The sequence below is a fragment of the Schistocerca serialis genome, chromosome 4 (assembly GCF_023864345.2).
Source record: "Schistocerca serialis cubense isolate TAMUIC-IGC-003099 chromosome 4, iqSchSeri2.2, whole genome shotgun sequence".
In the NCBI taxonomy this organism is placed as follows: domain Eukaryota; kingdom Metazoa; phylum Arthropoda; class Insecta; order Orthoptera; family Acrididae; genus Schistocerca; species Schistocerca serialis.
Genome location: NC_064641.1, coordinates 427,496,641 through 427,568,729, shown reverse-complemented (window position 1 = coordinate 427,568,729; position 72,089 = coordinate 427,496,641).

The following is a 72,089-nucleotide window of genomic DNA, read 5'->3' as shown; positions in this document are numbered from 1 at the left end:
GCTGATGTTCCACTTGTCGCAGCCGTCGCGGATTTTCCGTTGCCCAATAGTGCATATTATGCCGGTTAACGTTACCGCTGTTGGTGAATGACGCTTCGTCGCAAAATAGAACCCGTGCAAAAAATCAGTCATCATCCCGTAATCTCTCTTGTGCCCAGTGGCAGAACTGTACACGACGTTCAAAGTCATTGCCATGCAATTCCTGGTGCTTAGAAATATGGTACGGTTGCAATCGACGTTGATGTAGCATTCTCAACACCGACGTTTTTGACATTCCCGATTCTCACGCAATTTGTCTGCTACTGGTATGCGGATTATCCGCGACAGCAGCTAAAACACCTACTTGGGCATCATCATTTGTTGCAGGTCGTTGCTGACGTTTCGTAAGTGGCTGAACACTTCCTGTTTCCTTAATTAACGTAACTATCCGGGGATCGGTATGGTCACTTGGATGATGTCGTCCAGGATACCGAGCAGCATACATAGCACACACCCGTTTTGCATTTTGATCACAATAGCCATACATCAACACGATATCGACGTTTTTCCGCAATTGGTAAACGGTCCATTTTAACGCGGATAATGTATCACGAAGAAATACGTCCAAACTGCCGGAATGTTACGTGATACCACGTGCTTATACGTTTGTGACTATTACAGCGCCGTCTATCACGAAGCGAAGAAAGTGGTCCTACTAAAACAGTCGTATATCTTTACGTACTACACGTATATGTAATAAAAATGGGGGTTCCTATTTTTTAAAAAACGCAGTTGATGTCCGTTTGACCTATGGCAGCGCCATCTAACGGGCCAACCATAGCGTCATCTGGTCTCCCCCTTCAGGCTAGACGAGTTTCGTTCTTTGTAGTATTTTTCGTTTGATGTTTATTTCGTGAGATATTTGGCGCAATCACTATCAATGGACCACCCTATATATATATACGGGGTGAGTCACCTAACGTTACCGCTTATATATCGTAAACCACATCAAATACTGACGAACCGATTCCACAGACCGAACGTGAGGATAGGGGCTAGTGTAACTGTTTAATACAAACCATACAAAAATGCACCGAACTATGTTTTTTAACACAAACCTACGTTTTCTTAAATGGAACCACGTTAGTTTTGTTAGCACATCTGAACATATAAACAAATACGTAATCAGTGCCGTTTGTTGCATCGTAAAATGTTAATTACATCCGGAGATATTGTAACCTAAAGTTGCTTGAAACCTCCGACGTTCAGTTGCGTGTTGTAACAAACACGGGCCATGGTCGGCGAGCAGCATCTGCAGGGACATCTTTACGATGACGACCGTGTTTACGAGTGTGGCTGTAGTGCACTGTTGTGCTTTGGTCTTGCTGTCGCAGTGCCCGCATGTAGCGCTTGCTGCTATTGTTATTCTGCATTCGTCTCCGCACGTAGACCAACTGTAGTACACCGCGTTACCAGACGTGTGTATGCGAGTGTCGACGAAATGCAGCTGAAGCCTGCAGGGTGTATGCAGAACGGTACCCGGACAGAGAGCATCCAACGTGCCGCACATTGCAAACATCTACCGCCAACTGTATGCAACAGGTATGGTCGTAGCACGTAAACGGGTCCGTAACAGGCCCGTCACAGGAGAAGCGGATGCAGTTGTTGTGTTAGCTGCTGTTGCCATGAACCCACACATGAGTACACGGGACATTGCGAGAGCCGGTGGACTGAGTCAAAGTAGTGTCATACGCATACTGCATCGTCACCGCTTTCACCCGTTTCATGTGTCGCTACATCAGCAATTACATGGTGATGACTTTAATCATCGAGTGCAACTCTGTCAATGGGCATTAACAGAGAATGCGTTGCAGTTCTACCTGTTTACCGATGAAGGGGAATTCACAAACCCCGGGGCAGTGAATCTACGGAACATGCTTTACTGCTCCGTGGACAATCCTCGCTGACTCAGACAGTTAGAGCGACAGCGACCGTGGACTGTTAATGTATGGTGCTGAATCATTGGCGACCACCTCATTGGTCCTCAGTGCAGGGGCCCAAACAGCTGCAACATACATCGCGTTTCTACAGATTGATCCGCCAACGTTGCTCGAAAATGTCCCACTGGAAACGCGTCGACGTATGTGGTATCAGCATGATGGTGCACCTGCACATTCCGCAATTAACACTAGGCTGACCCTTGACAGGATGTTCGGCGGGCGTTTCATAGGATGTGGAGGACGCATAAGTTGGCCAGCCCGTTCTCCTGATCTTACACCTCTGGACTTCTTTTTGTGGGGTACGTTAAAGGATGTAACCTCCTCACAAAATAAATTCCTTAACCTACATATAATACAATGTGACTAATCTCACAATAAATAAAATTGTCGCTCACTTATAGCGTTTCAATAATGACTATGAATTTAAACTGGTAAATTTTATACGTCAGCAGTGCTGCGTCATGGCCCTGAAAGATCATTCTGAATAAAAAAGAGAAAATTCTTACCTCAATTAGGTCGCCGCATAACGCATATATATCTGCTACTATAACAAATTTTTTTGGTGCAGCTCTGTGCAATGCTGCCCGACAGATTTGCCATGTATAAAAAGAAACAACTGATTTTTCCTTTCAATAATCGGGATGACCAAGAATTGGAGAAATTAGTAAATTCTTTAAATTGAAATAAATGATTGTCAAAAGTTACTTTTTATAAGAAATATTATTATTAAGAGATTTTTTTAAACATTTACGTGGGACCTGACATAACAATACTACATTGGCGCGAGGCTGCTTTTACCTTACATTATATCGCTCAGGCTCCGCCATCGCCCCCCACGACCGGCCCAGCCAACTCCATACACACGACTGCTCGCTAGCAACTACTACTTACTGCTACTAACACACAGTTCCTACTGCAGTCAACGCTGCTCTTTGGTCTCAGATTCTCTTACAGCTTACATATCGCAGGTAGCGCGTAAGCAATCCATCGAAATTACATCTGCTCGAGTGCGCTAGCAACAAATTCCTTAATCATAGACTTCTTACATAACCCTCCACTGGGGGGGGGGGGGGTCAAAATTTTGACAGCGATGGTGAGTCAATTGAACTTGCCATGAGCAACAAATTTTTCTATAATCTATTTAGTTACTAAGTCTACAGTCACAGAGTATATACATTATTGATAAGTGCAGAACATATTACGCAATGAAATACAGTGCACACGCACTGAGTACAGAACATTTCAAGAAATGACAAAATGTATATGCCATGAGTAAAAAAGATATTAACAAATGACAAAGTGCACGTGCACCGTATATGTCTTTAGCATACTTAGGACGACTGATCATATTAACAAATGAAGTAAAGTGCACACGCACTGTAAAAGTTTTTAGCATATTTAGGACAACTGATCATATTAACAAATGAAGTAAAGTGCACACGCACTGTAAAAGCCTTTAGCATATTTAGGACAATTGATCACATTAACAAATGAAATAAAGTGCACACGCACTGTAAAAATCTTTAGCATTTTACAAGAACAGATTACCCTAAAAAATGAAATAAAGAGCACACGGACTGTAGAAGTCTTTAGCATTTTTACAACAAATAAACAAATCAAGGAGTGAAATAAAGTGCACACGCACTGTAGAAGCCTTTAGCATTTTTACAAGAATTTAAACGCACTGAATAAGTCTTTACCATTTTACAAGAACTAGGAAAGGAATGGGAAGGATAGCATCATGGTTGTAGCACAGTGGGTTGCGCGTAGCTGTGCTGAAAGTCCATAACTTTCTACAAAAGCACAACACCAAGTGAGACAATCTGAAGTTCTCTTCCCTGAAGTATTTATCAGTGTAGCCAAGGCACTGAAATGTTGTATTAATACTGTACGTTATCAGTTTGGTAGTACATTAGGTACACCAAATAGTAGGACCATAATGACATCTCCATCGTTCAAGGTGGCGGACAGCTTGATTTGTCGACACCACATTCTTGTAGAATCCGCACTCTTACATCAACGTAGAATTAGTGCAAAAACCAAATATAGTGCTCCATGATCATAAGGATGGACAGGACAAACGGATATTGCAGTAATTGGTGGTAATTAGGTCAGAAGGTGAAGGACATTAAGTCTTATGCAAGTCATCATTCAGAATTACATTAGTGTATCAACCGATTCGAATAATTATTGGCACTCATTGGTTAGTTACTAAACATTTCTGTACTATGTATGGAGTATTACAGAACATTATTCATAAGTCATCTAATTACAGTAATTAGTGGCATTCATTGGCCAGTTACAAACCATTTTTATGCATTATTCAGAAGTCGTCATTCAAAGCAAGAGTTCATTAATGGCATAGCATTTATAGAGTATAACAAAATATTATTTATAGAAATTATTGGCGGAGCATTTATACATGTCATCATATAACAGAAATAATTGGCATTCATAAGGCAACTCATTACATTAATAATTGGCATTCATTTATAGAGTATAACAAAATATTATTTACAGAAATTATTGGCATAGCATTTATACATAAGTCATCATATAACAGTAACCATTGGCATTCATACGGCAACTCATTACATTAATTATTGGCATTCATTTATAGAGTATAACAAAATATTATTTACAGAAATAATTGGCATAGCATTTATGCATTATTACAAAACATCATTCACTATTACTCAGAACACATCATTCAAGTGACATAGGACATATTTAAAATGTAACACACTGTAACTATTACTCAAGGTCTGTGGTCCAATAATACATAGATATAATGGATTCAAGACAACATAAAAATTTGCATTATATTTAGGACTAGAAATATATCTTCAACTGGTAGCATTATTTAGTTATATACTGGTAATAGCTGTTGCAGGTAATTATTTATTTTTATTTGTGCTAGCAATACATTGCGTTGGGATTGATAATTGCTGGGACATGAAAAAATATGCCTTTGACTTATTGCTGGAAATAAGGATTAATAACGTCATTCGTCATGAGTCAGCTGTAGCAAGGTTATGAAGCAAAGGTAGTATATGTGATCACATTCATAAATGATAGACACAACTGGGTAAAAAAATGCAAGTACTACATGCTTATAGCATATTAGTATCATGAAAAGCTTCTCCTGGAAAAAATACAAAATGGATTATTGCCCAGAAAGAATATATGGATTCATATTATGCTGAAAAGTGCTAAACTTATAATTAAAAGGTACGGAAACGTGTACTCAATATCTGTGTACTGTAGCTGTCTTTCCCAAAACATTCAGTCATTATACTATGCGACATAAGACATGCTGTCAAAAGGAACTGCAACAAATACTTAAATAACAACATACCATCTCATAACTAATAGTAAATATATAAATGTCATCATTATTCTCATCTGCAAAGAAAAACTTCATTATTCATATTATCATAACTTCATCATTATCATCATCTGCAAACAAAAACTTCATTATTCGTATTACCATATTCTTCATACAACTATTCATCATCATTTATTATCATCTGCAAAAAATAGACACTTCATTATTCATATTAATATTACCATTTACTTCATACAACTATTCATTATCATTCGTTACTTCATTTAGTATATAGTTTCTTACTTCTAGCATATATCATCACTAAAATTAACATCTGTAGTTCTGTCTGACAGCCTGCATCAATCGCCTCGTATTCTGAAAGAAAAATAATTAGTCAAGACTGCTATCATACGATGTGTATGGTATATTCTGGTTAATGCTTGTTAATTCTGATCCATTTACTCTTCATGACAAGATATTGCATTTTCTTTCCTTCATTCTGATGGTAAAATTTCCACTTCATAGAAAACCACTGTGGTTTGTTTAATTTATTTCTTTTACACGTCATTGCTTTCTGAAAATGATGAATATGGATTAATATCTTGCATTTAAATCATATACCCATTAAATAAAAACTTGTTTCTAGTGATATAATTAAGCATACAGCATAGCATGACAGAAAACGTATTAGATCAAAAACATAGACAGTTTTCAAGTGCAAAAAATTTACACACAGTATCATAATTTAGTAGCAAAAAATGTAGAATATTCAAGATATTGAGATATAAGGAAAAATGTCGAAGTCATCTGGTGTTTGCTATATCTTAAAGATTTCGTAGTACATACAGGCAAAACAGGAAAACAATCATACATACACGAAAAATGAAACAATGTGCACAATCTGATGTGTAATGACAAGAAAAGCGACCTGTTAACTTTACCTTGGCGGGTACTTGCCAAGAAAAAATACGATCATTATCAGTAAGTACTCACATAAATATAATTGCATAAGTGGTCATATAAATATCAGGAAATGGCATTACAGAGTGATATATCGTATTGTATGTTCATTCAATAAAGGCTTTAATATTTGAGACATAATGATTGCCTTTGCTTTTTCTGGTTCTCAAAGTTTCGACGTGTACTACAATGGGGTGAGGAATGCTGCGAATTCTTTATGGACCTGCGTATAGAAGCTCAAATTTACTGCATCTACTCTTTCCTCTGTTGGATAAATAGTGTGTATGTACTAATATCTTCTGTCCAATGTGAAAGTCACGGCGTGTATTAACCTGTTTTTGCTGTCTCCTCCGGCGCTCTGCGGCACGTTTGGTGTTGTTGAGTGCAATGTCAATTATTTCATGGTGGCGTAGTCGACGAGATGTAGGAAAGGATACTAATTCTTTAATTTTGTTAGGTGGTTCAACATTTTTCAGTATAACAGTTGGAGATAGCATAGTAGACTCATTTGGTATGGAGTTAATTACATCCTGGAATGAGAATATGTGTGCGTCCCAATTAATATGTTTTTTATGGCAGTATATTCTACATAATTTACCAATTTCTTTCATTAGTCGTTCAGAAGGATTCGAAGAAGCGTCATACCTGGATATATAGATCGTAGAAATGTTTCTAGCTCGTAACATGCGCGTCCATATAGCAGATCGAAATTGTGGTCCATTGTCAGAAATTACTTTCAATACATGTCCTACATGAAATAGAAATTGTTTTACAAGTGCATTCGAAACAGATTTTGCAGTAGCTTTGCGTAACGGAGTGCAGGTAACAAATTTCGAAGTGAGTTCAACAGCGACAAAGATGTAGCAACAACCTCTATTCGTTCTGGGAATCGGTCCAAAAACGTCTACAGCGGCCATGTGTCTCAATTTAACGGGTACAATAGGATGTAACGGAGAAATATGTAAAGTCGTGTCTGATTTAGCTTTCTGGCAGATTTTACATGACGCTAAAACTCGTCGAATACGTTTCTCCATGTTAGCAAAATAACAGTTCTGTCTCACTATAAGAAAATATTTTCTGGCTCCGTAATGTGCGTAACTTAAATCAGTATACCAAATTAATTTGTTATCAAGCTCGTCAGGAATACATAATAACCAGTTGTTGCTGTCAGGGTGAGAGCGGCGAAACAGAATATTATTGCGTACAGTATAATGGTTTCTAATGGTAACATTACTCTTACCTTGCCAAAGGTGTTTGATTTCTTTCCACACGTTGTCTTTGCTCTGCTCTTGTGCTATGTCTCGTAATGATGACGAAATGAAATTTTCAAATGCGACTTGTTGAATATACATGACGCTAAAATTTGCTAGGCAGATGTTGGTTGCGATGCCTTGCTGATTGTTGCTGAGAGAACGGGATAGTGCGTCTGCTACAATATTTTTTGTACCGGGAATGTGAACAATTGTAAAATTAAATTCCTGTAAATAAAGTTTCCATCTGCTTAACCTGTCGTGTGTAAATTTTGCGGAAAGTAATAACTTTATAGCTCTTTGACCTGTGTAAACGGTCGTATGTCTTCCATAAAGAAAAATGCCTAAATCTCGTAAATGCCCATACAACACATAATGTTCCAAGTTTTGTGACAGAATAATTGCGTTCAGCAGGTGACAGAATGCGACTTGCAAAGGCGATGTTTTTAATTACTGTAGTACCGTCTTCTTCAATTTCGTGAAAAATGTGTATGCCTAAAGCGGTGTTAGAACTGTCGGTGGCAATGGAAAAATTTCTGGTAGGATCTGGGTGTGATGAAAGTGGTGCATTCAACAAGGCATGTTTCAAATTAACAAACTCAGACTGTGCTTGACTATTCCAGGACCAAATAGCGTTTTTGCCCGTCAATTGGCATAATCTAGGGACGTCTAAAGCAGAGTAATGAATAAAATTATGGAAAAAGTTAATTAATCCCAAGAAGCTTCGTCGTTGGAACAGTAATGTCACGTAAAGCTTGAGGTTTTTCCGGGTCAGGCGCAATGCCTTCTGCTGAAATTACATGTCCAAGAAATTTTATGGAAGTTTTGCCAAAGTGCGATTTGTTAAGATTAACTGTGAGTCCTTGTGCACGAAAAGTTAGCAACAGTTGTTCAAGAATCAGATTGTGTTCAGACCAGTTAGCTTCTGCAATAAGAATGTCGTCTACATACGTTGTGATTCTGTCTTTAAGTTCTGTCAGAAGTATAGTATTCAACTCTTGAATAAATGCTGCTGAAGAAATTGTTAAACCGAACGGTAATTTGCAAAATTGATAACAGTCACCAAAACAGAGATAAGCTGTGTACTTTCTGCAGTTCGGATGGAGCTGAATTTGCCAAAATCCCGATTTCAAATCTAATGTGGAATAAATAGCAGTACCATGAAATTTCTGTAAAAGTTCTTCTAATGTCTGCGGGCGATCTGTTTCATTAATAATACTGTCGTTGACATGACGCGAATCAGGTACGAGGCGAAGTGATCCATCCTTTTTCTTAACAATATGGAACGGGTTTATGTACGGACTAACTGCCGGTTCAATAATACCTTGGTCAAGCATTGCTTGCAATTCTTTCTTAACTTGTTCTCTGTGAATATAAGGAATGGGATAATGTTTAGCTTTAAATGTGTCGTGCTGTTTAACTTGAAATTCAGACATAAAACCGGACATAGTACCAGGGACGTTGTCAAAAACTGGAGCTTGCTGTAAAAGAATATTGCGTAGTTGAGTACGTTCGTCGTCTGTATTTGCACTGCTTTGTTTTACTTTATCAGAAATCAATTCCATAACGTCATAGTCGGCATCGTCTGGTGTATTATAGTTGTGTACGTACGTATCTGTGAACAATGTGGAATAACAGTCTACGTTACGCGATGTCGAAATGACTTCTGTTCGATTAATTGCTTGTTCTTCTGCAGATAAAGCGTGCTGAAATTCTAATGCCAGTTGTACATTCCCATCCTTTACCATTAAATAGGAATTTTGAAAGTCAATAATTGCGTCGTGTTGTACCAGAAAATTCGTACCTAAAATAACGTCTGTTGTCAATAAGGGAACAACCCAAAAATTTTAGTGGAACGTATGACCTGCAATACAAAACGATAAGTGTGTCTGTAATTTCACATCTACTCCTTTACCTGATACTGCTCCTTTTACTTTAGTTTTGCCTAATGGTAACGTAAGGATAGATATTCTCTTTGTTACGTTCGCTGAAAGTGTCTTCATTTATGACTGACATAGGTGATCCAGAATCGATTAATGCTGAAAATTTGGATGATCCAATCTTTACTTCAATGACAGGGTGGGAAATGGTTTTTTGTATAACTGGTTTTTCATGTAAAAGAGTGTCTCGGATGTCGTCAAAAGTAATAACATTTTCGTGAACAAGAGTCTGTGTGTCAAAAGTATTGCTTACGTTGCTGGAAGATTCAGTCTGTACTGTATCTAGTCAAGTTCTATCTGACGTGCTGTTATTTGCGGAAGGATGCTGTGGCATTTCAACTATTTGTACTGTTCTGTTACTTCTTCCTAACGTATTAGGTTCGGGATGATACCGACTGTCTGGTTCATTCATGATTATCTGTTGTTGCGGATGATTCTGCTGCTGGTTGTAAGACTGTTATTAAACGTACGCTGAAAACTGTGCTCTTTACTTTTGCGTCTGTCATAATAATCGTTGCTATACGGCGCATAGCGATATGAGTTGAAATGGTGTGTTTTCTATACGTAGTGATTTCCTTGTTGCTGTGGATTACTATTTGGTGGAGCCGACGCTATATATGTAGGCGGCGAAACATTAAAGCTTGGTTGACCTTGCAGACTACATTGTTGGTTAGGTATGCTACCCGACTGGTTTTGTTGATGTTGTGGGGAAAAGCCTCTATTGTTACCAAAATGTGTCTGCGGTTGCTGAAAATTTTGACGATACTGATAATTAAAATTATGTCTGTTATTAAAATTAAGCTGGTAGTTCTTGTCATTGCGGGAGTGTCTAATGAAAACTGTCACTTTCAGGTAAAACTTGTCGTATCAGGTTTTCTGCACTCATTCTTAATCCTAGATAGATCGACAGCTGAAGAGTTGTTTTGATAGATATAAAGGATAGTGGAAGAGAAGGCAGCAGTGCAGAAAACTAAAGAGGACATAGCACTACTACGGCTCGGGGCCCTGTGCACGCTATGGCACATATTGATCGAAGTGCAATCTTACGCGCTGCAAATGAATTTTAGTTTCTGCGTTACAGGTAATGCCGGTGAAAATACAAAAACAAATTGTTGTATCCAGGCCAACTCTAGTTTCTGCATTACAGGCCAAGCTGATGAAAATACAAAAGCAAATTGTCATATCCAGTCCAAAGGATGTATTTGTGTTCTGCCATTTTTAAATACCTTAAATTTCATAATGGATAGAAAGTGCTAGTAATCAAAATTGTCGTCTCTGTATGTCTAAACAGGTTCAGGATTGTATGATAATCTGTTTGTCTGTGACTGTTCGGAATCGAAGTCACGTACACTCTGTAAATTACCTAAATTACATTGGCTGTGTGAATGTGACAAATGTTCACAATGGGACGTATGCCGTGACGTGTTAGAGGCTGAAACATTCTTCATTTCTGTCACTTCGTCCTGTAAATACGACACTTTTCTACGTAATGTATTATTGGACGAACTTATCTCACTGATTGTTTGCTATAAATTTTGGAATTCTGGTGTTTGATTGAAAGAAATTGGTAACGTATCGTCTGATTTGGTGTCATTGTTATTTTCGATAGCGTCAATACGACTGGCCAATTCGTCAAATTTTTCAGTCAGTGCTTTTACGTGGTCGTCGTTTTTAGCGTCACAAGCATTAATTTGTTTTTGTATTTTACGTGTGGTTTTGTTCAATTTCTTAACGTCTGCTTTGATGGCATCAGGATCCTGTATTAATTCTAATTGTTGAAGTCTGTTGGTCACTGTCTGAAAGGCCACTGTGTGTGTGTCTGTTTTTGTTTTAGGATCGGACATTTCATCATGCAATTCGGTGTTCAGCTGTTTGATTTCATCTGATACTGTAGCAATATTGTTGTCTACGTATGTTTTTGCCTTCGTAAACATTTTATGCTTATCTTCCTGTCTCTGTGCAGTAATTGATTCCATGACTTGTTTCTTTACTTTGTTCTGTTCCTGTATAAATTTACGGTAACGCGTTTCACTGCTTTGTAGGTGGTGATTAAAACGTTCGTCAATTTGGCTGTTTTGTTGTTCAAATTTCGTGTCTACTTTCGCATCCGGTGTGCGTGAAATTTCTGCCTACATTAATTTAAAGTTCGTCGCGTAACTGTGTTGCGTTTTCAGAACATTGTTTAGCGACTGCACAAATTTCATCTCTAAGTAATTTGGTTGTGGCTGCATGCGTATTACTTAATTCTTGTGCCACAGATCTAATTTCTTCACTACTGTTCTTAGCACAAGCCTTAATTTCCTCACATAATGGTTCTTTAGTATCCTGACATTGCACGGCAACGGCTGTAATCTGTTCACTAAGCTGTTTGAAATTGTTGTCTTGTTTTTCATTCAACTGTTTGGAATTGTTGTCTTGTTTTTCGTTCAACTGTTTGGAATTGTTGTCTAGTTTTTCATTAAGTTGTTTATTCGATTCATTAAGGTTATCTTTTTTTTCATTAAGTCGTACCAATAATGCCATAACTCGATCCATGCCAAAATTAGCTGCCGTATTCTCTGTGCTGTGTGATGATGTATCTGTATGTGTCACGTTTTGTATAACCATTTGGTCATCCTCTGATTCTAGAAAAGGTTTGCCAATCGGACGTGCACTGTTGGTCACTACATCGGAATCAAATAAACTTGACGTGTTTTGTGAATATCGTTCACCTTCGTTAAAAACATTTGTCTGCTCACTGTGTAAACTTTGCAAATCACGTGTTTCGAAATGGGCAGCGTTCATTGTAACGGAACATGCTGCGTCATCAACTGTCGTTAAATTAAGTGTGGAGATAACTGAATGTGTTTGTTCGTCATCTGGAATAAAATCATTACTAGTAATCGGCAAGCACTGATTATCTGTAATTAGGGGATTATCACTATTACACTGAGTATCGCTAGTATAATCGGTCGAATTATTCGAGTCGGCTTTTTCACTAATTGCACATCGCGATGAACTGTTAGCAGTTTTATCGCGGCATTTTCACAACTCAAAGTTGAGCACAAAATCAAACAAAGACAAAGAAAAAATGGAACAAATACAATTACAACAAAGCGCAATAAATTGCCGATGATCTGTGAAAGAAAGAGTGACAAATTAGTAAATGCGTAGCACCGGATGCAGACTACATTTAAGTAAATAAGAGCAGATATATAAATGACTACTTCTCAGAAATTCACAAAGAAAATACTATCCTGGCCGGTTGTCGACAAGTGTAAACTCTCCACAAAATAAATTCCTTAACCTACTAATAATACAATGTGACTAATCTCTCAATAAAAAAAAAATTGTCGCTCACCTATAACGTTTCAGTAACGACTATGAATTTAAACTGGTAAATTTTATACGTCAGCAATGCTGCGTCATGGCCCTGAAAGATCATTCTGAATAAAAAAGAGAAAATTCTTACCTCAATTAGGTCGCCGGATACCGCATATGTATGTGCTCCTATAACAAATTTATTTGGCGCAGCTCTGTGCAATGCTGCCCGATAGATTTGTCATGTATATAAAGAAACAACTGTTTTTTCCTTTCAATAATCGGGATGACCAAGGATTGGAGAAATTAGTAAATTCCTTAAATTGAAAGAAATGATTGTCAAAATTTACTTTTTATGAGAAGATTATTATTAAGAGATTTTTTAAACATTTACACGGGACTTGACATAACAATACTACAAATGCGCGAGGCTGCTTTTACCTTACATTATATCGCTCAGGCGCCGCCATCGCCCCCCACGACCGGCCCAGCCAACTCCATACACACGACTGCTCGCTAGCAACTACTACTTACTGCTACTAACACACAGTTCCTACTGCAGTCAACACTGCTCTTTGGTCTCAGATTCTCTTACAGCTTACATATCGCAGGTAGCGCGTGAGCAATCCATCGAAATTACATCTGCTCGAGTGCGCTAGCAACAAATTCCTTATCTTAGACCTCTTACAAGGAGAATGTGTACCGTGATGTGCCTACAACCCCAGATGACATGAAACAACGTACTGTGGCAGCCTGCGGCGACATTACAACAGATGTACTGCGGCGTGTACGACATTCATTACGCCAGAGATTGCAATTGTGTGCAGCAAATGATGGTCACCACATTGAACATCTATTGGCCAGACATGTCGGGACATACTCTATTCCACTCCGTAATTGAAAACGGAAACCACGTGTGTACGTGTACCTCACCCCTCATGGTAATGTATATGTGCGTCAGTGAAAAAGACCAATAAAAAGGTGTTAGCATGTGGACGTAATGTGCTGTTCCAGTCTCTTCCGTACCTAAGGTCCATCACCGTTCCCTTTGGATCCCTACGTAATTCGGTGCTCTCCGATACACACGATCGAACGGCGAAGGAGGTGCACTCAAGCGTCAACTTTAGGTTACAATATCTCCGGTTGTAATTAACATTTTACAACGCAACAAACGGCACTGATTACGTATTTGTTTATATGTTCAGATGCGCTAATAAAACTAACGGGGTTCCATTTAAAAAAACGCAGGTTTGTGTTAAAAAACATACTTCCGCGCAATTTTTTATGGTGTGTATTAACCAATTACACTAGCCCCTCTCCTCACGTTCGGTCTGTGGAATCGATTCATAAGTATTTGATGTGGTTTACGAAATATATCCAGCGGTAATGTTAGGGGACTCACCCTGTATATATATATATATATACATATATGAGTGCGTTAGTATACGCGGCGTGATGAATAAATTCGCACACATACCGGGAGCCCAGTTTGAAAACATAGGGATGCGTAGACAAAATATTCCCTTCTACATGGAAGCGAAAATTAATACTCTCAAACATAAAGTTGAAGACGTAAACAAGGAACTAGAGACGTGTTGCCAAACGCTTCTGAGACCAAACAATACAATGAATGATCGGGTTGATGCAGTCGAAAAGAAAGTCAACAGCTTACCTGAAGGGGCAATAGGTGTAATTGAGCACGGGGTATTGTACGAACGGGTTAACGCAATTGAAAACTAAATAGGTGACTTAACGGAAGGGAAAATAGCTGTTACCGACAGGGGCGAACAGCATAAGAAGAAGAAGAGCGGATTTATAAAACCTCACACTGCACAGAAGTCCGATTAGTATCCACCGAGATGTCGACTAGGCATGAAGTCATCGAGACACGGAATGCCGTTCGCGAGAAGTTACTGAGGTTAAGGATTTTGAAGAGGGAGCCGACACTGCGAGAGACTTTTAATACAGTTACTGAATCTCTCGATAAACTCTCAGAGAAATTAAGCAACGACGAAAATTATGCTATTGCCGATTTCATTAATCGTAACGGCGTTGCTAGGATAGACAAAGCACTCGGTGTCAGTGGTGAAAATCCGTACATGTTGGACGTATAGCCTATTACTTTAAATGAGGATACAATACAGATCGGTGATAAATAGTTTCAAAGAACATCCAGTCTACTAAACCTTATTTCTCACAAAAAATGTCAATTATTCGCATAAAGATCTGGATATGTATCGTGAAATATTTCTTTTAACCAATCTGTATAAGAATGCAAAAAGCCGAAACAATGTGAAATACAAATCCAATGTAACACCTATTTTGGATGGGGAAAAAATAGCAGTGGTGGTGGCATTGACATTCAGTATAAAAGAGTGAGCAATCGACTCCCGCAGTATATACATTAAGACGAAGCCAATAACCTAATGGACTGGCTACGACTGCTTATGGCATCAGCTGCCGCTGTTAATACAGCTCATTCGAATGAAGTTGTTCTCATGATATCTGAGCTTAGAGAAAGAGGCATCATCGAGTAAGTATGGAGACTGTAGTTCGAGAACTGCCCAAACCAGCACGCAAAACATACCCTCGAAGGTATTTTATCATTAAATATTAGGGCGACCTGAGGAAGGCGTACCTTGTCGACATGCGAGAATATTCACGGTGAATAACGGATTCAAATTAATTCTAATGATCATCGATACTTCTTCTAAATATGCCTGGGGATTACCCGTGAAAGCGAAAAAGGGGAAGACAGTCGCGCATGTGTTTGATGGATTGTTGCAGACTGGGACAAATCGAAGCCCAGCCAACTTTCAAACAGATCACGGCGGTGAGTTTTACAATAGATATTTCAAGACTGTGATGGAGAAGCATGGAATACATCACTACTCGTCATTCACTCACCTGAAGGCGAGTATCGGGAAACGTGTGAACAGAACAGTGAACACCCAGATGGGGTTTCAATTCAATCTTCTTGGCTCACACAATTGAATGATATCCTCCCGCAAATAATTTCCCATTACAATCAAACCAAAGATACCACAATAAAAATTATACAAATAGATGTTCGTGATAATGAATTTCTAGATTCAGTATACTATCGTACTGAAATGTTAGATGCGCGCCAACAGCTACTTAATGTAGGTGATTTAGTAGGCATTTCGAAACACAAGAGAACAGTGGACATAGCAATGTGAAAATCACGCATACATGTGTATGACACAAGTGTGAACCAGTCAGCTGACCACGTTCGATGTCAGTGAGTTCCACGGAGCACCCCATTCTGTTCTCCATGGTGTCTAATGGCTATTGACGTCACTGATATGGAGTACCTTGCAGTAGGTGGCAGCGCAATGCACCTAATATGAAAAACGTATGTTTTTGGGGGTGTCCAGATACTTTTGATCTCATACTGTATTTGGTTTCCGTCCATCTTAAGCCACACCTCCCTCATGCTTTAAACTAATATCGTGTGCATCTTGCACAGCCTTTATATTCATTTGAAAATCCGGGGATCTGTGAAATAACAACAAAGTCGTGTGGTGACGAATGTTGTTGTTGTTGTGGTCTTCAGTGAGACTGGTTTGATGCAGCTCTCCATGCTACTCTATTCTATGCAAGTTTCTTCATCTCCCAGTACCTACTGCAACCTACATCCTTCCGAATCTGCTTAGTGTACTCATCTCTTGGTCTCCCACTACGATTTTTACCCACCACCCTGCCCTCCAATACTAAATTGGTGATCCCATGATGCCTCAGAACATGTCCTACCAACCGATCCCTTCTTCTGCTCAAGTTGTGCCACAAACTTCTCTTCTCCCCAATCTTATTCAATATTTCCTCATTAGTTATGTGATCTACCCATCCAATCTTCAGCATTATTCTGTAGCACCACATTTCGAAAGTTTCTATTCTCTTCTTGTCCAAACTATTTATCGTGCATGTTTCACTTCCGTACATGGCTACACTCCATACAAATTCTTTCAGAAATTACTTCCTGGCACTTAAATCTATACTCGATGTTAACAAGTGTCTCTTCTTCAGAAACGCTTTCCCTGCAATTGCCAGTCTACATTTTATATCCTCTGTACTTCGACCATCATCAGTTATTTTGCTCCCCAAATAGCAAAACTCCTTTACTACTTTAAGTGTCACATTTCCTAATCTAATTCCTTCAGCATCACTCGACTTAATTCGACTACATTCCATTATCCTCGTTTTGCTTTTGTTGATGTTCATTTTATATCCTCCTCTCAAGACACTGTCCATTCCGTTCAACCGCTCTTCTCAGTCCTTTGCTGTCTCTGACAGAATTACAATGTCATCGGCGAACATCAAAGTTTTTATTTCTTCTCCATGGATTTTAATACCCATTCCGAATTTTTCTTTTGTTTCCTTTACTGCTTGCTCAATATACAGATTGAATAACATCGGGGAGAGACTACAACCCTGTCTCACTCCCTTCCGAACCACTTCTTCCCTTTCATGTCCCTCGACTCTTATAACTGCCATCTGGTTTCTGTACAAATTGCAAATAGCCTTTCGCTCCCTGTATTTTACCCCTGTCACCTTCAGAATTTGAAAGACAATTTTCCAGTCAACATTGTCAAAAGCTTTCTCTAAGTCTACAATTGCTAGAAACGTAGGTTTGCCCTTCCTTAATCTAAGATAAGTCCTAGGGTCAGTATTGCCTCACGTGTTCCGTCAGTTCTACGGAATCCAAACTGATCTTCCCCGAGGTCGACTTCTACTAGTTTTTCCATTCGTCTGTAAAGAATTCGGGTTAGTGTTTTGCAGCTGTGACTTATGAAACTGATAGTTCAGTTATTTTCACATTTGTCAACACCTGCTTTCTTTGGGATTGGAATTATTATATTCTTCTTGAAGTCTGAGGGTATATCGCCTGTTTCATACATCATGCTCACCAGATGGTAGGGTTTTGTCCGGACTGGCTCTCCAAATGGAATGTTGTCTACTCTGGGGGCCTTCTTTCGACTCAGGTCTTTCAGTGCTCTGTCAAACTCTTCACGCAGTGTCGTATCTCCCATTTCATCTTCATCTACATCCTCTTCCATTTCCATAATATTGTCCTCAAGTACATCGTCCTTGTATAGACCCTCTATATACTCCTTCCACCTTTCTGCTTTCCCTTCTTTACTTAGAACTGGGTTTCCATCTGAGCTCTTGATATTCATACAAGTGATTCTCTTATCTCCAAAGGTATCTTTAATTTTCCTGTAGGCAGTATCTATCTTACCCCTAGTCAGATAACCCTCTACTTGGTCCTCTAGCCATCCCTGCTTAGCCATTTTGCACTCCCTGTCGATCTCATTTTTGAGTCGTTTGTATTCCTTTTTGCCTGCTTCATTTACTGCATTTTTATATTATCTCGTTTCATCAATTAAATTCAATATTTCTTCAGTTACCCAAGGATTTCTATTAGTCTTCGTCTTTTTACCTACTTTATCCTCTGCTGCCTTCACTACTTCATCCCTCAAAGCTACCCATTCATCTTCTACTCTATTTCTTTCCCCAATTACTGTCAATTGTTCCCTTATGCTCCCCCTGAAACTCTGTTCAACCTTTGGTTCATTCAGTTTATCCGGGTCCCATCTCCTTAAATTCCCACCGTTTTGCAGTTTCTTCAGCTTTAATCTACAGGTCATAACCAATAGTTTGTGGTCAGAGTCCACATCTGCCCCTGGAAATGTCTTACAATTTAAAACCTGGTTCCTAAATCTCTGTCTTATCATTAAATAATCTATCTGAAACTTGTCAGTATCTCCAGCCTTCTTTTATGATTCTTGAACCAAGTGTTAGCTATGAATAAGTTGCGTTCTGTGCAAAATTCTACTATGCAGCTTCCTCTTTCATTTGTTAGCCCCAATCCATATTCACCTACTACGTTTCTTTCTCTCCCTTTTCCTACTACCGAGTTCCAGTCACCCATGACTATTAAATTTTCGTCACCCTTCACTATCTGAATAATTTCTTTTACTTCATCATACATTTCTTCAATTTCTACGTCATCTGCAGAGCTAGTTGGCATATAAACGTGAACTGCTGTAGTAGGTGTGGGCTTCGTATCTATCGTGGCCACAATAATGTTTTCACTATGCTGTTTGTAGTAGCTTACGCGCATTCCTATTTTCCTATTCATTATTAAACCAACTCCTGCACTACCCCTATTTCATTTTGTGTTTATAACCCTGTAGTCGCCTGACCAGAAGTCTTGTTCCTCCTGCCACCGAACTTCACTAATTCCCACTTTATCTAACTTTAACCTATCGATTTCCCTTTTTAAATTTTCTAACCTACCTGCCCGATTAAGGGATCTGACATTCCACGCTCCGATCCGTAGAACGCCAGTTATCTTTTTTCTGATAACGACGTCCTACTGAACAGTCCGCGCCCGGAGATCCGAATGGGGAACTATTTTACCTCCGGAATATTTTACCCACAGGACGCCATCATCATTTAATCATACAGTAAAGCTGCATACCCTCGGGAAAATTTACGGCCGTAGATTCCCCTTGCTTTCAGCCGTTTGCAGTACCAGCACAGTAAGGCCGTTTTGGTTATTGTTACAAGGCTAGATCAGTCAATCATCCAGACTGTTGCCCTTGCAACTACAGAAAAGGCTGCTGCCCCTCTTCAGGAACCATACGTTTGTCTGGCCTCTCAACAGATACCCCTCCATTGTGGTTGCCCCTACGGTACGGTCATCAGTATCGCTGAGGCACGCTGGTGACGAATAACAAATTTTTTATTCAGAGACAAATACTGATGGTAGTAATACAGCTTTATATCCACAAATCTTGTTGTTTTTCCAAGACACGAATAATGCTGTTCTTCTAACAGTTTGCATATTGTTTATTTACAGTTCATGGTTTTTAAAAACAAAAAAAATTTTTTTGGTACTTTACATTGCAGTACTGTTTACAGCTATTGCAGTGGTATAGGTTCTGTTACACTAATACTGTTACTAGTGAAATTTCACCCAAACAAAAGACTTAATTTGTACTTTGAGGCGGGTGGGTCGAAACATTTTCATCCTCGGGCAGCTGAAATGAATTAATAATGCAATGAAGCGGATGGCCCTAAAATCCTCATCCCAAACAGCACCACTAAAATGAACTGAGTGGAACTCACACTCAAAACTAGTATGACCTGGATAGCTAGCGGTAGGTGAAATTTAAAAACTAATCTATTTACACATGCACTCATACGAGTATAACCACACACAAACACACATGAAGTGCAAGAGCGAGACATACGGTAAACTATTTTCCTTCATTTTATATTTTTTACATTTTTTGGTGATTTGGTTCAACTTATTTAATCATTTACATACATATACACGTCAAAACCAACTTTTGAATCACCCTGGTTGCCAGAAATCCTGAAGAGAGACGTTGACTGAGAATATTGTATCACAGGGACATTCCCTTTGACTGTTCAGAGATGTCCCTGAACCCGCCGAAACATGCAAACAACCATGCATGAGTAGCGCCTATTATACGGAGGAGTCCGACAGCCGATCAGTTCCAGTCACTCCACCAGGAAGGAGGTACACGGCTCGTGTTGTATGTAGTTCAACTATCCCTAGACGGTCAATACCGCGATTAGATCGCGTTCGCGTTGCTACTTTGTGCCAGGAAGGGCTCTCAACAAGGTAAGTGACCAGGCGCCTCAGGGTGAACAAAAGCGATGTTGGTCGGACATCGACGAGATACAGAGAGGCAGGAACTGTCGATGACATGCTTTTTGTGCAGCCACAGGACGTCGTGCTACGATTCAAACTGTCCGCAATAGGTTGCATAACTTGCAAATTCACTCCCGACGTCCATGGCGAGGTCCATCTATGCAGCCACTGCACCATGCAGCGCGCTACAGATGGGCCCAAGAACATGCCGAATGGACCGCTCAGATTTGGCATCACGTTCTCTTCACCGACGAGTGTCGCATACACCTTCAGCCAGACAATTGTCGGAGACATGTTTGGAAGCAACCCAGGCAGGCTGAAGGCCTTGGTCAATTGTTGGCAGCCCTGCAGCCAGGCGGACGGGCGTGTACGAAGCTCTCACTAAGTTAAGCGATTAATGTTGAAATAAGAGCTAATTTAGTTAATATTACATTTTAGACTGGTGCGTTTACTTCTTGTCTAATATATCTATTGAAGGTTCCGCTTTTCTAAACGTAATTGCATCGAAAGGGAAGTATTTCGCAAAGGCTGGCATGCGTGAGTTTCTATGCATACTTAAGTGCAAATTTCGCACGAGCGTAGATATTTCTTTTTCACTAGACTTAGCGCTCCAAAGTTTATTTAATTCGTGTCTCTCATCCAGAATTTGTGTGGTTAATTAAAAGTTTCTGAAGCAAGTTTATATGTTTGTTTACATTAGTACAGGTTACGAAACTATTTTCTGCTTTTGTGGTACGGTTTACTAACAACCATGTGTGAAAATTGTGGTAAGCTACTACAAACAGCATAGTTCGTTGCCGTAAAAATTTGAAAGAGGGGGTTTTCTGTATAGACTGTAGGTTGTGGTTTCATTGGGGGGAGTGCAGCGGGGAGGAAACGACGGTACACAATGAGGCTCTTCCATGGCAGTGTACGTTCTGTAGAAAGGACAGAAAAATCGCGGAACAGGAAGCAAAGATTTGTGCCCTTAAGGCTGAATTAGAAATCGAGAATTTGGAATTATGTAAGCTAAATGAGGAAAAGGACTCAGGGCGCTGGGAAAAGGTAGCAAGCAAATTGCGAAAAAAGAAACAATTGATATAACTTCTGAAATTCAGTTAGCAAATCAGTTTGGCTTGCTAGCGGAAGTAGTGGAGGAAAGGCCTTATTCAGATGTAGTTGAATGTAGGTTGAAGCAGAATACTAAAGAAAAAGCAGGTCGGATCAAACCAGAATAGGAAAACATTCTGCTTATTGGTAGCAATCATCGGAGGGGGTGTGGGCAAAAGCTTCAGGGGAAATTAGGAACAGAGTACCAGGTCACAGATCTTGTGAAACCAAGTGCTAGCCTTCGCGAGGTGACAGAAAACTTAGGCCAGCTATGCAAGGACTTTGAAAAGGAAGATCAGGTAATTATAGTTGGGAGAGCAGGAAACAGCCTAGCTACGAATCAAAGATATAGTATCAGGAGTGACCTAGATAAAATAGGAGCAGAAACTGGGCACACCAATATGTTGCTTGTGGAGGTCTTTCAGCACCATGATCAGCCCTGGATAAACACTGCTGTATGGCGTGTTAACACTGGGCTGAACGGGATGCTTGAGACACCGGCTAAGTCTCACATGAGTGTTGTTCCAGTTGATGCTGTTGGCAGGTGGGGCTACACTACACATGTCCTGCACCTTAATAGGAAGGGGAAAGATGCTGTAAGAGGGGCCACAGTAACACAAGGGGTGATCCCAGTGGTTATTGGGACCAGGCAGACAGGTTTTTCAGGTTAAAGCCAAATTCCAGAAGACAGACAACAACCAAGGAAAATAGAAGAAAAGAAACTTCATGCACAGAAAATAGGGAAAAGCTAAGAGTTGTATCAAGATATTTCACCAAAATATCAGAGGAATAAAAAATAAAGTAGATGAGCTGATAATGTGTTTAGATGATATCAAAAATAAGATTGAGATTGATATATTTTGTCTGTCTGAGCACCATGTAACTGGCAGATGAAAAGTGTCAGTATAAATGGGTATAATTTAGCATCTTAGATTTGTAGATCTAGTGTGGATAAAGGAGGAGACGCCATTTTCATAAAACAAGGGTGTAAATACAAAACTGTTGAAGTAAGCAAATTTTGTATTGATCAGCACTTTGAGTTTTGTGCATGTTAACTTCAGCTAGATAATGTTGTGTTGATATTAGCAAGAGTGTACAGGTCTCCACTTGCAGATTGGGAGCCACTCATAAAAAAGTTTGACTCCCTATTATGCTGTCTGTTAGACAAAAAGAAGAAGTTATTAATCTGTGGTGATTTCAAAGTTAACTTTATAAGCAATTCTGATAGGAAAAGTGAACTAGACGTGTTGTTAACAACATATAACTTAGAATCAGTGATCAATATAGCTACAGGCATAGCTCAGTACAGTAGTACTATAACAGATAATGTATTTGTACAGCAAGAGGATGTAGAACAAACACATGCTATCCCTGTGGTAAATGGATTGTCTGAATATGATGCACAACTGATTAACTTACCAAACCTGACAGGATGTACACTTCTGAAACCATTAGGTGAGAGTGTGAGGGTGCTGAACCCCATATCTATAGATCACTTCAGAGAAAGTTTAGGAAATGTAAACTGGGAAGATGTATATAATGAGCCAAATGCTAATGATAAATGCAACATATTTCTTGATTAATTTATATCCCTTTTTGAACATTGTTTTCCAAAGAAATTTACTAAATGTAACACCACAAACTTTTCGAAGAAACCTTGGATTACTACAGGTATTAAAGTGTCTTCAGAACGAAAAAGAAAACTGTATGAGACAGCAAGAACTAGTAAAGATCCTTAAGTAGTTTTACACTATAAAAATTATTGTAACATGCTGAGAAAAGTTGTAAGGAAATCAAGAAATTTGTATGTTAGAGAAGAAATTAACAACTCCAGCAATAAAATGAAATTATTATGGAGTGTTGTTAGAAGGGATACATGAAAAGTAACCACTACGGTAGGTAGTATTACTGTTAAAGAGAATGAGACCGTCTTAACAAACAGTACACAGGTAGCCAATGTATTTAACAATCACTTCTTAAGTGTAGGAGAAGAAATTGGTGAGAATAGTTCAGAAGAAAAAGCCAGGCAGTACATGGAAGAGCCAGATTAAGTTTGCTATAAGAGCCTCTTGTGAAATAAGGAAAATTATTAAATCTTGGAAAAATAAATGTTCTGTTACAGTAGATGACATCTCTAACAAGTTATTAAAACAATGTGTAGCAATTACAGCTGATGTTTTGAGTCACATATGTAATGCGTCACTGACTCTGTGTATTTTTCCAGACAGGTTAAAATATGCCATTGTCAGGCCTCTCTACAAAAAGGGGGAAACCACAGATGTCAATAATTACCGGCCAGTATTCTTGCTTATAGCATTTTCAAAAATCTTTGAGAAAGAAATGTACTCATGAGTGGTTAGCCATTTCACTGTCCACATAATACAGTCTATGGTATAAATGGAGCAGCATATGAGTGGTTTAAGTTATATCTACTGAACAGGAAGCAAAAAGTCTCTTTATATGCTTCAAGTGATTGAAAGGAGTTTGCCACTACACCTAAGTGGGCTGAAATTACATTAGGTGTTCCACAAGGTTCGATCATGGGTCCCCTCCCGTTCTTGATATCTGTGAATGACCTCCATTCTTACGTGAAACAAGATGCTGAATTCACACTGCTTGCTGATGGTACAAGCATAATTATTAATCCACTAAAAAAAATCGAATAGAAAATGATACAAATGAGGTCTTTGGAAAATTTATTAATTGGTTTTCTGCGAATAGGCTTGCTCTGAACTTTGAAAAAACACAGTACATCAAATTTTCTGCTGCAAAAAGTAGACTCCTTCAATAAAAGGAACATATCAAAATAAGTCAGTAGCCAGGTTAGAGGATACAGAGATTTTGGGTGTATGTACAGATAAGAATCTTAATTGGAAAATTCATATTTTGGAGCTCCTAAAGCGACTAGGTTCAGCAACTTATGCAATCAAAATAACTGCCAATATTGAGGATGTAGAAATTAGTAAGCTAACATACTTTGCATACTTCCACTCTCTGATGTCATGCGGAATAATATTCTGGGGCAACTCAACACTTAGGCAAAATGTATTCACTACTCAAAACAAAGTATTTGGGATAATGTGTGGGGTTCATAGTTGCACATCTTGTAGGCATCTGTTTAAAAGGTTAGAAATTCTTACAACTGCTTCACAGTACATTCAATCAGTCACGAAATTTTTTCTCAATAACATGGACTAGTTTAAAATCAACAACGACACTCATGATTACAAAACTAGAAAAAAGAAATACCTACACTGTCCCTTGCTTAACCTATCTTTGGCACAGAAAAGAGTAAAATATGCTGCTATAAAACATTTTGATAGATTACCAGATGAAATAAAATTTCTGACAGACAGCAGTAATAGTTTCAAAAACAAACTGAAGTCATACCTCCTTGACGACTCCTTCTATACCATAGATGAGTTCATGAATACGAGTAATTTAAGCACATCACACAATAGGTGGAACCACCCAGAGGCGGGATAAGGGTGTTCGTTGATGGTGCTCCGCCGTAACCTCCCTATTTGGTACAGAAAACTAGTATTTGATCACGAGGGCATGAGTTGTACACTGTGCTGCAATCTAGAGGCGGATTGTCACTTCATGACGATAAAAAATCCATTTCTTATGATGGGATACAATCCTTCTGGTACTCACACTATTTACTTGAAGCACGAGAGGGGGTGGGGGCTCCGATGGTTTGAATGAGAGAGAGTAAGTGGGTTAGATAATAGAAATATTTAGTAATAACACTACATTGTGAAAAAACAAGCTCCACATTATAGCGTTTTTCCATGCTATTGATCAATGGAACACGTAACTAACTGACTAACACATTGTCCAGCGAGTGCAGCAAGGTGGAAGTTACCTGCTGTTTTGGGATGGCATTATGTGGGGCCGACGTACGCCGCTGGTGGTCATGGAGGGCACTGTAACAGCTGTATGATACGTGGATGCCACCCCCCGACCGATAGTGCAACCATATCGGCAGCATACCGGTGAACCATACGTCTTCATGGACGAGAATTCGCGGCCCCTTCGTTCGCTTCTTGTGAATGACTTCCTTGAGAATAACGACACCACTCGTCTAGTGTGGACAGCATGTTCTCCAGACTTGAACCCTATCGAACATGACTGGGACAGATTGAAAAGCGCTGTTTATGGACCACGTGACCCACCAACAACTCTGAAGGATCTGCCCCGAATTCCAATTGAGGAGTGGGACAATCTGGACCAACAGTGCCTTGATGAACTTGTGGATAGTATGCCACAACAAATCAATGCAAGAGGACATCTGGGTATTAGTGGTACCGCAGTGTACAGCAGTCAGGATAACCACCTCTGAAGGTCTCGCTGTATGATGGTACAACAAGCAATGTGTGGTCTTAATGTGCAATAAAAAGGGTGGAAATGATGTTCATGTAGATCTCTATTCCAATTTTTTGCGCAGGTTCCAGAACTCTTGGAAGTGAGGTGAAGCAAAATTTTATTTTGGTTTGTGTATATATACTGCACACTTTTAATAATTTTCATATTTTTTTCCAGTACAAACTGCTTATTTAATCGTGCATAGACATTACTAATTTAGAAAAAAACCGGAATACATTTACACATAGACGTAAATATTTATGCGGATTCCCACACTCAAACGCACACACAAAAACACAGACAGACACACATGAGTACCCACACATACAGGCACGCCACACAACGCACGTACAATATTTAAACTGTGATAAAAGAGCCATAATATTAGGTAAAAGCTCTCACTCACCCAATCACTCACTTGCTCTCTCTCATTCAAACCATCGTAGCCCCCACCCCCTCTCGTGCTTCAAGTAAGTAGTGTGAGTACCAGAAGGATTGTATCCCATCATGACAAATTGATTTTTTATCGTCATGAAGTGACTATCCGCCTCTAGATTGCAGCACAGTGTACACCTCATGACCTCATGATCAAATACTAGTTTTCTGTACCAAATAGGGAGGTTACGGCAGAGCACCATCAACGAACACCCTTATCCCGTCTCTGGGTGGTTCCACCTATTGTGTGATGTGCATAAATTTTAGACTTATACCCACAAACTCCTCAATCTGCAATCCATCCGCCTCAACTTTCATTAAGCCGATAACCGTCTTGCTCTGAGGAACAATACCCCACGGATTATAGGCTGCGTATCCCAATGTTTCGAATTCATTACCATCACATATAGTTACTTCATATCGATAACAGTTCTTCACCCAGTAGATGAAGCTATCTGTATCCATATAAAGTAACATTGTTTCCACGAGAATGAGTTTTAGCAAATGCATGGTGGAAGCTGTACATGTGAAGTTTGGAGATGTCCAGTATACACATACCCAAATAGATTTGTTTCTCAAACTCTATTGAAACCTTCGACATCTCCTCAGCGACAAAGTTCTCATAGGAAATTATTACCCGCTTAAAATTTCGTCTGGCGATGCACATTCTTGCGCCACAAAGCCGATCTCATCTGGTAATCACCAAAATATGGCATTCATTTCTTACATTCTGTACGGTTTTACCGAAAATGGAATTATTAATCAATATGTAAAAGTCTTTATCGAAGTGACTAGCCAGGCCCGACCTCTTTGCGGTATTTATTTAAATATACTCCTTCAATCAGGGGGACTAATTGAAGGAGATAGCCCAGGTGATTCTACCTAGCTCCATCCCTAAGCCGAGACACTGCTGGAGGTTAGGATAATGAATTACATAACTCTGCTTGTTTTCAACAGTGGTCATCAGTTTAGTGATAGTAATACCTTGTGAAACTTGTTGCTCTGGATATAACGGCAAGTCACTTGTCATTTCATGCAAACTAACAGGGTATATGAGGTCTGCCTCCACCACACACCGTACATCAGAATCAGCCAACAAACCCAATATATTTTCACCTAACCACGCTAATTCGTATTTGGGCACCCACTGAAACCTACCAACTGGCAGTTGCAGCAACATGGCGTGACCGTATAAGTTATTCACATCCAAATGCACAATATAACTTGAATCGATGGATGCAATGAACCCTGCACCCATACGTGAATTAATTGCAGTGGCGTGTCTATGGACACACTTACGAAGTCCTCTACAGATCCTGCGCTCAAAGAAAAGAAGCATGTCAGCATTAGTCAAAAGTTCAATGCTGGATCTCGTTTTCTTGGGCATTGCATCCCAGGACAACCCTGTTGCCCTGTAATGGAAGGAAGTGTCCAGAGAGTACATGGCGATGCATAAACTCTGAAACTGTTCAAAAACACCCACAAAGAATCACACATTAGTTACCATTTATAGTCTCACATGTTCACCCAAATTTGTAATGTTGAATTCCCACCAGACATTCACAGCATGCTTATAATTTGCACAAGATTTGGCATTGTCTGTGAGGGTACTAGTAAAAGCAGATATATAGTCTGGTTTCGTCTTACTATCCAGATGCTCATGAGGGAAAACTTCTTTCCTAGCCACAAGCTGAAACTTCTCTTAATCGGGGTATGCATATCAGGTGATAAACATATCCTCCCGAGTCATAAGGGGTTTCTGAGGTGGCGCCTACATAAAACGTAGCATTTGAAGGAAGCGGAGCGTGATTTTTGGAATCGTTTCTTTGGAGAATGAAGTATACTTGTTAACACTCCCAGGCAGGACGCTGGCCTGAATTTTCCTTATAGCTGTAATTAACCAAGCTCTCAACTAGAAAGTGAGCATCATATGGATAAAAGAGTATGCGTCGTCGTAAATTATACTTAAAATTACATTCGTTGTGAGCTGCACCACGGAACTACCCCGTAAGTTGTCTATGATCTCTATGGGGAGTTTCAGCATTTCTATCTAACAGCAGCCCACAAATGTGACTGTTAACCGCATCACTATGTAATTTTTTATCCTCCTCCGATTTGGTCATAGAGACGTTAGTGCTGTGAAGGGTATCAACATTCCATCAGAATTTTTCAAGCTCAGTGAGCAACCAAACCACAAGATTATCCCCGACATAAGATTCACATCGGTGTAGACTTGAATCATATGAACATGCAAGTTGGTAAGCCACCACATATGATACATGTTTATGTGTGAAGGAGGTATGTGAGGCTATGGCATTCCCTTCACTGGGGGTGATAGTAGAAGGAGACATTCGACGTCTGCGTACACAACAAGCAGACATCATTCCTGGTGGTGCGCATTTTTAATTTTATGAACTTTTCTTCTTCTGTAGGCATAACAACACATAATGGTTCCTTGGATTCACAAAATTGGAGTGGTCCAACTAGAGTATGCTTGCCTTGCTAATCTGGCTTGCTTTTCTGCTTCTTCTTCAGGCCTAAAAGTGAACCAAAAATCCAGCATTTTGGTATGTCCTAAATCTTTATGGGGAACTCGATAACTTCAAAGTTATAGCATCCAAGAATGTTAAGACCTATTCTGTTTCGAGATGTGGTGTTTAATTTTTCGTTCACAAGGCAGCATTATCTTATTCATTTTGAACGTTAATGCATCCCTGCTTCTTCTTAATATCCTCAGGGAGTTCAATATAACTGGACCCTCGATTTAACGGATCATAGACACGAATATGAATGTCGAGATGTGGTATTTGGCTGAGCCCTTTAGCTGACCCTCTTACTTCCATCTCGGAAAACTGGGCCATTATAGCACAAAAGGAGGATTCACGATACCACTCGGCGATTGATGTGCTCTGAGGTATAACGCCGTTATCACCCCAGATGTAGTGCAAGGTTTTCTCATCACCAACTGCTGTTTGGGTGGGTGAGTCAATTCGCAGCAGAGCCCTGCATTACACTAAATGGCATTATATCTCGGATTATCTAGGGCTTTCAGGAGATCTGCCTCCAGCGCCCAGGGGCTTCTAGAAACCTGACCGCGTCATGATACCTCCCGGCCGGATTCTCAATTCTATTACATGAGATACGCCCCTCAAAGGTCCTAGCAACCACCGAGTATTATAGAGGGATTGTGGCGCCGCTAATCTAATATCCTTCACTATCAGGACGGGGTAAAGCACTAGCACTAGCTACCGGTTCATTATCAGTAATACTAGAGCTTCAGGATGACTGTGTCCGCCCAGTGGTTGTGGGCGCTGGGAAAGGCACCTTCAGGGGGGAGAGGTATGCATCGGGGCGCACATGCCTTTCGTTGCTCTCGAGGGCGAGCTGTTGCAGCATGAGTAGGCGCTCGTTGTTGCTTTAGCATGTTGGAGCCTACACCATCCCTAGCCTGGGGAATGGGAGACTGTTACTATAACTGAACCACCCATGCATGATGGTTCAGGAGCAGGCGCTGCAGCAGCTGCAGCCGCCTCTCACATGGCAAGGAGCAGGGTTTTGCACGGCGCTGCAAGCTTCTCGGGTTCATGTTTTATGCCTGCCCCCACAACCACCGTTTTAGGTGCGTGTGCCACACCAAGCTGTTGTCATGGCAGTGTTGGTGTCATCTGTGTAACATACGAATAACGGATAAAATTAACTACAATGCTAAGGATTTTTTTAATTATATGCTGTAAACAAACAAGCACAATTAAGTACATCACCATTCCTGAAAAATAATTATATGCTGAAGAGATGATGGTCACTTATTAATCACCGTTTTCATGCTGGGTCCCAGGACTGAGCAGTTCAGTCTATCTTTCTGGTAGTTCTCCAATCCAGTCAAATATCTCCATCTCCTCTTCCAGAAGGGAGAGATTGCACTTCCTTTCAGCAGCCACCATCTCGCACTACCACTCAAAAATTTCACCCTTGCCAGATGGATTGACGGCTCTACAACAACAATAATTATTGTTGTTGTTGTGGAGTCATCTATCTATCTCACAGAAGTCATCTACAACCAGATACTGATTACTGGAAACAACAACGAATAATTGTTACTGATTTCGACTACTGTGAGATATCGATTATGCGTAACTACAAAAAAATTAAATAAATAAATAAAAACGTCGTACCAAATGGAAGTGATGACTCCTGGTCATCATTCTCGATGCGTGCCCATACTCGAATCTCATTTTCTACTTGATCTGTAGCAACATCTAAAACAATGAGTAATATACACCCCACACAACTGTATGCAACGAAAAAATGTCTAATGGAAATATATTACAACTTTCTTGCTGTATTGCAGACTCCAGCAGCAGCTCAGTGTCCGTCAGCTGCTGCCCTAATGCTGTAACATTGAGATTAAAAGTTTTATAAGCACTTGTTACGATCTGAATACATCAAGAGCTGTTTTGTGAACACGTAAACTATCACACACAATTTGCAGATGTACATACTTAATGGTAGCACAACCTCTTCCACTTACTGGCGTTCTACTTCCATCCACATTTCTGAAATGAATGGGCAATACTAAGAAATAGTAACTTTTATAACCATTTGTAACGAAAATGGATCTCGAGAAGTTTTAATACTTTGTTTAGTAATTTTATAACTGCTGCAATTTGAGTTCCTAATTTTTGTATAAATACTCACATGGCAATTGTCCCAGGTTTGTTAGTTTCCCACCACCAGTATCGCTGGCATCACTGCTGGCTGACTATTTCATGTTGCAGGAATCACACTGACACATTAGGCACTGTCACAGACTAACAATGATTGTGTTAGGATTGGGCTTTATATAGCTTCCAACTCCACCCTCTAATTAACAGAGGACCAATAGGAACTCCGAGTGCCGTACCAGAAATTTCTTTTTTCTTCAAGCAGGCTTGGTGCAGCTGTTTGAGGAATATGTCACACCTGTGAGGGGAGTAAAGAAAGATCTGAGAGAAACATCCTTTGTTTGCTGCCAAGTGGCTGGAATATTGGATGCTTTAGAAAAACATTTATCATTGTGAGGGTAAACGATAGCCAATTTTTCGGATGCCACCTGTACCCTTCAAATAGTGTTGTCGATAGTTACTGTATAGCTGTGGTGTGAGGATGTTGACCTTGCTTCTTTTTTTTTTTTTTTTTTTTTTTTTTTCAAGCAGGCTTGGTGCAATTGTCAGAGCAAAATATCTCATCTGTGTGGGGAGGGAAAAAGATCTGAGACGAACATCATTTGTCTGCTGGCAAGTGGTACACATCTGCTAGCTTTAGAAGCTTTAGAAATACACCCTTTGTTCATTCTAAGACAGATTGCTTGTCTGGCATGCCCAATGACGGCTGCGTCCCTCGAATTATGTGTTGCTATTTTCTTTAGGATAGAACTGTGGCGGTAGACGCTAACCTTCGAAAACAAATTTATTGTTCATGGTAACTTTTCGATTCAAAATTACAGTGAAAATTTTCAACCTTATTTTCATATATACAGAAAACAGCATTCATGAATGTGTGCTTCAGTTGAAACTCCCATCCACCCATAGCTGCAGATGAAGGGTTATTTTAGGTCAATATGAAATAACTCACATACATTTTCACTAGAATAAGTTGAAAAGCAAACAGTACTTAATATGACGAAATTCACAGCTTTGAACAAAGTACTCATCTCTTCCGTAATAAGTAAAATAGTAATATAATTAGAACAACCACAGACAACCAAATTTTACATCAGATACCTATGAAGTGAACACCACAGGCAGTACAAAGCAGCTGGAAAATTGTTTGCCAGTCCCTTATTCTATAAAATAGGCAATCTGTATAAAAATAAGGATACGAAAAATAGAAATAGATACCAAACTATAACTGCAGCAAATACCTATTAGTAACATAATCCCCCTACAAAAGGCGAAGCACATGCATACACAATTGTTAAAGATCCTCCTTTTATTATATTCGTCACATTGATAGTATCTTCGGTAACCAATTCACTGAAGACATAGATGCCATAATATTGAATACTTTGAAATTCATATTTGCAATGGATGCAAATCTTATTAGGCAAGGAGTAAAAGCCATTGGAGACCAACGTAAGAAAATGAAATATTGCATCTCATGAATATGCTTGAAGAGACTTTACATACGTAGATCATCTTCTCAATGATCAGTCTGAGTTTCCAGATTCCTCCTTTTTACACGATTTTGATGCAGAAATAACTATATGTCCCATAGTACCGAACGATGTGCCTGCTGGCATCCGCTAGTGCAGGTCGAGCCGAAAGCAGTTCGTGGAAGAATTTCCACAACGAGAACTAGTTATTGTCGTCAATTTCACGCTCAGCGATGGACAGAGACTCAGATGCTGTTGACGATTAACTCGCAACGGCCCTATCTTGTATCAATGAAGGCGCGCCACTAGTCCGCAATCTCTCGCAAATACGTCACTTGTTACTGCACTCAAATTACTCTCTAGAACAGGCGTTAATGGGCTTTGTCTCCCGTATGCTCAATCCCTTTCCTTAACTACACTCAGTCTCGTTTGAGCAAGACAAACTACATAGTTTTTGATAACTGAATATTGTTGACCCAGATATAGTTCGCTCCACCAGAGCCATAACCCAGTGAGATATTAAAATGTATCTTTCCTACGCTTTCTTCAAATTCGACTGAGCCTGCACCAACAGCTTCATGTTGCTTTCTTTTATTTTTGGTGTCATTGACCAGCATTTGGTCAAAGATTTCAATCGGGAATGGAATTTTCTGTGTGTCTCTGCCCTGTCTTTCCTAACCTCTTTTCTGTTCTCTTTTGCTTCGCTTCTCTCTTGTTCGGCTTGTTCCATATTAATGCCCGCTATTCCTTTTCTATCTCTCTCTTGCGGTATTTTCCTGCCTGCAACGGCTTGTTCTAGCATGTGTTTGACTCAGAACGGAATGTCCCTGCTGATTTCGAAATTTGAGTTGCACTGCATCTCGGTCGACTCGGTTTCCCAAGCCACGCTAGTTTCCCTCTCTTCAGTGGTCGGTGCGATTTCCTGGGTTTCAGGCAACGTAACTGAAGCCAACCCCTCTTTCTCAGAAAATTCGGACAAGAATTGTTCCTGTTCCACAAAATCCTCCTGGCTAAAACGTTCGTTGCCTTTGTAGATCCCGGTCGACTGTCCCTATCCACGTTTTAACAATGAAGTCATACATCTACCACACGGCAAACTATCGCAGTCACAATTTGAACATAAATAAAATACCCTAAACACAAAAAATCTTCACGTGTAGGAATGAATCACTACACACTATGTTCATATAGCACAATTAAATTCTCCAAAATACAGACACGCACAAAGAGGAACAACTTACAAGTAACACTACGAATAAGACGTCATTTAAAAAATTCTACATGAATATGTACCTCGACCGTAATAAGTTAATAAAATAGTCAACACATTCCTTGTGCCATGCTAGCATATGCTGAAGCTACACATAAATGTCCAAGCAAACTCAAAATCATACAAAAAATAACTGCTAATACCTTTTGCACCCGAAGATGTGACTCAGTGTGCAAGATATCTGCCGGCCCCGGTGATCTAGCGGTTCTAGGCGCTCAGTCCGGAACCGCGGGACTGTTACGGTAGCAGGTTCGAATCCTGCCTCGGGCATGGAAGTGTGTGATGTCCTTAGGTTAGTTGGGTTTGAGTAGTTCTAAGTTCTAGGGGGACTGATGACCTCAGATGTTAAATCCCATAGTGCTCAGAGCCATTTTTTTGCAAGATATCTAAAAAAAGGAAGGTAAGAACTTGGATAGGAGTCGACCTGAAGCTCGATTGCGGTCTCTCTTTAATTTCGGACAGCATTTGTTTGTGTTTGGCCACTGTTCACAACGAAAACACCACCACAGTGACAAAAACTTAGTTACACAACAGATTACATTTTTCGGTTGCCTAACCACGGAAATGGTTTAGGGATTTAATGAATCTCCAAACCTAAATACAGAATAATAGATTTTTATTTACTCTTTATGATGCACACAACTGACCCAAATTTGCATAGAGCGAAGTTCTCGAAAACGTCGTAGAGTTTACACAAAATTACGTTAACACTCTGCGGATATGAGGCTATACGGATGACTGTGCGGAGAAAGCATTGCAAGACTTCCTGCTCCAGACAGCACCTACATTCAAGGTTACCGGGGCAAATAGACCAAGAATTTTAATGAAATAGGTTACACGAGTTGCGTAGCAGAGCAAGTACTTTGGGAGCTGCGCAGAATATAGCTTGCACGAACGAAATTGCCACACTTACATTTCCCCAAAAATCAGCTTGTGTGCGCCATTCAGCACCACGCAGCAGCCGGTACACAATAAACCCAGTAACTTCTTTGTGCATCATCAATCCACAAAAAAAAAGAAAAAAAATCGACTGCGGGTACGACTCACTGCAGTTGCGAACGCGACATTGGCCTAGCAGAACACCGGGTACTACACGAAAAAAATGAACAGAAAACTTACACTCTAGTTGTTCAAAACGCATCCTAAGGAACAGTAAATTCATACTAACATGTAGAGTGACCCACCGATAGGACGGCCTGTTACAGTCACGTACGGTGGTGAGGGCAACTCATTTGATTGAATACACCAAAATTTTGAGCGAAGGCAACCGACGTCCTCACGGTTGTCGGGTGTTGCCATGGTGTACTACCCTTCGAGCTCATTACAGAAAAGCTAAAAATGTCATCCTCAATTATTTTCTAAAACCAGCAGTGGTGACACGGCGGTCTGTGACCCTGTAAGGATACGCTCTGGCTCTAGTCAACAAAAGCACAAAGTGTACCAGGACCACACTTTCGTAAAATTACTCAACTTCCTCTGGATGCCTGGCCATCTCAATGAGATCACTAAATGTCTTCTGCTGACAAACAAGAAGAACGGATGTTTTCTCCCAAGCTAATATGCCCAGAAATCAATAAAATAAGCATGAAATAGTGGCAGAAAAATAAATCAGTATCTTGTAGCCATGTGTGACAGTAATGTAATAACCATTTTGAGTGATTCATTGAGTCATGCCACAACATAACGCCGATGTCATCAGATCTAAATCGGGTGGATGCCTATGCAGGTCACTACCTCTGTTTGTCTGCAAACAGAAATGTAATTGCAGTTGTAGGGCTTTCTTACTGCTGCCTTGAATGTGGTGATTAATGTTAGAGATAGGGCCCCCACAGTTGTAATTCTTTTATATGTTACACACAGAAAGCTCGCAGTTGCAATTTGACTTCACACCCTGTACCAATTTTCTGCATGATGTTTATCGTCAAATACTATTATTCTCATTGAAATTTTTGCAGTACATGCTTTATGAGAAATTAAAACGATCAGCCTAAATGAGGCACAAACCACTTGTCATTCACAGCAATGTGTTGCGAAGTAAGCAATTTGTGCATGACTCACCAACATTTCAGTACTTATCTGCTCCTGGTATCACGTAACATCTTCAAGCGGTGAGAGAAAACCGATCAATTTGGGTACTTCTACCAACCTAATTCCACCCTCTCCCACCTTCTCATTCACTCTCCTCTCCTCAGTCCCCTCCAACTGGAAATTGCTGAGAGAGGGACTCAATCTGTTCAGGGTTCCCAGGTATGATATACATAAGTCTGCATTTTATATGCAGCATGATATCTTGTTTATTTCAACACTCTGAATTGTTATTGATCAAGCACCAGAGAATAGTTCCATCCAGTGTGTTCACCTTGAGGTTCAGAGGCCAACTGACCTATTTCACGACACCATCACTAGAGGGCGCTGCTGGCCCTCCCCCTCCCCTCCACTACTGTGATGAAAACCAAGAAGGGGGCCCAGGTAGAAATGGTGGGAAATTTCCTAAGTCTGTGTGTAGATGGTGGGCTGGGCGAAACTCACAACGGTTGGTTACTATAGCACGCACAAGGAATAGTTTAAGCTATCTGTTTTAGAATATTGTTTATATTTTTCAGATATTGCAATACATTTCGAAATTGAAGCTGGTGTTTTAAAGAATTTAAATAATGTTAAAGAACTGCAGCCATTTTCATTGCGACTGTCTAAGGAAAAGTTTGACGTGTCTTGAAACTTTCTCACATCTCACCACGTGCACACGCTCCCCGGAGCCGGGGTGTGCTGGAGGGCCTTCGAACTGCTAGTGTCTGTGTTGGGCACTGGAAAAAGATACGTACCAGGCTTGCAGCGCCAGGACACAGAGAGAGAGAAAAATAGAGAGACCTTTGCAGATGACGAAAGAATATTTAAACAATTTGAGATGTAATTACACTTTTTATTCCCAAAAATTCCACCACACTTCAACACGGACTCTAAAAAAATTGTGACACACTTGTGAAACGTCTCACCTTCATCCAGCATTCGTCCGAAACATTTCGTGGGCATTTGTGGGAAAGAGATCCAAAACCGATGTCAGCTGCAATATCCAATTTTACACGAAAAAAGAAACGAAGAAATAAGTAAGTCAAAATAAATATCTATGTAACTCTAAACACGACGTTCACGACATTTCGATGTTTAGCTACTTGTTAGAAGGCGCAGCTAGAGAGGGAATGATACATAAAATGTCGTATGACTAGGCCCTCCCGCCGTGTAAACAATTCGCTGGGTGCAAGTATTTCGATTTGACGCCCCTTCGGCGACCTGCGCTTCGATAGGGATGAAAGGATGATGATTAGGACAACAGAACACCCAGCCCCTGAGGGAAGAAATTCTTCGACGCAGCCAGAAATCGAACCCGGGTCCTTACGATTAACATTTGGTCGTGCTGACCACTCAGCTACTGGGTGCGGATAGAGGGAATGATTTCTGTATCCTGCAGCTACTAACGTCTTCACCACTTATCTGAAACGCTGAGTGGCCTTAGTTTGTATTCTCTGCTGCAGTCAGGGATGTTAAGACTCTTATTGTTGTGGATTGGCAAGACAGCCAAACTACTATGAGAGGAAGCCGAAAGGCACGCGTTTTAGCTCACGCAAGCTGGCGTGAGGTCTGGAACAGGTCAAAGAAGTAGACTAGCAAAAAAGGACGTAGCTGTGGAGTACTTAACTTTAATCCATAAATAGTGAACATCGCTCTTGACGGTACATGTTTTACAGCATCAATAGTAACTGGTAATGGCGCCTTGCTAGGTCGTAGCAAATGACGTAGCTGAAGGCTACGCTAACTATCGTCTCGGCAAATGAGAGCGTCATTTGTCAGTGAACCCTCGCTAGCAAAGTCGGCTGTACAACTGGGGCGAGTGCTAGGAAGTCTCTCTAGACCTGCCGTGTGGCGGCGCTCGGTCTGCAATCACTGATAGTGGCGACACGCGGGTCCGACGTATACTACCGGACCGCAGCCGATTTAAAGGCTACCACCTAGCAAGTGTGGTGTCTGGCGATGACACCACACTTATTGTTTGTTTTTCTTACTTCTCGAAGCACGGTGGTGTCGAGGAACAGATTGGAAAATCAGAACTATTATCATTAATAGTTCATTACATGTTTCGAGTCCCACACTATCACGTAAATAGTAGCCAAACAAAATTCGAAGCGTTGTCCTACAGACAAAAAATATAACTACAATTTTCGGTTGTTGTTCTGGAGATACTCTAAAGTCACAATGGCAAGTGAGGAACAGCATCCCGCCAGTCCAAGTCAGACGAGGATGGTGTGCTTGGACCTACACAATGTGATCAAAAGTATCTGGACATATGGCTGAAAATGACTTACAAGTTCGTGGCGCCCTTCATCGTTAACACAGGAATTTAGTACGGTGTTGGCCCATCCTGAGCCTCACTCCTGGAGGCATATGTTCAGTCAGGTGCTGAAAGGTTTCTTGGGGAATGGCAGCCTATTCTCTCCTCTGCACTGAGGAGAGGTATCGATGTCAGTCGGTGAGGCCTGGTATGAAGTCAGCGTTCAAAACATCCCACAGGTGTTCTATAGGATTCAGGTCAGGACTCTCCGCAGGCCAGTCCATTACAGGGATGTTATTGTCGTGTAACCACTCCGCCACAGGCTGTGCACTATGAATAGGTGCTCGATCGCGTTGCAATATGCAATCACAATTCCCAAATATCTCTTCAATAATGGTAAGCAAGAAGTTGCTTAAAGCACCAATGTAAGGCTGTGCTGTGATAGTGCCACGCAAAAGAACAAGTGTTGCAAGCCCCCTCCATGATAAACACGACCACACCATAACACCATGGCCTCCGAACTGTACTGTTGACACTACACACGCTGGCACATGACGTTCACCGGGCATTCGCCATACCAGCACCCTGCATTGTGTACCATGAAATGTCACTCCTCACAATGTTTTTCCACTGTTCAATAGTTACGGTCCTTACAGCAAGCGAGGCATCGCTTGGTATTTACCAAATTGATGTTTGACTTGTGAGCAGCTGCTCGACCACGAAATCCAAGTTTACCCACATCCTGCATACCTGTCATAGTACTTGCAGTGGATCCTGATGCAGTTTGGACTTCCTGTGTGATGGTCTGGATAGATGTCTGACTATTACACATTATGACCCTATTTCAACTGACGGCAGTCTCTGTCGGTCAACGGATGAGGTCGGTCTGTATACTTTTGTGCTGTACGTGGCCCTTCACGCCTCCACCTCCCTATCATATTGGAATCATTGGACCAAAGGATTTCTAAGAGTGTGGAACTCTGTTGTACATACATATGTTTGCAACCTGTGAGTTCCGTGGAGTGCCCCATTCTGCTCTCTCATGATGTCTAATGACTACTGAGGTCGCTAATATGGTGTACCTGGCAGTAGGTGGCAGCACAATGCTCCTAATAAAAAAAACCTAATTTTTGGAGGTGTCCGTATTCTTTTCATCACATAGTGTATCTTGAACATTCGAAAAAAGAAGGCATCATGAGCCTCACAGACTTCAGAGAACTTTCCGTAGATTCCTTGCCCCTGTGTTTTTCGAACCAGTCTGTAGAAGCTCCTATGCACCGGAAAAAGGATGTCTTGTGACTCTCTGACGTCGTGGAACTTCCTGCGAATGGAGCATTCTGATTAGTTTTCACTGAATTTAAACACCAACCTGCTATTGCTGGTGAGAGAGCACTGTCGACCACTTTCTGTGAGCGGACAAAGACGATGCTCTCATAGGCAAACTCTCGTGTACCAATCGAGAAACGTATAGCAATCATATTACACTGACAGTTAAACCCTGAAAGAGTGGTCTACAGATAATGAAATATGGAACCTACCGCCAAAGGAACTTCTTGAATCACACTACCCTGCTACTGTCGAGGAAAGCTTGAAATTTTCGAAGTGAAACAGATCTCCAATCCGGCTATATCGCCACAGACGATTGTACCACAATAGCATATCAATGTAGTGAACACAATTCGTATCCTGCACCACACAAAATTATCACTTCTGCACCCTGCATGTAGCTATCGACCACCAGACACTCATACATATATCGCAAAAACAGACAGATCCCAAAAAACACAAGCACAAGCGCTGTATGTAGTTGCAGCACAAGATATTTACCCACGAGGTTGGTCTGTCATCCACCACTTCCTACAGTCAGGAGTCAACTGCCCACCACACACGCTGGCCTCATGCGCGATCAGGGCGCCCTCCATGGACCGAGACCACTCTTCAAACTGATGTACAAACGCTGTGGCATTTCCCCGGCACAAAGGCATCGGCTAATGGTACTCTTTCCGATGTGGTCCACTTGCTACGTACATGTACTAGAGTCCAAAGGAGACCTGCATCTCTCGGGGGCATTCGCATCTGTTATGCGAAAATTGTCTCCATTATTATTATTTTGTACCATACAACAGAGAAATATACGAACTGTAAAAACTTTGCTAACGTCATCTGATAGATTACTCGATAAAATTTTACCCAATATCTCTCTCCTAAAATATTGGGAAACAGATACCATCTGTGTGCTGGCATCAGGCATATGTTGCTATCCTATTAAATATACAAGTATTGATCCATTGAAGCAGGTGGCACTAGATAGAAGTCTCAGGAACATATCAGTGCAAAGTTTCATCACCTGCACTGTAGGAGGGCCGTATCCCACGGAGTATCATTCTAAGAGAGAGTCCCTGTGTTGTTTGATACATTGTTGTTTTTTTTCTGCTGTAACACATCCAAGCAGTGTATGACTACAGCTTGGAACACCGGCATACATTTTACTACTTCCACCATAACTTCGAGGTTTGTGCCAGTTTCCAAACTGACCCAAACACATTTTGATCCACTGGCTCTCACGGAAAACTGGACATCACGTGGTGTAAATTATGCTGGAGCTTCAACAACACAGACCAGATGATTGAAATAATATATTGAGGCTTTGTTTCCTATTAACAGAAATGTGGAAGGCATCACAACATACGGAAACTGCAAGGTTTTTGTTGCATTGTGAAATGCTTCCATACAGCTGTCAAAAGGTGATTGATGACATCTACAATTAAAATCATCTTTCACAGTGATAGGGCATCAGACGTCTAAGTGTTCCATTTACACTGATTCCTCGTATTTTGGTCATGCATATGATCACTTTTTTGGTGTGGGCCATTCCCACGAGGTTTTGGCCCCACCCAGATTCTCTCTCCATCCCAGACAAGTGACATATATGAGTCATTCAGTCACTATGTGGTAATCAACAGCATACCTGTGTGCAGATGGGATGGAAAAAGACGACGTCAATATGCTGTAATAATCATCACAATATTAATAGAGTGATCAATTTTACCAGTGTTGCCAGTTTTTCTGTAATTGCAATGACATGGAGGCCTGCCTCCCAATTTCAGGATCATCGCTAAACCACCTCTCCCCTACTTTGCGAGTACCATATACTACATTGTGAATGTAGATAGCTGACTGTGCAATATGTCCATTCATTTTTAATTCTCGAACATAAAGATACCAAGGTACACCTGTCAGGGCCTTATACCGCTCTACTTATTTCTAGCACTTCAGCCATAGTGCATAATTTACTATTACGATTACCCATTTTTTCCTGTGTGAATGGGAGTCACAGGCCATTCTCGTAATCTTAGATAAAGATAGAGATTGAAAGATATCCACTCATTGTCTTTGAGCAACATTCCATGCAACACTGTCACTGATTTAGTTTGCAGCTGACCAGAAGGAGACTGCTACATTCCACATCTTGTGAAGGAACAGAGAAAGCGAGGTCCATAACTGCTGTTGAGCAAAAACTGTTCTGCACCAATCTTACTTGCAGCAGCCATCCAAGCACACAAGATCTCTACAGATGCATGCATGTCGAGAATGTTAACCCCTCTTATCGGTGCAGAGTTGATATGAAAGTGCTGGCATGATATAAAAGACTGCTATGAAGAAGAAAATGTGTGGTTTTATGCGTGAAGGAGCTCCAGATGGAGGATTTTGAAGATTTTCACGTAGATAATCTGTGGTATAAAATATAAAGTATTATTGTAGTGCCTGGGGTCAGTACCAGGAAGAAATTCGTAAGAGAGAAATAAGTATAGAAAATAAAAACGTATACTCTAAAGCAGGACATAAATGTCCAACATCTGACATAGTTAAATAAGATAAAGCTACTTCCTTCTACTCCGAAGTAAACAAAAATGGAATCTCTGTGGTACATGCACAATATAGCTTTCCGGAGGTGTGTAGTGTCCAACTGTTCACGCCTGATCAAGGTTTAGAAATTATTCTATGCTTGCATCAGTCCTATAAAATGATCGCTAGCAAAGAAACAGATAATCGCATTGCAGCGGTATTTAACATGTGAAGTTACACGCTATGCTGGCAATGACTCCGTCAACAGGACATCTATCAAGCAGTTCTATATACAGGGATAGCAATACCACACAAACACTTGCCACTGAGTGTCCTTGGAGTTTCTCATGGATGCATGATCGAATAAAATCTTCTCAGACTCCAAGCCCCATCAGTTCGAATAAAATTATTTGAACTTTCAATGGCTATCTCTGCCATTATCATCAGGAGTAAAACTACTGAAGCTGGAACTGTTTTTTTTTATTGTAGTTTCACTCCCTGGCCTCATATGGGCAGGGGAGGGCTGTCAGCAGCAGAATCCGCCGATCTTCAGCCAAAAGACGATACAGAAAATAAAAAGGAGAAAAAAAACATATTAAAGGCGATGAAAACGAGAACCTAGGAACATAAGAAGAGGGGACACAGTGGGGGTTAAAATATACACTTACTCAGAGGCTGTGATTGTGGGACATAGTTAGAAAACGTCCACATAAAGACACAGTTGGCGATGTGGATAGTACATAAAATCACCAAAGTCTCATGCACAAAATAAAAGGTGGCCACAGTATTAAAAACACACCAGATTGATGACACTTTAAAACCAATGCATTTTAAGTGCTTTATCTGAAAACTATCTTGAACAGTTAAACAGAGAACCGACTTTTGGCGATAACATATTAGACCTTCTGGTGACAAACAGACGCGAACTATTTGGAACAGTTAACGCAGAACAGGGAATCAGCGATCATAAAGCGGTTACTGCATCGATGATTTCAGCCGCAAATAGAAATATTAAAAAAGGTAGGAAGATTTTTATGTCTAGAAAAAGTGACAAAAAGCAGATTACAGATTACCTGACGGCTCAACACAAAAGTTTTGTCTCAAGCACAGATAGTGTTGAGGATCAGTGGACAAAGTTCAAAACCATCGTACAATATGCGTTAGATGAGTATGTGCCAAGCAAGATCGTAAGAGATGGAAAAGAGCCACCGTGGTACCACAACCGAGTTAGAAAACTGCTGCGGAAGCAATGGGAACTTCACAGCAAACATAAACATAGCCAAAGCCTTGAAGACAAACAAAAATTACACGAAGCGAAATGTAGTGTGAGGAGTGCTATGCGAGAGGCGTTCAGTGAATTCGAAAGTAAAGTTCTGTGTACTGACTTGGCAGAAAATTCTAAGAAATTTTGGTCTTATGTCAAAGTGGTAGGTGGATCAAAACAAAATGTCCAGACACTCTGTGACCAAAATTGTACCGAAACAGAGGATGACAGAGTAATGACCGAGATACTAAATGTCTTCTTCCAAAGCTGTTTCACAGAGGAAGACTGCACTGTAGTTCCTTCTCTAGATTGTCGCACAGACGACAAAATGGTAGATATCGAAATAGACGACAGAGGGATAGAGAAACAAATTAAAATCGCTCAAGACAGGAAAGGCCGCTGGACATGATGGGATACCAGTTCGGTTTTACACAGAGTAAGCTGAAGATGAACAGAAAGAGAAAGCGTATGAGGATATTGAAAGGGTAATGCAGTATGTAAAGGGGGACGAAAATCTAATAATCATGGGCGACTGGAATGCAGTTGTAGGGGAAGGAGTAGAAGAAAAGGTTACAGGAGAATATGGGCTTGGGACGAGGAATGAAAGAGGAGAAAGACTAATTGAGTTCTGTAACAAGTTTCAGCTAGTGATAGCGAATACCCTGGTCAAGAATCACAAGAGGAGGAGTTATACTTGGATAAAGCCGGGAGATACGGGAAGATTTCAATTAGATTACATCATGGTCAGACAGAGATTCCGAAATCAGATACTGGATTGTAAGGCGTACCCAAGAGCAGATATAGACTCAGATCACAATATAGTAGTGATGAAGAGTAGGCTGAAGTTCAAGACATTAGTCAGGTAGAATCAATACGCAAACAAGTGGGATACGGAAGTACTAAGGAATGACGAGATACGTTTGAAGTTCTCTAACGCTATAGATACAGCAATAAGGAATAGCGCAGTTGGCAATACAGTTGAAGGGGAATGGACATCTCTAAAAAGGGCCATCACAGAAGTTGGGAAGGAAAACATAGGTACAAAGAAAGTAGCTGCGAAGAAACCACGGGTAACAGAAGAAATACTTCAGTTGATTGATGAAAGGAGGAAGTACTAACATGTTCCGGGAAAATCAGGAATACGGATATTCAAGTCGCTGAGGAATGAAGTAAATAGGAAGTGCAGGGAAGCTAAGACGAAATGGCTAAAGGAAAAATGTGAAGACATCGAAAATGATTTGATTGTCGGAAGGACAGACTCAGCATACAGGAAAGTCAAAACAACCTTTGGTGACATTTAAAGCAACGGTGGTAACATTAAGTGTGCAACGGGAATTCCACTGTTAACTGCAGAGGAGAGAGCAGATAGGTGGAAAGAATACATTGAAAGCCTCTATGAGGGTGAAGATTTGTCTGATGTGATAGAAGAAGAAACAGGAGTCGATTTTAAAGAGATAGTGGATCCAGTACTTGAATCGGAATGTAAAAGAGCTTTGGAGGACTTACGGTCAAATAAGGCAGGAGGGATAGATAACATTCCATCAGAATTTCTAAAATCATTGGGAGAAGTGGCAACAAAACGACAATTGACGTTGGTGTGTAAAATATATGGCGATATACCATCTGACTTTCGGAAAAGCATCATCCACACAATTCCGAAGACGGCAAGAGCTGAACAAGTGCGAGAAATATCGCACAATCAGCTTATCAGCTCATGCATCGAAGCTGCTTACAAGAATAATATACAGAAGAATGGAAAAGAAAATTGAGAATGCGCTAGGTGTCGATCAGTTTGGCTTTAGGAAAAGTAAAGGGACGAGAGAGGCAATTCTGACGTTACGGCTAATAATGGAAGCTAGGCTAAAGAAAAATCAAGACACTTTCATAGGAAAAAGCGTTCGACAATATAAAATGGTGCAAGCTGTTCGAGATCCTGAAAAAAGTAGGGGTAAGCTATAGGGAGAGACGAGTCATATACAATATGTACAACAACCAAGAGGGAATAATAAGAGTGGACGATCAAGAACGAAGTGCTCGTATTAAGAAGGGTGTAAGACAAGGCTGTAGCCTTTCGCCCCTACTCTTCAATCTGTACATCGAGGAAGCAATGATGGAATTGAAGGAAAGGTTAAGGAGTGGAATTAAAATACAAGGTGAAAGGATATGAATGATACAATTCGCTGATGTCATTGCTTTTCTGAGTGAAAGTGAAGAAGAATTAAATGATCTGCTGAACGGAATGAACAGTCTAATGAGTACACAGTATGGTTTGAGAGTAAATCGGAGATAGATTCGATTCTACACAGAGTACGCGAAAGAACTTGCCCCCCTTCTAACAGCCGTGTACCGCAAGTCTCTAGAGGAACGGAAGGCTCGAAATGATTGGAAAAGAGCAGAGGTAGTCCCAGTCTTCAAGAAGGGTCGTCGAGCAGATGCGCAAAACTATAGACCTATATCTCTGACGTCGATCTGTTGTAGAAATTTAGAACATCTTTTTTGCTCAAGTATCATGTCGGTTTTGGGAACCCTGAATCTACTATGTAGGAATCAACATGGATTCCGGAAACAGCGATCGTGTGAGACCCAACTCGCTTTATTTGTTCATGAGACCCAGAAAATATTAGATACAGGCTCCCAGGTAGATGCTATTTTTCTTGACTTCCAGAAGGCGTTCGATACAGTTCCGCACTGTCGCCTGATAAACAAAGTAAGAGCCTACGGAATATCAGACCAGCTGTGTGGCTGGATTGAAGAGTTTTTAGCAAACAGAACACAGCATGTTGTTATCATTGGAGAGACGTCTACAGACGTTAAAGTAACCTCTGGCGGGCCACAGGGGAGTGTTATGGGACCATTGCTTTTCACAGTATATATAAATGTCCTAGTAGATAGTGTCGGAAGTCCCATGCGGCTTTTCGCGGATGATGCTGTAGTATACAGAGAAGTTGCAGCATTAGAAAATTGTAGCGAAATGCAGGAAGATCTGCAGCGGATAGGCACTTGGTGCAGGGAGTGGCAACTGACCCTTAACATAGACAAATGTAATGTATTGCGAATACATAGAAAGAAGGATCCTTTATTGTATGATTATATGATAGCGCAACAAACATTGGTAGCAGTTACTTCTGTAAAATATCTGGGAGTATGCGTGCGGAACGATTTGAAGTGGAATGATCAAATAAAATTAATTGTTGGTAAGGCGGGTACCAGGTTGAGATTCATTGGGAGAGTCCTTAGAAAATGTAGTCCATCAACAAAGGAGGTGGCTTACAAAACCCTCGTTCGACCTACACTTGAGTATTGCTCATCAGTGTGGGATCCGTACCAGATCGGGTTGATAGAGAAGATCCAAAGAAGAGCGGCGCGTTTCGTCACAGGGTTATTTGGTAACCGTGATAGCGTTACGGAGATGTTTAACGAACTCAAGTGGCAGACTCTGCAAGAGAGACGCTCTGCATCGGGGTGTAGCTTACTCGCCAGGTTTCGAGAGGGTGCGTTTCTAGATGAGGTATCGAATATATTGCTTCCCCCTACTTATACCTCCCGAGGAGATCACGAATGTAAAATTAGAGAGATTAGAGCGCGCACGGAGGCTTTCAGACAGTCGTTCTATCCGCGAACCATACGTGATTGGAACAGGAAAGGGAGGTAATGACAGTGGCACGTAAAGTGCCCTCCGCTACACACCGTTGGGTGGCTTGCGGAGTATAAATCAAGATGTAGATGTAGATAGACGAAGGTAATGAGAAGTAGTAGAAATGAGAACAGCGAGAAACTTAACATCAGGATTGGTGGTCACGAAGTCAGTGAAGTTAAGGAATTCTGCTACCTAGGCAGTAAAATAACCAATGACGGACGGAGCAAGGAGGACATCAAAAGCAGACTCGCTATGGCGAAAAAGGCATTTCTGGCCAAGAGAAGTCCACTAATATCAAATACCGGCCTTCATTTGAGGAAGAAATTTCTGAGGATGTACGTCTGGAGTACAGCATTGATGGTAGTGAAACATGGACTGTGGGAAAACCGGAACAGAAGAGAATCGAAGCATTTGAGATGTGGTGCTATAAACGAATGTTGAAAATTAGGTGGACTGAGAAGGTAAGGAATGAGGAGGTTCTACGCAGAATCGGAGAGGAAAGGAATATGTGGAAAACACTGATAAGGAGAAGGGACCGGATGATAGGACATCTGCTAAGACATGAGGGAATGACTTCCATGGTACTAGAGGGAGCTGTAGAGGGCAAAAACTGTAGAGGAAGACAGAGATTGGAATACGTCAAGCAAATAACTGAGGACGTAGGTTGCAAGTGCTACTCTGAGATGAAGAAGTTAGGACAGGAAAGGAATTCGTGGCGAGCCGCATCAAAGCAGTCAGTAGACTGATGACCACAAAAAAAAAAAAAAAAAATAAATAAATAAATAAATAAAAAAAAACGCGATGGAACTGGCCCCCCTTCTTGCAGCGGTGTACTGCAGGTCTCTAGAAGCGCTTAGCTTTCCAAAGGATTGGAGAAGGGCACAGGTCATCCCCGTTTTCAAGAAGGGACGTCGAACAGATGTGCAGAACTATAGACCTATATCTCTAACGTCGATCAGTTGTAGAATTTTGGAACACGTATTATGTTCGAGTATAACGATGTTTCTGGAGACTAGAAATGTACTCTGTAGGAATCAGCATGGGTTTCGAAAAAGACGGTTGTTTGAAACCCAGCTCACGCTATTCGTCCACTAGACACAGAGGGCCATAGACATGGGTTCACAGGTAGTTGCCGTGTATCTTGACTTCCGCTAGGCGTTCGATACAGTTCCCCACAGTCGTTTAATGAACAGTGTAAGAGCATATGGACTATCAGACCAATTGTGTGATTGGATTGAAGAGTTCCTAGATTACACAACGCAACATGTGATTCTCACTGGAGGGAAGTGTTCCAAAGTAAGAGTGATTTCAGGTGTGCCACAGGGGAGTGTCGTAGGGCCGTTGCTATTCACAATATGTATAGATGACCTTGTGGATGACATCGGAAGTTCACTGAGGCTTTTTGCGGATGATGCTGTGGTATATCGAGAGGTTGTAACAACGGAAAATTGTACTGAAATGCAGGAGGATCTGCAGCGAATTGACTCATGGTGCAGGGTTGGCAATTGAATCTCAATGTAGATAAGTGTAATGTGCTGCGAATACATAGAAAGGTAGATCCTTTATCATTTAGCTACAAAATAGCAGGTCAGCAACTGGGAGCAGTTAATTCCATAAATTATATGGGAGTACGCATTAGGAGTGATTTAAAATGGGATGATCATATAAAGTTGATCGTCGGTAAAGCAGATGCCAGACTGAGATTCATTGGAAGAATCCTAAGGAAATGCAATTCGAAAACAAAGGAAGTAGGTTACAGTACGCTTGTTCACCCACTGCTTGAATACTGCTCAGCAGTGTGGGATCCGTACCACATAGGGTTGATAGAAGAGATAGAGAAGATCCAACGGAGTGCAGCGCGCTTCGTTACAGGCTCATTTAGTAATCGCTAAAGCATTACGGAGATGATAGATAAACTCCAGTGGAAGACTCTGCAGGAGAGACGCTCAGTAGCTCGGTACGGGCTTTTGTTGAAGTTTCGAGAACATACCTTCACCGAAGAGTCAAGCAGTATATTGCTCCCTCCTACGTATATCTCACGAAGAGACCATCAGGAAAAAATCAGAGAGATTAGAGCCCACACAGAAGCATACCGACAATCCTTCTTTCCACGGCCAATACGAGACTGGAAAAGAATGGAGAACCAATAGAGGTACTCAAGGTACCCTCCGCCACACACTGTCAGGTGGCTTGCAGAGTATGGATGTAGATGTAGATGTAGAGATGGAACACACACAACAAAGAGTAAAAGTTGCCAGGAGGAAATGCAGAGGGAGGGCACACCTGAGAGGAAGGAAGAGAGGGGAGAGGAGGGGGAGCAAGGGAGGTAGTGCTGGAAAGTAGGGGATGAAAAAATGTGGTAGCTGGCACACTAAGGGGTAGGATATCGGTGAGGTAGAGCGGGGCAGGGGGGAGGGGGGGGGGGGGAAGGGAAAACAAGCCAGGAGCTAGCGCAGAGATGAGAAAGGAGTTGGCTGGAAAGGTAGGGGGCATAGGCAGGAGGAAAAACCACTAAGGAGAAGGGAAAGGAGGGAAGAAGAAGCCCTGAGGAGATGAGGGGCAAAGGTGGGGTCAGAGTTGGTAGTAGTGGGCGAAGCGCATCATCTGGGAAGTTGCATTGGTGAAGGATGTGGTGGGGGGGGGGGGTTGGAGAGACGCCAGGCAAAACAGTAAAGGAGTTTTAATGGGCGGGGGGTTAGATAGGATAAGAGATACCAGATGGTAATGTCTGCAGATGATTTACAGGTTCAGATGTGTTTGAGGAAAAGGAAAAGATGTGGGAAGAGAATGAGGTCATATAGGCCCTGTGTGGTTAACAGGAGGTGGATACAGGAAGTGAGGCAGAGCGCATGGCATTTGAGGATTTGGAGGGCGTTATACAATGTAGGTGAGGTGAAAATGCAGGTAACGCTGGGATAGGAAAGGATGGGATTGATCGAGGTCTTGTAGGTGTGAAGGATGTGGAAGGATGCAGCTTCCATGTCTGGGCAGACATTAGTTTCAGGATCGTGTCGAGGTTGGTAAAGGTGAGGTGGGCCTGGTTGTGGGAGTAGGTGGCGTAGTTGTTACAATGGAGCGCTTAGCAAGGGAGATATGATGGAAGGTGTGAGGGCTTTAGAATGCGTGTACGTTTTGGAGGACGACGGTTAGGAAATGGTCTGGGGCTGGCTTTATTTACCACTTGTATACCTTCGATTAGGGCCGCAGGCACCAGTCAGAGAGGCCGAAACGACACCTGCGTGTAACATGAGTTGGGTAGCTCATAGCATCTCTGGCCTGCTGTGAAACCAAGTGATGTCAGGTGGAGTGACGTCAGGTGGCGCACTGGACCAGCGCCACATTATAAAGTGCCGCACCCATCCCCCTACGAGCGTTAAACATCTCTCGTTGCTTCCTTTCGAGATACAAAGCCTGCTCCACGCACTACTCAGAGAGTACTCTTAGTCTCTGTTTAAATTGCTGCTGTTCATTCTAATCCCAGCCGCCTCTTTCGTAATGGAGTTCCAGTATGTTGACGCATGTGCCATAAGTTTCGTGTTCTCAAACTGTGCTTTGTGTCCATTCCGAGGCAATTCTCAGTCAGCTATGGCCGACTTATCGAGCTCACTGCGCTTTATATGTCACCTTTGCTTGGTACAACGCTCTGCAACGTTTCAAATTGTCTGGCCTATATAGATGCTGCCATACTCGCAAGGGGCACCACACATACCAGGCACATCAAGAACTATATCGTCTTTAACAGGGCTTAACCTGTCTGTATCTTGGGGGCGGACCAGGACATTGGCCTCATGTGTCGGCAGTACATGTTCTAAATTCCTGCTCGTTCCCACATAATATGGCAGGAAAGCCGCCAGCTTGGCTTCTTCTGCCGATTCACAAGGCGTCCTTCTTTGTTGACACCTGAAAGCGTTTGCAATGTCTCTTATGTTGTAGCCAATGTCCCTGAACACTTTCCTCAAGTGCTGCAATTCAGACTGTAGTTTGTCGACGTCAGATATAACTTTGGCCCTCTGTATTAACGCGTTCAGGGCTGCTTTCTTGTGTACAGGGTGATGAAAACTACCGGCATTCGAATATCGATCAGAGTGCATTGCTTTCCTGTACATGGAATGCGCAAGTCGGCCTCCTGCAATGTGCTCAACTAAAACATCTACGAACAGTAGCTTACCATCCTTCTCCATCTCCATGATAAACTTAACGTTGGGACGGATATCGTGCATGTAATCCACAAATTGCTGCAGTCTAGTTTCACGATGAGGCTATATCAGGAAGGTGTCATCGACATACCTAAGGAAACAAGATAGACGCATCACTGCAGTGTTCAGAACATGCTTCTCGAAGTTCTCCATCAAGAAATTCGCAACTCCAGAATACGGTGGTGAGCCCATTGCTGTACTATCCGTCATTTCATAATATTCGTCGAGGTACATGAAGTACGTAGTCGTTAGAACTTGACGATTCCAGGTAGAAACGCTTGGGTCAAAAGATACCGCGTGTCTTGCACTGGCACCCTCGCAAAAAGTGACACCATGTCCACACTATTCATTATGTCGTTTCGACCTACTTTCACTTTGTTGGGAGTTTACAACAACACGGTGTTCAGTATGACCCAGTTTGGTCAGCATTCCTGCAAGACGTCTTGCCAGTCTGTAGGTGAACAAGCTGATTGCAATAACAATGAGCCTAAGAGGATTATGTTCATTTTGTATCTTCGAAAATACGTAAAGCCTTGGAGATGAGTCGGCGCAAGGGTTGAAAGAACTTCGGTTGTAATGTGTGTTGTATGCATCTTGGTAGTGGAAAAGATGTTGCGGAGACATTTGCCAGTTCTCTGCACATGAAAAACACATGCGATTATAAATATTACAATTTCTGTTAACTTTACAAAGTAGGAGGATGATTAGGAATGTGTTAAATTATTAACATCGGTATTTGTTTAATGAATATGACTCGAGCTACAAGTTTCCTCAGTTTCCGAGTTTTAGCGTAATGACCTGTGGAGACAAATTCGTTTTTATTTGCTCAGTGCTTTGTAGCAAGTCCCACAAAATGAACTCTCTTTGGTTTTGGGTTTCTAGAGATTTAATTTATACTATTTACTTCAGAGTTATACTGTTCAAGCCATCGGTAGCATACCGCTATGTGCTTGATATCGAGAGCTATCGCGTAAATGATATGATAGCCTGGAAAACCACGTGTAAACACTTATCTTCCTGTAATCTCAGAGTCTGGAGATGATCACTACTTGTTGCAGGAACCGTGGTAGCAGGCACACCAGATCGGAAACAGAAGCATCAGCCTTTGTTCTGGGGAACTATCCTAGCCTGTGTTCACCAATTTGGAGCGTGGCTTCTGTCCGCAGAGGGCAATGTGATCGGACCCACAACAGGCCAGCGTGTGCTGCAGGCAGTTGACTCATGGCCGTTGGAAGCGTCTGAAGACCGAACGTCCACACTGGAAGTATCTAGCGCTACGACTAAAAATGGTGCCTGTGCTCCTGTTTTTCTGAAATCTGTCTGTCTTCACGGTATATGGATGAGTGTCTGGTGGTCGATATGTACGTGCAGGACGCAGAGGTGATAGTTTTGTGTGGTGCTGGATACAAGTGGTGTTTACACATCGATATGGTATTGTAGTACAACCGTTTGTGGTTAAATAACCGGTTCGAAGATCTGATTCACTGCGAAAATTTCAAAATTTTCTCCACAATAGCAGAGCAGTGTAATAGAGGAAGTGTCTTTGGAGATAGTTTCCGTATTTCATCTGTAGACCACTCTTTCAGGGTTTACCTGTCAAAGCTATATGTCTGTTTATGGTTTCCGATCTGTACAACACAAGAAGCCGCTACATGAGTAGCACAGTACTTGTGGCGTGCACATGGGTGTTTTTTAGATTAGATCCCACCCCACGGGAAACAAACTGTTGGCCTGAAAAATTACCAGTTCTTGACACTGATGTGGGTGTGCCAACTGTAAAAGTTGTTAGTTCGCCTAAACAGTTTGTTCCAAAGGATTTAAATGTGCTACATCTCATGTTAGTAAATTGTCGATGTGTCTGTAGCAAGATCCCCGAGTTACTCTCCGAAATAAACAGTAGCAATGCCAATATTGTACTAGGTACCTAAAGCTGGTTGATACCAGACATAAATAGCAGAGAAATTTTGAACACGGACTGGACAATGTTTAGGAAGGATAGGACTGACGCTGTGGGAGGTACATTTAGCCATCGCGAGAGCGTTACAAATCTCATAGAAAGATTGAAGTGGGAGACACTTGCAGATAGACGACGCGCTAAACGGAAGTGGCTGCTCACTAAATTCCGAAATCCGATCTTCACCGAGAATGTAGAGCATATATTATTACCACCAACTTTAAAATCGTGCGATGATCACCATTTAAAGATAAGGTAAAAGTAGAGCTCGTACTGAGGCATTCAGACAGTGATTTTTCTCTCGCGCGACCGGCAAGTGGAACAGTGGGGGAGGGGGGGAATACGACTTTGGTGCGAATTGTGCCCTCCGCCACACACCGCTAAATGGCTAGCGGAGTATATATGTATATGTGAATGTAGAAATAGTTTGCTGCCGAAGGTCTCGTATTTGTCCGGCCACAGAAAGTGATCGACAGTGCTACTCACCGGCAGCAGCAGGTTTGTGGGTAAATTCAGCGAAAACCAGTCAGAATGCTCCATTCACAGGAAGTTTCACGACGTCAGAGTGTCACAAGGTATCCTTTGAGCAGGGCATAGGAGCATCTACAAACTGCTTTGAACAGGGCAGGTGATGTACGGAAAGTTCTTTGACCTCTGTGAGTCACGCGATTTCTTCTTTGCTCAGGTATTCTGAGACACGTCCAAGCTGACCACCCTCCTGTAGTTCGAACAGGTTTGTAGAGGTGGGATCTTACCCCCTCTCGGCTTTGTGGCTTTAGACAATCTCCAAACCAGTATTTGTTGTGTATAGAAAATTCACCGAAAATTCCAGCAATATTTCTCGTCTGGTAGACAGTGATTCGAATTCTGTATGTGTTTCCTTTTCATGAGCTGTTGTGGTACTCGTAATACGTCATACACTTTTACCTTTGTAATTGTTCTCATTTTGCCGTCCCTGCTTAGACACCAGTGTGCTTCGAGAAGTGAGAAAAATTAAAAATAAGGGCCTTAATATTTCTGACGTCAACAGCAAACATAAACTAAGTACACTCAGCGTTTCAGACAAGTGATGAACACCGTAGCAGCTGCATGACTCAGGAATCATTCTCTCTCTGGCAGCGCCTTCATAAAAGCAGGTAAAACACGAAAAGTAGTGAGCGTAAATTTAGGGTTACAGAGATATGTGTTTCGACGTCTAAATATTGTCGTTTTGCCATGTACAATCGGATATTGCAGCTGATATTGGATTTGGGATTTGTTTCCCACTAAAGCGCACCAAGTGTCTCAGGGAGGAGGGCTGGATGAAGAATGAGACATTTCGCAAGCGTGTCGTAATGTTTTTAGAGTCTGTGTTCAAGTGTGACACTATACATCACAAAATTATTGAAGCAAACTACTGTGCAGCTGTCTTGTTTGAAAGTGTATTTAGAGACATATTCAATGGAGTTTAATGAATCCTGATGCAGCTCATGCTCAAGGACGAGGGAAGAATGTGGTATTCCAATGAATGATCATGAAGTTTCTCAAGAAGTTTTCACAAGTGTGCCACGGTCTTTTCAGGGTCCATGTTCAGGTGTTGACGTATTCCTCAGAATAAAATGTGTAATTACATCGCAAATTGCTGAGATATTTTTGTGTCATCTGCAAATCTCTGTCGCTGTCTGTCTCTCTTTGTGCAGTGATAACTGTAGTTGCTGAGACATCTTCAAGTTAAATATATGACAGTATTACATACACTGGTTGGACACCAGATGCAATACCTCCTGAAGCAGATAGTGTTACATGCCAAGGGTTATTCATTCGCCATGGGTGAGGTGGGAGGCTAAGGGTATTTGCAGCACGACAGGGAGTGCTTAGCCACCCTGCGGCTACCGCGTGCCGGAGCTGCGAGCTCAGTGCGTGGCTTCTGCCAAGTGTCTCCAGCGTACCCCGACTCCGAGCATCCTGCGCGGGTAGTGAGACCAAAAAAGGTATTCCAGATACATTCAAGCATGATGTTAAAGATTTTTAAATTTGTACCTGCCGAGGCAAGTAAAGCAGCTAACAGATATATGGACATAGTGTATAAAATACTGAAAACAGGTATGGCAATATCTTTCATTAAGCAATGCAAGCTGTCAAATGTAGAACCTGATTTTGTAAAAGGCTATATTAATAACAAAGTTTGTAATAAGTCACCTGGTCTTAAAAGGAAACTCGTACACCAGATTTTAAATGAAAGAAGTGCTGAGTTGTACTCGAAGAAAGACAGCTTGAATGAAGAAGCTTATGATCTATATCTTGAACTATAAAAAATTTTAAGACTACCTTTAATTTTCAAATTGATTCTTTTTGGATGCATATTAGTTTATGGTTAGCCAACCGTAAAACCGAAATTAGTGTTAGACATGAAAGAAAGCTAACCAAATTATTAAATTGTGTTGAGGTTTCTGGCGTTTCATAACACATGTAATGGGGGGCCGCCCCACCTCAATTTTACGAACGCGTAGTGAATAAGACTAATATTTGTTTCTCCGAGGCTGAGAATGAGCTTTTATGTAAAGGTTTGAATTTTAAGTTACAACCTAAATGTACTTCTCAAAGTGTAGATAATTTAATTGTCGACCTCAAAGTTGGGCTTGATTGTTCTAAAATAGCAAAAATGCGCAAACAAGAATAGCTTATGACGCCTGTAAAATTGTCCAAAAAGATTACTCTGTTGAAAATCCTGTTTCTACTGTACATCAAACGTTGAAGAGCATTCATCTTAAGCTTAAAAATAATGAAGCACTGAAAACTAAGGCCGACAAAGGCAATTCCCTAATTATCGCCCACAAAAGCGAATACATCCGTAAAACGGAAATGTTTTTTGAGGAAAATGGCATCGTGCCAATCGAGGTGGACCCCACACCCGCGATCCAAAAAGAGATAAGGTCGGCTCTTAGCAGTACAAAAAAGTTAATCGGCGAGTTTTATAAAAAATACCTTATAAACATGAATCCGAAACCACCTATTTTGAGAAGCCAGTTTAAGGTTCACAAAATTTCCCATCCTATCCGTCCGATCGTTGACAGTACCAAAAGTGCATACCACAAACTAGCTAGGTTCCTACATCGTAAATTGATAGAGAATTTTGTGTTTGAAAAAAACTTTTCCGTCGAAAATTCGGTAGACGTGGCCAAAAAACTTAAAACCTTATCCTCTTCTGACATCACAAAACTCGCATCATTTGATTTGAAAAATCTATATACTAATGTACCTGTTGAGCAGACGATGGGCATTATAGAAACCAAAATAATCAAATATATTCGCAACCCTGTGGTCTAGCTACGGGCAGCCCGTTAGCTGGTATCATGTCAGATATTTTTATAAACTCAATGGAGCAGATGTGTTTTCGGAATTATCCAGATTTGGCCAATAATACAGTATTCTATGCGAGATATGTAGATGACTTGCAGTTTGTGTTTCAAGGTTCCCATGAAGAGCTAGAACTGTTATTTACCACTTTCAATAACCTCCATGGAAAAATCAGTTTCACGCAAGAAAATCAGACAGCTGATAGGACCTTAGACTATCTCGATCTGACTCTATCCATTATTGGCCACAAAATAGATTTCAAAATTTTTCGGAAAGCGACCTATTCCGACATCATCATCCCAGCTGATTCCACCCATCCTCAGGCCCATAAAATGGCCTTTTTTCACTCTAGTATCCATCAAGCCCTTTCCATTCCGCTTTCGCCAGTCAACTTACAGAACGAATTAAAAGTCCTCGAAAATATCGCTCAGAATAATGGATATAATCCCAGTATAGTGAGACAGTTGTTCAACAAAAAAACACGAAAGTTGACTACCATCCTTTCCAGTTCAGGTACCCAGGCAACGAAATACCTAACAGTTCCCTTTATAGGTAACATATCCGATAAGGTAGGTCGTTTATTAAAAAACCTTGGGTGTAAAGTTTCATACTTTACCACCAACAACCTCAAAAAGAATGTAGTTCATTCTCTGGATAAAGGTACGGATAAATCATCGTGTCAGGTGTGTATAAGGTCACGTGTGCTGAGTGTCCTTCCTATTATATTGGCCAGACAGGAAAGGCCCTGTCGGTTAGGTATAAAGAGCATCTGCCGACAAAAAGCGGTGCTGGAACACGAGGATCTACATTTGCTGAACATCTGGTCCAAAAGGCGCATGCTCCCAAGCCTCTAAAAGACGCAGTGCTTTTGCATAATGAAGCCAAGGGATGTAGGCTAGACACCCTCGAAGAATTGCAAATTTTTAAACATCTTATTATTGATAGAGACAACTTACTTAATGATCAGTTGCAACTAAAAAATAGAGGTTATTTCGAAAGATTTCAACCTTTACTCCTGTGGAGCTGACCCACAGTCCGCCTCGAATGGCCGATGCTGTTTCCCTATCTGCTATGTCCCTTTATTATAGTGCGATTGTACATATGTGTCTTTGTATTTCGTAATATGCTTGTTAATGACACATAGATGCTAAGGCGTTCTTATGTTAAAGATATTTTATGCTTAGCACGCATGGTTTCGACACTACTTTTTTAGTTACTGTAGCGGGGCTTCACCCTCTTACTATAATATTTAAATGTATAAAAAAAAATTTATATCTTGGGTTTGTAATTTGTTCTCAGGTAAATTGTTTAATGTTGCCGTACCAATAGATAGGTTTGTCCACTTGTAGGACGGCTTTCAGTCACATCTTGTTTACATGTATATGTGCTCTAAATAATTCCGAGACAATTTGTCTCTCGCGCCTGCGCCTGCGCTTGCGCTCGCGCATGCGCTTGACCGCGCCCGAGCCTCGCCGCGAAACTGCTCGCGACGCCTAGTTTTCCGCGCCGCTCACATGTGGTCCTTATTTCTGGCCGGCGTAGCTCCGTCTACATTCGCCTTAATGGTTTTAATCTTGACAGACATAATCTTATGATTATGCGTCTTTATTGTTTTAATTTTTAATCCGTGACATGGCCAGCGTTTGGCTCTCAAAATAATTTAATTTTTTGTAAGTATCACGATTTCTTTATTATTCAATCATTAGACTGATGATGCATTTCAGTGAGTCATATATGTCCGTATGTGGTTTAATTCATAGGTTCTGAAGAAGATTCCATTACTGGAACTGAATCCTAGGTAAACGAGTAAAAATTACCTTGCAACTGAAGGCTGAAAAATTGTTTATTTTCTATTTAAGCGATGTGTGGCAGTGTACCTATGTGGTTCCTTACACAGCCGGAACAAAAGTTCGAAATGGCTCTAAGCACTAAGGGACTTAACATCTGAGTCATCAGTCCCCTAGATTTAGAACTACTTAAACTTAACTAACCTAAAAACATCACACACATCCATGCCAGAGGCAGGATTCGAACCTGTGACCATAGCAGCAGCGCGGATTGGTCAGAATAAAAAAGCGTAACAATTGTTTAACGCCGTCTAAATTGTTTGAAACACTAGCGTACATTTCAGGGTCTATTGTGATTTCTGAAATATATAAACAATATTCTTAAGCAAGCTGGTTAAACAGTTTGTAGTGTACAGTGTACTAACCTACTGTCGTGGCATCCTCCCAGCCCAACAGTTAGACATAGACTGAGCGAATTTCCTGCCATTTTTCCCCACACCACCATTTACAATTATATCACAAGAGGGGAGGAGTTAGGGCAAAGGGTGCCCTCTGGTGGTGGTGTTGTTTACTAGGTCAGTCGGGCTCCAAACCTCAAGGTCACATTGGAGCTACTGTCTAGTGCTCAATCAATGAGAACTCAAATTGTTTAAGGAAACCAATTACCTCACTGCATACAAAATATAGACTTACATCTGTCCGATCCAGCAGCCCAGAACAGACCGAGTCCTTTTCTCGCCAATTTCCAGGATAGGGGAGGGAGGGGCAGGGGAGAGGGGAGTGAATGGAAGGGAGTGATAGGCTGGAATCCGATTAGTGGAGTTAGCCCAGTTGATTTATTTTCCACCCGAAATTTGAATTTCCCATCATGACATCAGTGCAACATTACCACATCTTTGGCTGCCATCTTCGATCCGCTATTATGGATCCGTCATCTCGAATAAATTTGACAACAACGCAGAGCGGATTATGCGAATTTGTCCCACTACTACTGATTCCGTACGTCACATGTAAGTACTGTACTGGGCGTTACATTTCGTTATTTATTTGTGATTAGAAGGACACCTCTACATCAGCGTTTTCCCTGTGACATGTTGTATGGGAAATTTCTTCCCTTGGCCTCTTTTACCATAGTTTCGTTGATCACAAGCTATAGATATAATTTCTCCAGCCACAGAAGAGTAAGACAGACACATTTTGTACAATAAGAACTGATGCGAATTTTTGGCTCCAACATTTTTACATGTGGCATGTGTTCTTTCAGATAAAATGGTAAATGTTCCACCATTAATCAACGTTCATATCCAGAACAACATTTATTCATTAAGAGAAAATGGTGATACGTCACTCACATGATAGTGACAGCGAATCCCATCGACTTCCTTCTGTGGTTCTTCGATCTAATGTACAAGTACTCGGCTACTGAAATGGCTATTGTCTTAAAGATAATTAACAAAGAAGGGAAATTTCAGGCTTCAGAGAGGATGTCAGTCATGAGACTGCATCTCATGCGCTAAATTATGCTCATCAGCAGTGAACGTGTCGGACGCCACTAGATTTCAGTCATTTATGGCATGGCTGGTGTGAAATAATGGACACAGTACATCTTCACCACCAGCTGCCAGAGTTTTAGGGTAAACATCTTTTCCTTACACTCTCAACGTCAGCACCAGTTACTTAGTTTGCACATAGCAAGGTCATTGATCATGAGTGTCCTGTTCTGAAAGGAAAAATAACTGCTTCGCGTAGCCCTATTACGATCAAAGCGGCGCAGAAGTTTCTTGAGGGGACCACAAGTTTACCAAGATTTTTCTTCCACTTTATTATCTCTATTTAACGCTATTACTTAAACGCAGTAACCCTCTTTAATCATACTGGCGTACCCATCGAAAATAATATTCTTAGTTATATTGCGGAGCAATGCACTCTTGAGACTTGTATAAAAGGCATCTCCCTAAGTTTTCACTCCCGAACACTGTACCTAAAACGAATCGACAACGAAATTCTGTTTCGAGGTTTCAGTTATCCATTCTAAAGTTCCTTGAATCTCCCTGTGGCCCATGATTATATGATTGCAGAGCAACAATTTGCAGACACAGCCTCCCTTACGTTCCGCGTTAAGACGGGAGAGCCTAGCTAATTCGTCGTCACATTTCTAATTACGAAATATTAAATAGGGCAGCTGACAAAAAATAACTGACGGCGCCTGTTTGTAATTGCCTTACCGTAAAAGACGGTTATGACCAAAGCATTCCTGATATAATGACACGGTTAAGGGGCTGAGCTCCGTAATGGACGTAATGGAGAGTCGCTAGGGCAACTGCCGAGAGAACATTCTATCCAGGCTTAATAGATATTACGCACGTTCCATTCTTGTAACAAAGCGGAGGTCGAACTTGTGCAGGAGTAACTAGATGCTGAGAGCCAATGGCCCTAATAGCTTTTATCTGCTAGTGCTCCCGACGTTAACCTAATGAAACCTGAAGTGATTGGTTGCTGGCACTGTGAGAGAAAGAGGGCGACGGCAGTAAAAGCAAATAACGCTGTCCTACTCCCATCAGGGTCCCGCAACTACTCGTCAGAGCCGGCTGCAGTTCCAGTTCCACATCCACAGCCCTCCCACCGTCGGCGCAACTGTAAATCCGAAGCGAAACAAGCCTTTCCTAACGTATAAGTGGAAGTACAATGGAAAGTCGTATGCATTGTACGTTTTAGTGTTTCATGTCGATTGATGTTATTATTTTTATGAAAAATGTACGTAAAACAACAGTCAAAGCACATAAAATAATACAGAGACATGAAATAAGTTCGAAATTGCTCCGAAGATGTGTACATTATTCTATACGGTCAAGTCACACTAATATGACCACAGCCAATGGTCGACGTCAACGTGCAACAATCACTAAACACGGCATGTGGCAGAACTAGCGGCGGATGGTATATCAAACGTTCCGCGGGGACGCCAAACAGTGCACGGAACGCGGAAAAGGAGCGGTTTATCTGGGGTCCGTAACGGTATGATCATTGACTTTCGGGTCAAGGGCTGGAAGCATTACCGAAATGCCTATGTTTATAAATTGTACGCGTGCCGCCATGGTCAAAGTATACAATGCATATCAAAATGATGTTATCCAAAACCGACGCGGAGGCAACTGTGGAGCACTACAGGCCACATATGACAGGGGTGACCGATGGCTGCACATACGTCTATGGGCGAAGAGAAGTGCAACTGTTGAACAACTGACCGCCCAGAGGAACCGAGAGTTACCAGCAGTCTCCTCAACGACCGTTAAGTGAACGTTGCTGCGTGTGGGCCTCCGCAGCAGGCGCTTGGGTCTTGCAAACAAGCCGACTGCTGTTGATCTGCGACGAAGGCTGCAATTTGCACGCCACTACCGTAACTGGACGTCCACTTATTGGCGTTCCGGATGAATCATGCTTTATGCTCCATCGGGCAGATGACCATTGGCGTGTACGGCGGGAAACATCTGAAAACGAACGTTCTAGGACGGAGGAGGGAGCATTATGGTGTGGAGAATGTTTTCTTGGCATCCTCTACGTGCTCTCAACGTTCTGGAGGGCATAATTTATGAACATGAGTATTCATCCATACAATGAGACCATGTTCATCCATACGTCTGGTTCATTTTTCCTCAGCATGATGGCATCTATCAGAAAAACAATATAATGTCTCACACAGTTCGCAGTGCACGTGCTTTGTTCGATCAGAACGAGTATGAGATTACTGTACTCTCTGGGCCACCAGCCTCCACGGATTTAAACCCGATTGTGAATCTATAATACTATCGCAACCGCGCTGTTCGCGCCGTGGATTGTCAACCGGGAAACCTAGTGCAGTTGGCCAAAACACTGGGGACTAAATGGCACCACTTATCTGTCGGTACCTTCCTGAACCTCGTATACTCTCTTCCCACACGTTTTGCAGCAAAAGTAGCTATTCAGTCTTTTCACAGACGGTCACAGTAACATTGCAGGAGCGAGTACATCCTCATGCTGCTTGAAACTTAACAAAAATTTAATGTTCAGAGAGTAATAATATGAACATTGTCAGGCGTGTCTCCATAAATACAAATCAGCTAGCTATCCGATGATAATCACCAAGGTGGTGTCATAGAGAGGTCATGCAAAAGGCACTTTACTTTGCAGTTTCACTCATTTATGTTATTAATTAATTTTGAAAATAATTAAATATGATTGCAATCAGAATTTTAAAGCAAGTAACCACAATCACGGCCGAAGGCCTTTAACGCCAAAATGACACTTATAAAAAAATGTAACAAATATACTGTCAAACAGCGAACGCCATTGCAAATTTTAATAAAAAAAACAACAGATCACCAAACAGCTGAGGCAAATGATGGTAACTTAATAATACGATAATAAAATAAAACACAAGAGCCAGTGACAGACGCTGCTCCAGTAGGGCACACCAAAATTTCGCGAGCGAAGAGAAAGGCAGCCAAAAGTTGCATTCAGATCACAAGATGGTAACTCGGATTAGTAGTGGCCTAACGAGCGACTAATGATAATGTTGGTGAGACTACCTGACATCCGACAAAACAAATGGAAGATGTTAAATCACGCCAAACCCACAATCGGCGGTCTGGGCTCCGCCCGCAGAATACTGTGCTAAGAGCGCACGGAACAAGATGGAATGACTACCACTAAGGTAGAAGAACGCCACCCAACCTACAATCAAGAACCTGTCAAACTTACACGCCTCATCGGACAGCGGCTGCAAGGTGTGGAAATGTGCACTGCCGCTACATACACTAACTCCCAGGGCAGGTAACTGGGTCGTTAGCTGCCACAAGACAGAAAAATACCGCTGGTTGAACTGAACAATGTATGAAGCTGAACATAATACATAGTAATTAGAAGCTCAGAAAGGCTAATCAGATCCGCCTTCCTCACGTACGCCACTCACTGCTTTTCGCCTCGGCGATACTACGAGCAGCAACACGAACCCAAGTCACTGGAGAATTGCTAGATTTCACAATGATAGAGGTTCCTCTACGAGAATTGCAAAGAAATCAACTTAAACATGCAGGATCCAGTTTCGACGAGGTCGTGCACCCTCGTGACCACTGCACTTCGATCCAGCAGTCCATACACGCCACTAGCAGTGCCGGCGTGTTGTCGCTCTGCGTGGACCTCGATGCTCCTCCGTCCCCAACCGAACGCTCCACTCACATCACACGGAAGAAGCACAAGGTCGCCCCAAAGGGCAGCATAGCTACATATCGATAAACGCCGTTGCTGTCATTAGCGGACAGGCAACGTTCACTATACCGAGTGTACCAGTTTCAATCGAACGATACAGTCTGGCAGACACCTACACACAGCACCAACGCGAGCTGCAGCACAGCTCAGTAAACGATGGAAAAGCCCAGTGAGTTTAGACAGTGCAGGGAATTGAGTCTGGGAGTGAGCAATGTTTTACTGGGACTGTTAGCTTTGGGCGGACTATTAAAGATAAACGCAACTATCCCATGAAAACCTACTTAATAAGCTTCTGGAATAACCTTTATATACTAAGTATAGGAATGTATAACGGTGTCCTACATATCTTTTCCATTGCAAACGTGAAGACGAGGTTACACAAGTTATATCAAGGAAACAGACATTATAGCAATAGCTCTCAACGCCATCTACTCCATAATGGAACAGAACAAAACCCCAAAAACTGGTACAGTGCCACTTACCCTCTTACATGCATTGCAGAATGGTTTGCTAGTTACAGATGTAGATGTATTATGATCCGAGAGATAAAGCTATTGTGACGAAGTATGTATGGGAAGTAAATATTGTTATCACGCAATGTGATAGCCACCAGCTCCCCCTCTTTGTCGTAACACGCCTGCACAGTTCCTTCCATATTATTCGCTGACGCTCTAGTACTGCAACGAGTCAGGACTGGCCGACACTGATTGTGCTAGTGCCGTTCGGGTAAGTGGCTGTGTTCTATTGTCCCGAAGCAGAAACTTCTTAATCGTTTCACTGGCACGAAACAATTAAATGTGCTCTTTTATTCTGGGTGACAGTCACTTCCACGTCTCACACACGCATGGATGTTAGAATCTACTTTAGTGACTGCCATGTGGGAAATTTTTCTTTTGGGCTACACATCGAACCTTCGCCCCCTTCAGAAGGCAGTAAATATTACCTACACTATATCAGGCTGCCTAAACCAAAGATGCTCCTAATGAAATTCCCCTCGATTTCCAGTTTGACTTGTACTTTTAACTCGACGAAAGGGGCTTTTTCAACAATGAAACGTTGTGTAATGAGTCGAGAATGAATTCTGTTCCCACGGCGTTTATTCAAATGATTGCGCACCATGGTCTTTATTTCCTGGTGTCTTGCAGAATATTAGTAGCAATACGTTCACCGGACTTGGGTGATGTAAAGGCAATCCTCTATAACTTTCATTAAGCATGGGCCATGTTCCAATACTTACCACAACCTCTCCTTTCCAAACGACCTGTCAAAACCTGAACACTATTTTAAATGCGTTCATATCTTTATAAACCAATGTTTAATCAAAGCAAGATTAATAATTAAGAAACAACACTAGAGAGGCGTTTCTTTCTCATCGAAAGTCGTTTTTAGAAAACATCGTTCTTAGTAATGAAATTTTTTTTCCTTCGGAATAAAATTTTACGATGAAACGCTGTACCAGTGTCTGATACGATGGTCTTATACGGCGTGTCCGATATAAGACTGTTACACCTCACGACAGATATTCAAGCAACAATGAAGCAACTAAAAACGAATAGATAATAGTGACCTTAAATAACACGTCGTTATCTGTTTATAAGACACGCTAGAAGTGGTGGCCATCACCATCCAGGCATCACTGACTTAGTGTTATGAGGCTACCAGCAATAATCAGTAATTCTGCAGGCGGGATGATGTTAATTTCTATAATAATGTTCGGTTTATAAACGTCTGCGGTTTATGATCCTCTATTGTGCGAGGACTGTCAGCATACACTTTGCTTTTTAGAGTGCCCCATACACACAAATGACACGATGTTAAGTCCGTGGACCTTAGGGACTGGAGGCCTCTACTGACAAGTCTGTCTTCAGTTAACACGTTAGTGATGTGAGCCGTATTTGGTTGGATGTGTGAGCGGTTACTCCATCTAATTGGAATACTGCACACAGATTGTTGGCAGCTGTTAACCGTGCAATGAAAGAGTCAAAGATCTGTAGATATCTAGCATTGTTGAAGGTGTAATTGAAAAATTTGGTGCCAGTAACGCACATGCCGGACAACGCACACTAAACACCTATCTTCCCTTATGGAGAGGTTCTTCATGCACAATATACGAATTGTCCTGCTACTACTCGTAATATGTGTAGTTCTGAGAGTTAACTTTACTTGATAAATGAAACCAGACCTCATGTGGCATGAAGTAAAGCAAAGGGCCAAGTAATAGTCAGCAATTGATTGTAACAGCCAGTTACGATAAAGAAGTTTTTTTCCCGATCCTCAGGCTTCAAATACTACACCAAAGTTATATGATACGCTTTTAATTTCATGTCTTGTAATACACGACGACACGATGAACGAGATCCACCAAGCTGCTATGTTAATCTCCTTACCGACTTGCCGGGACTTCTCGTAACGTCCATGCGAATTCAGTATATAGTTTCAGGTGAGCCTCATTGTCGGTCGCCTATTCCTTCTGTACACTATGAACGGGTCCAACATCCCTCCATTTCTCGTAAAGATCTGAAAAGTGCTGGGCATGGGGAGATTTCTACCATGTTACTCCGTTTGAAACATTTCTTTACTTTCCTTGATGGAGTCTGTCTTTATGTAACATTCCACAATATCAATACGCTGTTTTAATGCAAACGACCCCATTTTTGTAACAACTCAGCAATTCGAGTCTCTCATAACTTACGCATGAACACAGTTGCACTCGACATCAATATAAAATGCTGTGTAGACAACATTTGAGACAGTGTTGCCACTTCACAAACGAAGCGATTGGGGATGGTTAACCAGTACATGAGGCATACCAATTTCATGTGGGACGTCATGTAAGATATCAATTATACAGGGTGACTCACTAACTATTGCCACCAAGAGTACCTACGAATGTATGATACGAGCTGCAAAGTTTGTGAGACAAAAGTTGCATGATACAACTGGGGCCACAATGTGACGTTCGTTTTTTGTTGCTAGGTGGGGTCGTGTCCGAGATATGAAGGTCAACTTGTTTTTGGTTTTCATTTTAAATGGGTTGCTATAGTTTGGTTCTAATTTTCTGATAGCGGCTATCGAGACGAACCCAATGATATGTAACAGTAAGGTGTTTGAAGGTCAACGAAGGTGACAAAGGTGGCATGAACGTCCTTTTACAGAGGGTGTTCGCAAGTGATGACCACTGGATTCAGTGCAGAGCTGTAATGTTCTTATCATGGATTGAGTGGTATTCCTTATCACTTCGGCACTTACCAAAGCAAATGCTCTGACAAATCTCTCTCGTATATCGTCCAAGTAATAAAATACCCATCTAACGTGCCACTGTCATGTAAACACCATTCGACGGTTTCGTAATACAACTCTAATAGGAACAGTAAGACTAGTATCGCCGAATCAAGCGAATGTGAATGATGTATTGCTTCACACAACAAGTCGATATGCTTCTCATTTACGGAGAATGCCAACGAAATTCACTGAGAACTAGAGACATACTCTGAAAGATGTTCACAACGTACTCACCCTACACTTCGTATATTTATAATTGTATATGATAAATTAAGAACATCTAGATCCTTAATACATCTGAAACACATCCGACAAAGGAAATTTACTAACGAGGAAGCGGAAATCGGTACTCTTGCCACTGTGGTTCGAGATGCTTGTGTTACTTCGCGTCAAACTGTAAGGGAATCTGCCATGAATTGTCCGTGTTCTGCATCGCCATACATACGAGGGTTGGAACTTAACTAGTGGCAACTATTTATTCACATCCGATACAAAAGAGTTAAATGTTTGCACCTGTTACTGTCCTTCAAAGTACTCACCAGTGATGTGTATAACCCATTGCCAACAATGTGGAAGGCGCAGTATACCGTCGACAGAGCCTGTTCTGGTGATGGTGCGAATGGAGCGGTCTACTGCCTGTCGAATCTCTGGAACAGTTTAAAGCGAATGCCACGAAGTGGTTCCTCTATCCTCGGAATCAAATCAAAGTCACAAGTACGTCAGTCCGGGGAGTATGGTGGATGGTACAGTACTTCCCAGTTCCATCGACCGAACAGAACAGCCACAGCTTGCGCTGTATGCGCCCGCGCATTGTCGTGCAAAATGATCGGTGAGTTGCGCGGAAAGTGTCGCCGCTTCCTTCGCAAAGCTGGTCGAGGTGATGCTCCAAAAACGACCATAACGCTAGCAGTGGCTACTCTGCTCAGTCTATGGGACTGGGAAGTACTGTACCATCCACCATACTTCCCAGACCTAGGTCCTTGTGACTTTGATTTGATTCCAAAGACGAAGGAACCACCTCGCGGCATTCGCTTCAAAACTGTTCCAGACATTCGACAGGCAGTAGACCGCTCCATTCGCACCATCAACATAACAGGCTCTGCTGACGGTATACTAAACTTTCCACATTGCTGGCAACTTGTTCTACGGTGCCAAATTTGAAATACAGTAACAGGTGCAAACATTTAACTCTTTTGTATCGGCTGTGAATAAATAGTTGCCACTATTTAAGTTGCCACTTACGAATCAGCCTTAGCGTTTCAGTCTCCACCAACAATTAAACGGTATGGATTGCATGCGTCGCATTGAATTTTGCTGATGGGCTCAACTTCAGATTCAGAGGGATGACACATTTTATAACCGGATTTTTTTACTGACGAGGCTGCATTCATGAACCATGGAAATGTAAATTTGCGTAACATGCATTATTGGGCAACTGAAAATCCATGTTGGCTGCACCAAGTTGTACATAAAAACCAGTGGTCGGTGAATGTATGGTGTGGGATTCTGGAGGACATAGTTATAGGCCCCTATTTAATCGAAGGAAATCTTAATGGTTGGAAGTACACTACATTAGTGCGAGAAACATTAGGTCTGTTACTGGAAGAAAAACCTTTAGGAACAAGGAACAGAATGTGGTATCAACACGATGGGCCGCAGCACATTTTTCACTGAAGGCTAGAACTGAGTCGCAGAGACAATTTTCAAATCGTTGGACTGCACACGGAGAAGATGAGTCGTGGCTGGCTCGTTCGCCAAACTTGACACCTCTGAATTTTTTCTTGTGGAGATTCGTAAAAGACATCGTTTATAAACACGTTCTGTAAACGGACGTTCACGCCACCTTTGTGACCTTCGTTGACCTTCAAAGACCTTACTGTTACACATCATTGGATTCGTCTCGATAGCCGCTATCAGAAAATAGGTACCAAACAATAGCATCCCACCTAGCATCAAAAAACCAACCTCGTATTAAGGCCCCCGTTGCCCCATGCAACAATCGTCCCAAAAACTTTTCAGCTATTATCGTACTTTCGAAGTTATTCTATGTGGAAATAGTTAGTGACTCACGTTGGATATTTACGTCGATACTCTGTAGGATGCTAGAACACGTAGGAAATGTTGTGGGGAAGGCTAACCAAAGGCTGCGTTTTATTGGCAGGACACTTAGAAAATGTAACAGATCTACTAAGAAGACTGCCTACACTACGCTCGTCCGTCCTCTTCTAGGATACTGCTGCGCGGTGTGGGATCCTTACCAGATAGGACTGACGATCGAAAAAGTTCAAAGAATGACAGCACTTTTTGTATTATCACGAAATATGGGAGAAAGTGTCACAGAAATGAACTGGATTTGGGCTGGAAATCATTAAAAGAAAGGTGTTTTTAGTCGCGACGGAATCTTCTCCCGAAATTCCAATCACCAACTTTCTCCTCCGAATGGTAAAATATTTTGTTGACACCGACCTACATATGGAGGAACGATCAACACGATAAAATAAGGTAAATCAGAGCTGTACGGAAAGTTATAGGTGTTCATTCTTTCCGCGCGCTATACGAGATTGGAATAATAGAGAACTGTGAAGGTGGTTCGATGAACCCTCTGCCAGGCACTTGAACGTGATTTGCGGAGTATCCATGTAGATGTAAATGTAGATGTACACTGATTATTGATAGCACTGTTAAGGTTAAAATTAAAGAGAATACTTCGATGTGACATACCACCACCATGACAAAATGACGAAGTCGATCAATGATGGCTAGTGGACTGCATGATAAACAGCTTTGCAACGCCTCTGCAACGACATGCCGCAGGTGCAGAAGCCTCGCCAGCCACCAGGGATAGCTGCAGCCCATTTACGACGAACGGGGCTTCGTCACCTCATTCCACACTCTTCAGTGTGACGCACTAACGCCACCTTTACCTATAAATCTGGAGGACGCTGTAGTGTTTAACGATGGATGAACCAGCTCGTCAGCATCGAACAGCTGGGCAGTTACGTGACATCAAGCCTGCGATGCTCCACACTGTGCCGATGATGCACATATTTCTGCCTTCTCTGGGACATGGGGCACGTTGACCCATGTAGTACTTTGATAAGTTACACTAATATAACTTTAGGATATCAAAATAAAATGAAGAGTTATCAAGATACATAGTTTAATGTACATCAAATCAAGTTGAATATTGAGTTAAATGCTTAACATTTTATTATGACAACGGGAAAGCTTAAAATAATTAGGAATTATAGTGTCTTAATACAAACCAATCAACTTTAATCACTGTGCTCATCCAAAGGATTAGCACAGTTATAACACTCATAAAACAGTCCACAGATTTCATTTTTCACGCATGTCTGATGAGCACATCGCTTTATGTTTGTGCACTGAATCCATTGTGCTCCAAGTTGACTGTTTGAAAAAGGCTTGAGACACCTTAGGCACAGTGAATCTTCATCTTCCTCATCGTCATCATCATCTTCATCATCGTCATCTTCCATTGGCTTCTTCTAGTGTTTTAGGTCTACTGCAGTGGATTTAGTTAATTTCATTCTACTATTGATCCTACTTTCATTTTGAAAAAGTGCTATTTTAGCCTGTGATTTAAGCTTTCCAATGCTTTCGCCTTGTTTTCTTTTGCACCTTTTTAGTCTTCCTCGAGGGCTTTTTTTACTGGAGTGTCCGTCACTATGGAAGAAACTCTTTTCCTTTTCCCTGCTCCCATACTTTTTCTGGGCTCTGCTTTTTCAAAAGGTCTGACCTTGCGACCGAACCGCCGAATCTTTCCATCAGTAAATGGGGTATGTTCTCAACTGACTCGGTTGTTTTAACCCCTCCACTGACGGAATGACCCGCTTCCTACTTCCGTATGCATAAAGCCAATACGGACTTGTAGCTGTCACGCCTTTGCGCTTACTGCTACGTATTTTAACCATAAATAGCTCACCCCTAATGGCAAGAGTTAGTAGTGAATTCACGTTATTAATCTTTGAAGACAGCACAGCTGCCACAAGCTCAGCTCACTTTTACTCCACTCCTACCCTTGCCATTGCACCACATTAACTAGGTGCTACATGGACCTTGCTAAATTCACTTGCGTATACATTTTTGACCGTTACTCGCCAGTATTTACCTATTGGATTAGTACACTCCTAACCGGACTATTTCTCAAAGAGCTGTGATGATTGAACGGGTTCGATCCACGGCCTACAGTGCCCTACAGTTCACACGGTAACACTGCCTACCTGACCCACTTAACTTGGTAGTGAGCTTATGTATCCAATCACCACTGCTAGCAGCAGTGGATAATCCTATCAGCACGACGAGAGCAGCAGACTTACCGTCGAATCCTCCTGAAAATACTTATAACTACGGTCGCCAGCTCTGTAGGAGCAAAAGAATAAATCAATTTTTTGGCTCGTTTCAAAGTGAAACGGCTTGAGTTGAATTTAAACTTAATTCTGAATATTACTCTTTCTGATCATTCTAGGTGATTCTACAAAGCAAATACTCTCTCAATTTCTGTGAGTTGGCTTGGTAATTACAACCAAGACAATTTATGCAACTTAGGTTAACAAAATTCTATCCTTCAAGTTATTTAATGATTTTCTATAGTACTCTTTGGACAATTGATATAGAATTAGTTAAGTGACTTTACTTGAAAGGTTACTCAGAAAAATTTAAGTAACTATAAATAGGCGACTCATTCTGGTGTGACCATTGCTCTTTTCAACATTCTTAAAAGCTAAAGTATTCTACAACCAAAAGAATTGTAAATGAAAGAGGCGATGGTGGCCTCAGTCTGATTTCACTACACTATGTTTCAGGTTACTACACTTTACAATGAACAACATGCGTCGTAATTTTACTCATTACTATATTCTGTCCTCTGCACTTGCACAAAAGAAAACTGGTATTCTCCTTTTACATGTATACAAAGTTCGACTTAACAATTTCAAGCAGTCTTGCCTTGGGTGGACGTGTCGGTGCTGGTGGTGGGATGCATGTGGCTAACGCAGCTTTTCACGCCTCATGCCCTTAATGGCGGCTGGAACTACGAGCTGTAGCACTCGTATAAGCTACTGCACGTCCGCCATAAAATCTGGGTGCAGAAACTCTTACAATCAGCCCCAGTGGCATAGAGACGGCTTCGACAACCATTCGTCGCGTTCTACTCCACAAACGGCGACGATATTCGCCTCTTCGCGGTTGCACAATCACTTTTGCGTGAGCACAGTTACGCACGTCCTGTCACGTCAACACTCCCCAGGCCATTCCATTGTTCAGTCCCTGTGTCTCCAGCTACCTCTAGCTACGCTCGTATCACCAAGAGTGGGGGCGTTCCCCTACCACCTTTTCACCGAAATCATTTACTATTTAAGAATATTTATATTTATTACCCTGGAGTTCATACCAGTCATAATAATTTACTACTAGCGCTTTATAACATTAAATCATACAGT